The 72,089-nt window shown below is 35.3% G+C and overlaps 1 protein-coding gene across 1 annotated transcript; it reads left to right on the top strand.

Annotated features, from left to right (window-relative positions):
• The first annotated feature begins 30,897 nt into the window (after window positions 1-30,897).
• Window positions 30,898-65,383, top strand: LOC149551841 (uncharacterized). Its single transcript, XM_089787347.1, has 6 exons — window positions 30,898-31,127; window positions 57,581-58,528; window positions 58,902-59,081; window positions 64,236-64,393; window positions 64,725-64,835; window positions 64,983-65,383. The coding sequence occupies exons 1-6, from the start codon at window positions 30,972-30,974 to the stop codon at window positions 65,077-65,079; spliced, it is 1,650 nt and encodes a 549-aa protein (XP_089643473.1). The 5' UTR covers window positions 30,898-30,971; the 3' UTR covers window positions 65,080-65,383.
• The last annotated feature ends 6,706 nt before the right edge of the window (window positions 65,384-72,089 follow it).

The following is a 72,089-nucleotide window of genomic DNA, read 5'->3' as shown; positions in this document are numbered from 1 at the left end:
TCTCTAGCATCTTCAGTTAATGACTAAACAAACAATTTCATAATAACATCTTCAACCTCAACCTCATAGTTACTCATCATATCAAGAAAACTCCTCAAATGGTCTTCACAAGTGATAGCATTGTTCCCAGCAAATTTAGGTAACCTTTTTCTTATTTCTTGTGGGATGGGGTTAGGGTAACCAAGGATTCCATCAAAACATATTTACCTATAGCCTTCTAACTGAATAGGTCTTCTTTGTAAATCAAATTTAGGCTGATGGTCAATATCTTGTCTAGTGTTACCCACAGTATTACTAGTGCTAGCATCACCAACAGACTTGTTAAGATCTACTTTATGTGAAACTGAGGATAAGAAAGGAACATGTACCTTGGTAGTATTTTGATTTGCATCATTAGATCCACCATCATCTTTAGGTGTTATTGCAGATTGCCTCTTGGCATTCTCCAAGAATTTGATCTTATTGTTTATCTCAGCTATGGCTGCTTTATTTTCTGCAATCTCCAGTCTCTTTACCAGAGCATCCTTTTCCTTCCTTTTCTTCTCTAGCTCAATGTCTGAAAGTGACATGGAATCATGGATCTGAACAATTTTTGTTGGTTCATTAATCTTAACACCAATCTCTTTTTGTTTCCCCTTATCTTTAGCCTCAATAGCTTGCCCTACATCTTTTGCTTTGTTGATGTTAGCTTCTAGAGCACTATAGTTTTTAATCTGTTGTATTATAAGTCCTTCTAGGTTTGCTTTCTGAGCTTGCAATAGTTTTTGTTCTTGCATCTTAAGCTGTTCAACTTGACCTTACAATCTTTGGTTGCCATGCATTAGCTGCTATTTCATTTTTCTTCTTTGGGGTAGCAATTTTCCTAAGTAATGTATGTTTTTCCTCAAAGGCTTTTGTAATCTTTTCCTCCCTTTCCTTTTGCAATTTTTTATTTATGGCTTCTTGCTTAGCAAGTTGCATTCTCAGGACTTCAATCTCATCAGGATCTAGGATAGTAAACTCGGAACTAACAATTTTTTCATCATTGAAACTCTCAGGATCTAGATGTTTTGGTGCTATTTCTCCTTGAGAATAGTCAAACAAGAAAGGGTTCATACTTCATTGAAAAAGATTATTTCTATTCCTTTTGTCTAAACTAGGTGTATTATGCATCTCTACAGTTTCTTGACATATCACTTTGGGTGTGCTAAAAAAGTCATCACCAGATAGCCCAAGATGGGATCTAGAACTTTGGCAAGATGATTCCCTTTCCATAGTAGAAAAATGAACATTCTCTCCCCTTATTACTTGCTCTTGGGGATGGTCTTCTCTATGCATCTGAGATCTTTTCATAGCCCAATTCTGTCTTCCCCTAGGAGGGAGATCAGTTTATAATTTGATTCTCAGGTTTTTTCTCACATTTGCCCATGTGTTTCTTTTGTTTTCCATGATCTTAAGATAACAAATCTTCTAAATAATGACACTGGTTAAAACCTTATGAGTTGCCACCCACCCTATCAGAATGGGAAAAACTTTTGAATGGATCACAATTTTTTCACTAAATTCCACAGGCAAAATACAAATAACTCTCGAGACCATAGAAAAGCTCTCAATAAAAAAATCTACCTCAGACTCTACCCAAGGGAAACATAGATCTTAAATGATACACTAGTTTATGACACATAAAGTGTTCTTCCCCAACAGAGTCACCATTTTGTTGGTGTTTGAAACTACTAAGCAACAAAATGCTCAATACCATAATGATAATACTCAAATAATCTAAAGATTAGCCAATTCCTATAATCAATTACACAAGTAGATCATCTGGAGCCAACTTCAATGAAATCGAGGATGGTTTCCTACTCTTTAGGCTCAGCTAGACCAAGCTGGATATACCCGATTCTAATGCAAACTGATGTATTACAACTATCTTAGTTTCATTCTGATTTTCATCCTTTATCCTCATGCACATACACAGTTTACCAATTTCTTGAATGCTTTCAAGTCCATATGCATCCCCTATAAGCAGATTTGGTCCTAATTCTTCTAGAATTTACAAGTGTTTCTGGGAATAGTAGCTACCTATGACTCAAAAAACTAAATGTAAACGAGTGATGACCAACATTACAACCTTGAACAAAATAGTATATGAATTATTTTGAGTTTATAATAGTTTTAACATGTAGAGGAAAAATTTATTCTCAATCATCTCTGATTTATAAGACCAATACCTTATCCATTGGGCACAAAGAATCACTTATTAGCAGGAGACCTTGTTCAATTAACTTGTAATTGAATCTATCAACTATAATCACCTATTTCCATTCTTACATGATATCCTCTTCATAAACTCATGAATTCTACTGATTTGAAGCATTTACATAATTCATTGAATTAAAAGCAACAACATAACCAATATACACCCCATCCAGAATGCATTCAATCAAATGAACATTATCCAAATGATCTCAAAACTGATAAACTCAAGAAAAGGATACAGAAAATGGTGACACAGATTTGGTGTAAATACCCCTTTGTATTATCCTTTTTGTTAACTAATACAATAACCAATAGGAACTCAGTAAAGAACCCAAAAAATCATACTAATTCTTCATTTCTATTTGTCATTAGAAAAGTACATCATTGAAAATAAACTCAAAACAACTACATATGACTAGACCAAATGTACTTTCTTGAAAAAACTGAAAACATACAAAATTTTTGGACCCTCACAATGCCTTGAAAACTCATTTATATAACATGAGTTGCAACAAGCAAAGAGCAATTATGATTAACAGGTGTCCTTTTGCAACAATGAGTATAACAACTTTTTCTAAAATATCTGGACACCTTTTTTTCAAAAGAAACAAAGAAAGACAATTACAAATGACAGCTAGAGCATAAAATCTTCAACTTTATATTTTTCTCTAACTGCTTCCCGTTGGTAAGGCTTTGATTTTTGTGATTACTTCCCAAACAATAACTTCTCTTTTGGTGGGCCACTCGCAAGTCTTGGTTGTTGCTAACTCACCAATAGATTTCTGCCATCTAGCATCAATAATCACCTTTCCCTCTATAGTAAACCTATTCATTTTAGTTTCAATCTTGAATAGGGTGTCAATAAGTTCATTGAAAATACACTCATCAATATCATCTTGGAAAATGGATGCCACCTGTGGTAAGTCTACAATATGGTCAAAAGAACTAGACCATTCATTGAAATCCTTTACTTTGCTATCAAAATCAAGAACAGAAAGAATTAAAGAATGAAAACTACTTGTTAATATTTTCATTTTATTTTGTATGGATGCCAACTTCCCTATGAAAAATTGCAATAGGTCTTTCACCTTGTCCATACCTTCCTTTACAACAATAACTTTATCTAGGAGATCTAGCTTTTTGGCTAACAAAGGTATCAATCTGTCAAAGAATTGCTTGTATGGTCCCCATTGTTGAAAATTTGGCTCAAGCCATCCAATTGCATCCTTGCATACCAACTCCGCAGATTTTAGATTTATGAATGCATTATAAGCATCCTGAGATATTCTTTTCAAGGTGCTTATTCTATGCCTTAACACATTCATTGTGACACTTTTCTTAGTTACATTGTCAGATTTAGGAGCCCCTGTTTCCAAATTTACTATAGGTATTGGCACTGTTACCCCTATAGGTATTTCCTCTATTTGGGCCTCTACCTCTGTAGTGTGCCTTTCTTCTTCCACCTACCTGGGTGCATGTTCTACCTCAGCTGCTACCCTGAGTTGTTCCTTGAGGGATACTATTTCTACTTCTAGACTCTAAATTTTCCCCTCCAGCTCTTCTATTTTTTGTTTTTGTACATGGATCATTTTGAGCTCTTCTTCATACAATTTTCTAATGTCAAGACACTCATTCTACACTGCAGTTAGCTTATCCTCAATTTCATCCACCTTTACCTCATTCATGAGAGCAAAGTGTTTGACCAAGCTAGAGATTTCTTTCCCAGTAGTGTTCTCCAATGTCCACACAATCATATTGCCCTATGCAGTTTCCTTTATATCCATCACTCTAGGCTTTTTGGTGTTAGGGGCCACACTCTACACTGCTAGGGTTTTTGTGTCTATGTCAAATCCTGACCCTCTCTTTAATCCTTCACTGCTAGTGGCTTCATAACTTATGGCCTTGTCTTGTCTTCTCATTTGGTCTAGAACAAAATCCCTCTCAATATCCCAATATGGTATTAGAATCATACGACTCCTATTGGTAATGTAGTTGTCAGGGTCATACATCCTATAGGGCCTAGTAGCAAATTTGTACTGGCCTAAGTACTCACTCAACTCCTCATATGCATTCTTTCCTATCTCAAAATCTCCCACTTTAAAAGTTCTACAGACAAAAGTAGGCTTGTGCAGAGAAGGAGGGATCATTTCTTTACTCATCAATAAAAAATACCAAAAGAATTCAATAATGGCCAATCTACAGGGTAAATACTTAGGTAGAAGGTGAGGAGGTTGTGGGCATGCATAGACCCTCATCAATGTGCACTCTTTGAATAAAAAGATGCTTCCCCAGTTATGATCTAATTTTGTTTTCTCATCTAAGAATGAGGGCCTAAGAAAAGTCTTTAAAACATTTGGTGCCCTAAAGAAAGTATGGTCTAATTGCCTCATGATAACAGAACTGAATAAATTGAAAAAAACAAGTGCATTTGAATAATGAAAGTTTTTATACCAAATTTGAGTCCACAGTTGCACAGGTAACTCACCAAATTCATCAGAGGTTTGATCAATGAAGTCCAAGCTGATGTAACCAATGTTGTGATACATAATAAGATGCATCAGCAGTGAGTAATGGTGGAACGTGAAATTCTTCATTTTTCCCTTTTTTGCACTGACAAGTTGATTGTGCATGTTGTCCATGATAAAGGCTACACAGTCATACTCCTTATGGTGGAAGGGGTCCTATATATCACATGCCATAAAGAATAGGGAACCATAAACACAATCCTCTACACCATCACTCCCTAGAACTTTGTGTAGCCCATATACTATGTTCTTGAAATAATTCTTGAATCTGCTTAAGGGCAAAAAATCCTCCACTTTCTTTGGAATCATCCTTACCTTTTTCAAATTATAAAGGATGTGAGGCAACATGACATTGTTTACAAAGTAGGTCTTATTACTCCCAAATTTCCTCTATAGGTCTTCAAGATCAATAGGCACATCCATTTGCCCTTCCAATCCAAAAGCTTCTATAAAAGAAGTTCTATCCAGTGTGCACAAAAAACTCCCATTGTGCCTTTGAAATGTCCTGGTAACTGGATTTTAGGAATTTATCAATGCTTTCAATAGGTCTACATCAACAAATACTTCTGGAAATATCAACTTGGCCATGTTTCTGTTCCATGGGTTACAAACTGGCACCTTTTCTATTCTGTTTTGGTAAAAATATAAAAACAAGTTGAAACCATCAATTCTAGGGCACTGTGCATCCCCCACCAAGAAATAAGGGTCTCTGAAGATGTGGTCATTAGCTAAGATAGTGTTCAATGACCCTAGAAGAAGTTTCAACCAATATTTAGCATGCTTGTTAGGCTTCCTAACCCTTGATTTCTTCTCATTCTTGGCAACACTCTTCTTTCTTTTACCTTCTGTTGTGACTTCTACCACATCATCTCCTTCATCTTCAACCTCAACCTCTTCTTCAGGAACCTCTTCGACTTCCCTGTCAGCCATCTTTTTTGCCAATTATACCTTTGAAATTTTTCACAGCAACACAGAAATCATGAGGCTATGGATGCTTGGATAAAATTTTCAGAGCAAGAACATAATTTCTTCAGAGTGGCAATATTCTGGATGTTCAATCAAATATTTATGTTTTAATGATTCAATCCACTAGCTTTTTAATTAATTCTACATGCACGAGCGTTTAATACCACCTTCATAGGCTAACAACAAGGGATATCAACTATGAAATTTGATCTTGATGTCCTTTTCAATGTTTTTTTTACTTCGCTATGGTAATTTTGTCCTTTTCTAAATTGGTATGACACTTCAGCAGCTTTCTTTTCAAATTCTGGTCTTTTGTTCTTACGCTGAGTCAAGATCTCCAATCTTTGTAACCCCAAAGACACCCCTGGCTAGCCTTTACACTCCTTCGGTGAGGCTTTAGAACATCCCAAGCATAGAAGCGTTAGGCCTTTTTGAACACTACATTGAAATTTCCTTTATGCCTTTACACGACCCTATACACCGTAGAATCTCAAGCCTTCGCAACTGACATCTTCGCTCTTACACGTCAAACATTCCTTGTATGAGCATAAAACACTTGCTGCTACCTCCTCTTTACCCTTTACGCTCATACACACATGTATCAGTGGAAAGCTTGAAAAAATCCTTTACGTTGCTTTGCTAACTTCGATACCCAAGACATCGTAACTCTTTAAACACCCATCTTTCGATCATACGCTTAGGGTTTTACTCGTGGCTCCATAATGCTTCTTATCTTTTCTTTATTCCTCCTTTACATTTGCATGAGTTACCTCATCCTCGTAACACTGGAAAGCTTTTATAGATGGCATCTTACTCTTACGTTTTTCCTTTCTCGTATAAGTGTAAAGCCTTGCATTCATTCCTTCACTTTACCTTTTATGCTTATATGCTTAAACCTAACTCGTAACCACAAAGAAAGGATGAAATAGAACTTCGTTCATACACTTACCTTGCAAGTGTAAAGACAAAACTTCCCTTTTTACTTATCAATGACCCAGATTTAATATTAGAAAAATAGAATATAACATTGTCGTTGATTTTCAACATATGTGAAATTAAGAAATTAAGTTTCCTACCACATGGGTTGGGCCCATCTGTTGTTCATGACATGTCACCACTTGATTTGCTTACACCAAGGCCCATCTAACAACTCAATAGGTCCCACTTTGAACGATCACTGTTATAATCTAGATTTACAATTGTCCACGAGCTCAAAGAACATATGAACACAAACACAACTACATCTCATCTTCACTCTTACGAATTCACTTTACCCATAGAATTGTAAAACATTTAATGCATTCTTACAAACCATTCCTTTACACCATGTTAGGGCATTACGCTCTTATGCCAATCATTAGAACGTAGATGCATAGATCTCAACTCAACACCTTTCCATCCCTACGCTCAACTGCTTACTCGTATTCTTGTAAAGCGGTACAATACACATCCTTTAAAACCTTTTACAATCACATGCTCAACACTATATCGTATGACTGAGGACACCTCTTCAAGCTTCTTTCGCTCACCCGTTCAACTATTCACCATAAAGCCGTAAAACCATTTTCAAACCATAGAAAACCTTTACGTTTCTTCACTCAAAGACCAAATTTATGATTGGGGAGACTCTAAATGAACTATTTTGCTATTATGAAAGACAAAAGTGTATGCTCGTAAAACAAAACTTCTTTGTGCTCTTATGCTGCACTATAAAATGTGACCACAAAAACATGAGGAAGAAGGTGTTTCGCTCTTACGTGAAACCCTACACTATAAGACCATAAAGGGCAAAATTTTAAGCGCTTTACAAATCTTTTCAAAAATTTGAAAGGAGACTTAGGGTTTTGCACACTTAGGGTATTTTAATAGCTGTGTTGAGAGACAAACCTTGAGAATTTAATAGATTTCAACAACACATGAATCAGGGCACAACTAGGCTAACCTAAAATTTATGAAAATTATGAGGAATGAAACCCTAATCTGCAAAATGCAATGACCTAACTAATTTTTCGCCCAATTTTTTAAACCTTTTTCTATACTGTGAAAAATTAGACCAACACTAGACATGCTCTAGATGCATCTTAGAGGCCTTTATATATAGGCTCTCCTAGTGTGTTTGTAGATGCTTCTGATAATAGAAAGCATTTTCATATTGATCATACTTTTTGGTCTATTGTGTGCTTGTGCTTGTGCTCCTTGATCTTGGGTGAATTTTGCCCTAAGGCAAATTATTACAATATTGGCATTGATTTTGAACAATATTATATATTGGCATTGATTTGAACAAAAATTATTCATTTATGAATGTTGCCACTTGAAATATGTTGCTACAAAAAATGTGAGTAAAGGTATGGATATTTTTGGCAAGATCAGTTTAGGATCAAGAAACACTGGGGTGTGGCGGTGAGGGGGCATGAATAAGTGTTATTAGATTTTATTAGATTTTTTGAAAGAAGAAGAGGTATGCCATTCTATTAATTTTATCAAAAATACATTTGTTATACACAATCACAATGTGATATATGGTTTACTTGTATGGAAAAACTCAAAAACTTAAAAGGCATATGTTTTTGTGGAAGAAATGAGAAGCCTCCAATTGAAATTAAGGACTACCATTTCAAGTGTATTATCTTATGAAAATGGATCACAAATAACATTCAATGGAAGATGTCATAAACCATTTAAGGAACTCATATGCCTATGAATTCCATATTACATTTTTGAACTACCAATGGAGTTTGAGAAACTTGAGTATCTTGGTTACTGTTGTGGCCCTTTCACGCAAGCCATGAGTTTTTATGAGGTAAGATCTTCCCTCCTCAAACCATGTCATTTCAATTAACTTCCATTTATTAAGGCATATAATAACACTTGGCATCCATTGAGATTGTTGCCAAGAATGAGGTTAGAGATTCTAAGGTTCTTCCCAGAGTAACTTCTGCCTATGATCACTTTGAATGCAACTTAAGGGAGAATGAAAAAACATGCAAAGATAGGTCATTGCTACAACACCATGTGAGGTACCTATGTATAAAGGAATCTTTCACAAATATCATAAAGGAGAAAAACCCATCAGAAAAAGCCCCTCCAAAAGAGAAAGAAGATGAAGAAGAAATGTACAAGTGAAAAAGGAAAGAGGAACTTGCAAGGAACTTTGATCATCAATGTACAGTCATTTTCCACCATTGGAGAGAACAAGAGAAGGTATGTATGCCCACATTGTGTAATCGAATAAATCAATGTTGGATGTTCAACAAACAATGATGAAAAATCAAGAATATTAAACAATGTTCCTCTTGTTGGGTATAAGAAAAAATGAATATGTATGCAAGGTTTCTTTTCATGTCAAATAGTAAAATATGGGAAGAAAATCATAATGTATGATGTCTCTATACTCTTCTCAAATATTACACAAAAGTCTCAAAACATGAAATGAGAAAATGCAATAATGGAACCCCTATAGTGTAAAAGTCGGCCCATATTTTACAAAATGTCCAAAGTTGGTACAGGGGCCCAAGGTCCTAAATAAGGTGGTCAAACACCAATGTTGGATAGAGTAGGAGGTTGATAAGTATCCAAGATGACACAAGATATTTAGGCAATCTCAAAGCATCCCTAGAATGCATTTAGACAAATTTATTACATGTTGTAATAAGGCATATAGGCAATTCAAAGGTTGTTTAATGTTGGTCAACAGTATGAGTTGACCAAAAATCTTTATTTTCATATTTTTTAGTATTCTTGCATGATTTGTTAAGGTTTGGTAGGTGTTAGCTATTTTTTCCTTCCCACCAAATTGAAAGATTTGAATTTAAACCCAGTTAACATTCATATATTTGAATATTCAAATATTAGGGTGTTGGGTTATCCCTTATTTCCTAAGTTGCTGTGCATTTTAAAAATTTTGCGAGCCTAGATTTTGTCCATCATCTAATCTTCCCAAATCTATGGCCATCACAATCTTAGTTTACAGAAAAGAACGAACCTTATTTTTTGAGAGAAAGTGATAGCGTACCAGCCTTCCTTTCTTTATGGTTGGTGAGTTGTCAAATAGGGGTACAACTAGCAGGTTTTGATTTGTGCTTGGTGTTGTGGGATAGTTTCCTCTACATTTTTTGTCCGCTGTCAAATCTTACAACATTGAGATTTGTCACCTTGTCACTTTGTGAAGATGCACAGGTTTTATTTCATGTGACAAAGATACAAACGAACACATGCACCAGGTGGGCCTCCCTCTCTTTGTGACTGGTCAAGTTGTCAAATGGGTTATAGCTAGAAGGATTTCATTTATGCCTTATGAGGGTGGGATAGTTTCTTTAGTGTATTTTACTCACCATTAGATCAAAGATCATACATGGATGTCACTTTGTCACTATGTAGAGTTGCTCAATCTTTAATTCATGTGACAAAGTGAAAGGTTGACAAGTGTACACAGCAGGCCCAATTTAGAGGGAAATAACAATAGTTACCATTATTAGGATTAGTGGTTTCACACAGTTAGCAGTCGTGGTTAAGTTTTAAAACGCAAAAGTAGTTAGATGAGTGTTCCAATCTTACGATGAAGCCATATCATAAGATCGCAAGTGCAAATGAGGAAATCACTAAGGTCATGATGAAGGCCAGGATAATTGTTCTTGTAGTGTTGTAAGGATTATGGGATCAATTTTCAATGTTATGCCAGACCATAAGATTGTAATATCATGAGGTCAGTTAGTTGTTTTGTAACATCATGAGAAGGAAAGAATTCTCTCGCGACTCTACGATATGGAATTGTCATAAGATTGAATGTCTTGGTAATGCCAAAGGATCACAAGGAAAGTAAAAGGAAAGCTTGATGCTCTGATGAATGGATGATCAGAAGATCATAAGGTTCAGGGTAACATAAAAAAGGTGATATGAGGGTTTTGACCCCAATTGACGATCATAAGATCGTGAGTCCTAGTGTTGACCATAATATAAGAACTTCACCCATTTGAGTTGGAAAGTAAAAAACCTTTGACTAATCAGGTTGTGGGAAAGGTACAAATGGATGTTGGAAATGGTTGACATGTGCTTCTATCTAACTTGGTGTGTTGATATAGAAGAATACAGTTGTTTAATAGAAAATTCGATATGCTCAATCGATTATTGGTTGTTTCAATTGCTTCCCAGACTTGTTAAATGTAAAAGGAGCACTCATTCATTTCTTGGTTATCTATCTACCCAATTGTGCATCAATGGTCATTGTTCCTGTCTTCTTAGGGTTGTTCTTTTGGAAAAAGATTGGATTTTCATTACATCTAGATGTGTGCCATGATCAGATCTTTTTCTAGATTTGTAGATGATTATTTTTCGCAACTTTAATTGTAGTGGTTGTACTTGGCTTCTTTTAGAAGTTATCTTAGTTATGCTTGAGCTATAAAAGAAAATTTTGCAATATTTCTTAGGGTTGATCTTTCTATGTTTTCCTTGGCATTGCTTTGGCATGCTCATTGTAAATTCCCTTTGCCTTTAAACTTCATGATATTCTTCCTTATCCCTTTCAGCCATTGATGTACTATGTAAGACTCATTTGCCCCTCATTGATGTATTGTGGTTATCTGTAATTTGCATGGTTGTATCTCCTTTTGGCCTATGAATGATATATAAGTGAAATCTCTTCTTCCTTGTGTCACTCACTTGGTTATCTAATCTACTTGTGGTTATTAGATTAAAACAAGTCTGAATCTGTATATGTTTGGATGTCATGATAGTTTAACTACGCATGTATGGGCAGAGATTGGTTTGAACACTCTATTTTGGTGCATCGGCCCTTTGGTTAGAATAAGTAGATTTGCTTTCATGCATTATTTCTCCCTTTCCCTCTCCAAGTGTAGTTTAGGTGCACTTTGATAGCAAAGAAAGTCATTTTCTGGAGACTCAACCTCATTGTTCAAGTCCCACAACTTGGAAGTTGTTTCCATGTTTCACAAGGTTTTCCTTAGGTAAAAAATTTGGGCAAGGGTGAAAAATTTTGTGACAATAGTAGACATTTAAAGTCATTTTTAAAAAAATATTGGAAAATTGCAAAAATTTCAAAAAAATTGTTGGCATGCAACTTTTCTTGCAAAAATGGAAGATCAATCGTCAGTTTATTGTTTTGATCAAACATGTAGGAATGAATTTGTAAGGTCAAGAGGTTTGACCTATAAAGTGAACATCTTCAACAATTGTTGTACATAATTTGAATCAAATAAACAAGTATTTTGGTGGGAAAGAGATGTGCAGACAACAAGTATAAATATGAGATCTTCTTGCAGTGTTCAATATGTACTTGTGTTTATGGTGAAAAGTTGTGTTTTTTTATCATTTTTTAGTGTACTAATTAGTTTATATCAAATATAATTAGTTTGTGTTTGATTTTCATTTATTTGGATCTACTAGCTAACCTAGACTATAGTTAGGGTTTTAACTAAAATAGATCCTCCCTCCTAATTCTCACAGTGGAAACCCCTAATTATTGGTCTATAAAAGGGTATTATAATGGAGATGTCCATTGTGGTTCTTGTTTTACCACCACCCACCTACTTTGGATATTCTGCCAACATTTAAGGCTAAGCAACTGGTATGCTTGGCATGCTGACAGTCTAAAATAACATTGCAGAAGATAGAGAATAGATCATGGGTGCTTGAGATTGGGTGAGTAACAATGTGGAAGGATGCCCTTGGTGATGGAAGAAACATTTTTGATGTGGGTCTCAATTTTGAAGGCTTAGAAGCCCAAACAGTTTTATTAAACCCATTACTTGCATCAAAATTAGAATTCAAAACAAAAAATATAGGGGAGGGTATGACAATAACATTAGTAATGTATTAAGTTTTATGGGTCACTTAATGGATACAATATTTAATCTTTGTCCTCGTTTAATTTCTTTCTAATACAAATACAAATGAGTGAGAATCATATGTTTAAGAAACTAAGTGCTTTCTTTAAACTCACTAAATATTTCTTGCAAGATGAATTATTGTTAGCGGTTGCATGGCTTCATAGAGAAATTATGGATATGAACTACTCCAATTACTTGATAGTTAAATGCAGATTATATGGGTGGATTGGGATGGAGCATGGTGGAGTTATCTTGGATGTTATATAGGAAGGGGTAAAAGTGCTTGCTTCAATGGTCAGTGAGGGTACAAGCCATCCAAATTACTAATATGCAACAGTTTTTAGATGATTATGTTTATCATACAATTTAAATTCACTTGCTACCGAAAATATCTCCTACTAATGATTTAATTTTAACACCTAAAGATATTTTGTATGCAGGCATTGTGCTGAAGAAAAATGGTGTAGCATTGTTCCTTACTTTTTAGCAGACAACAATATGTTTATCATGCATCTAATATCAAAAGTCAATAGTACACAACTAATATTAGAAAAAAATCAAAGTATCCATACCCTGATTGTCAAATTTGTCCTATCGGCATTCGAAGGAAATTTCAATGCATCCCTTGTTTGTGTACACCAATGTGCATTCTTTATAGTTCAAGATAGATTACAAGTCTTTCTAAAATTAACCACACTCACGGAGATTTACATATAACAATGCAAAATCATTCCAACTCATAACATAAGCAATAAAATGGCTTAAATGTTTTGGGTATGTTCATAGACCATTAAATAGTCTACCAACCAAATTGGCTTCAAATTCCCTAGAAAATGATTAGGATGGATAAGCTAATAATATCTAGAGCTCATCTCCACTCTTGATTTTTTTGGAAGCTTATCTTCAATGACCTTCTTACTAGACAGAGAAAAAATGAACTTGGTTTAAAACAAGGTAAGCCTTGCAAATTGTTTTCTGAAAACCCTTGCCTTCAATGGCACTATAAAAATCTTCATGAAGCCTCCCTCCAACCCACACTTCGTCGTTTGAATAAATGAAGTTTCACTTTTCTTTTCTTTTTGTTTATATCCTTGACAACGTCGAAATATCAATGCTAAACTTAACTTTCATCAAAATTTTGACGTTATCGGGATCATATTTTAAAAAATTAAAATTGACAAGCCAAATTAGCCCACCATCAAAAATTTTGGTCAAAAATGACCCCCAAATGTACTAGTGACAACTTTCTCTCTATCTCGAGGTTCTGACTTTGTCACTTTTTTTGATATAATTCCAAGTAGCTTCTCTATCACTTCCATCTGTAAACTTTGATGTCTTTTCACCCTTTTATTTTCTTAATAATCTTACTAAGTGATGATATCAATTCAATATGATCATCATCTTTTTATTTATCTCCTAAAAAGGCTGCCAATGTAAGTTCAAGAGGTGACCTAGAGGGCTAGGTTCACTTGCCTTTGATTGCTTGTTGCCTTTTCTTTCTTCTTCTTTCTTTGTATCATTCTTCTTTCTTCTCCTCTTCCTCTTTTGTCTTCTTTCTTCCTCCCTTTTCTTTTTTTCTTCTTCCATCTTCTTTTCCTCTTCTATCTTCTTCTTTCTCTCTTCTTCTTCTTTCTTGTTTCTCTCTTCTTCTTCCTTCTTCTTTCTCTTCACATATTCCTTCTTTATTTACTCTTCTTCTTCTCTTTTCTTTCTTTCTTCTATCCTCGTATTCTTCTCCACTTCTTTATTTTTCTCTGCTTCTTTCTTCCTCTTTTCTTCTTCTTCATCTTTTGACCTAGTGTAGTCCACCAAATTGTCAACAATAGTTGGGCCAAAATCCTCAAAAGGATTCTCTACAGTATCCAAAGTGATGCTTGTACTATCTATATGCATAGTGTTACTACTAATTGATAACTGTGGCATTTTTGCCTCTTTCATTTATGTCTCCTTTGTGGTCTTTGTTCCTATTGTAGGTGTAGGCAATGTGGGGATTGCTCCCCCTATTTGTTTGTTTTCCTTTTCCTTGCTAGGTTCCATTGAAGTCATAGCTTTCACAATGGCTTCTTCAATTTCCTTATTGACCTCTTCATAATTGCCTCCCATTATTAATATCGCTCTCTTCCTATTCCTCAATAAAGGCTCAATGATTTTCATTATTCCTCCTAAATGCTCATCATTTTTAACTTCACACAATTTCCTTGACCATGTCAACTTTCCTATTTCTGCCATCAGATATTGGTTTTAGCTTAGTTTCCACCAATTTCTTAATGTTTTTGACATTGATAGGATTACTACCCTCATTATTTAATCCCATAAGCCTATGAATGTGTCATTGTCTATCATAATTGGTATATCTCCAACCCATAGCACATCCCCATGAATCCAACTCAAGATAATCCTTAGCCACTCATGGTTGTCAAATTAAGTGTAAAATATGTGCCTAGTGATGTTCAACTCATTCATATGTTCAAATTCTTGCTTAATGATAGGTCATTGTTGCAAACTAAGTCCAGGTCATTGTAAATATTGTTATCACCTATGCTCTCAAACTTACAGTGCACGTAAGCATGAATGTCCTCTATGTGTAACACATTGTTTGGTACTCAAGAGAAATCTCCTAATGGGTCATCTTCTAGTGAAATATAGGGATGCTTCTTAAATTTATACCTAGGTCTTTCACTGACATCACATATAGTAGGGGTTTCCATTTTGTTCAAATTCAAACTCCAAATTACATCTGCCCATGCGGTAAATACCTCAAATTTGTGAAACAAGGTCTTGTTGAATTTGCTACTTAGAACACTTCAAATTTACCTTTAAATTATCTCCAAATCTCTCCTTTAACTCTTGTATGATCAAATTGTACTCAAAAACTCAATTTCAACCTTTAAATCACTTCTAATTTATTAATTGTACAAGTATGCAATCAACAAAAAGTTATTTTAGTTTACTAGTGAACTTCTTTTTCTTTTCACACTCATATGCAAACTCCAAATCGTATGCACATATCTACAACATACTAACTGCACAAATCTCGAAAATTCTCCTAAGGTTTTAACTAGGTTTACGATCCTAAATTCCTAATATTTTGCTTATAAAATTGGTTGCTCAATAAAATAATGATTGATTACCAACTATTGTTGACTTCAATCTATTATTAGGTTCTTCATTGGACTTACTTTCCAACACAACATATGAACTTGATGGTTCCTTAGCTTTAACAAATGATTCATCAAGGTTTCCTACAAGATCTTTCATATTTTTCTTTTTGATTGTTACTATTATTCTCATTGCTTTTGTTGTTGTTCATATTGTGTCTAAGGTTAGGTTTTCTCATGTTGTTCTTCATGTTCATCTTATAAAATCTTTCTATTTGTCCCATGTAATTGCAAATCTAACAGACTATAACATTTTTTTTCCATATCTAGGTCGTGATTGACCAATTTGTGCTCTGCAATCTCTAGCAATATGTCCAAAGTTGTTACACTTATAACACAATACTATTCCTTATAAAAATGGTTTCTCTAATAGATCTATTTGTTGTAGAGTTATTACCTCTAAACATTGTACCAGTATTACTACTATTATCAAATTTAGGCTTTCTACAATTAACTAATTTATGACCAAAATCGTGCCAATAATAAAAATAACTTGAAATAGGTTTAAATGAATTACCTATACAATCTCTTTTCATATGACCAAATACATTACATGCATAACATCTTCATTTGAGTTCATTCCTCACTTCTTTAGGCAATTCATCTTTCTCGGGTTGCTAAGGTACATCATCTTGCTTAGGCTAATTAACTTTCTCAATTTGCTTAGGTACTTCTTCAAATTGACTTGACTCATTTTTGTTATAATTATCTTCCTTATGTTTAGGTTGATGGATCACAAGATTTGATTCTTTTCTAGCTTCAAACTTCTTAGCTGACTTTTCTCCAAGGTATCCAAGACCTGTTTTATCATAAGAGGATCTCTATATAAATATTTGTTCATCAATTTTTTCTCTATTAGAGAACAACTTCTCAAGATGTTTCTTGGACCGAGTTAACTTTCCTTTCACAATAGTGTTGTACTTTTCAAGTTCTGCATATTGCAATTTTGTAGACTCAAGCTCATATGTCACATTGGTAAGGTTAGGTCTCTTATCTGCATTTTCAACTTTCAAATCTAACTTAATCTTACTGTCATCATCCTTCAAGCTCAATTTTAGATTAGTAATCTTCAGTTCATGCTTCAAGATCTCATTTTCTTTCTTCAGCCTTGAAACTTCATCACTACCTTTGATATGATCTTTGGGCTCTTTCTTGAACTTAAGATAATCTATCTTATCTTTCACCTTCCCAATATAATCTTTAGCATCTTCTTAATTATCTTTCAAAGTATCTATTTCTTTAGTAAGAATATCAATATGCTCAAGAGCGTCTTCCAGATTCTTTTGTAACTATTCCATATCCATAGAGATCTTACTCAAGTTTTCAAGCCTTCTCTAATTGGAAATATTGAGGGTAGGGGGGGAGGATGGTGGTGAATTGGTATTTCACAAACTTTTGCCCAAAACTAGATATCTTTATTTAACTTATAACTTGCATATGAAAGTAAACCAACTATGTTGAATTGTAAACACAACCATAAAACAATGTAACTCATAACACCATATTTTGTTAACTAAGGAAACCCTAGCCAAGGGAAAATCTCGGTGGGGATGGTACCCACAAAATGATCCACTAATCAAAAGTATCTTGTGAAAGATATTGACCTTGATAGGAGTCTGTTACATCCATATAGAGTCTAGGTCCTTGTTAGAGGAATTAGACCTTATTAGAACCCTCAATCTTGCTAGTTGTTATTAAAATTTATAAATGTATGCAAGATGAGCTCACTACCCAAACATGCAATATACAATGAAATTATTGAATACAAAATATAGATATAAAGACCTCTTTATTGTTACTGATATCTTCAATATCTAATACAGTCTTTTGTTGCTCTTCAAAAAAACTTATACATAATTCACACTACTATGATCATGCATTAAAATTCACATCACAAAACATAGCATAATACACTTACAAGTTCGCATACATGTTCGCACATATGTTCACATCATTTCATATCAAAAACTTTTCCATTTATACCATATTACTTTGAACATCGGCCTTCAAACCTTCACACACTTGTCAAAATACAAAATTGAATCTTGATAACTTGGCTTTAACATCTAGGATGTCATCCCTAATCAATTAAGTAATTATTTTGATAAAAATAATAATTCCTTGATACAAAATACTCGATCTCATATCTGTTACCATGTTCTGTCTACTCAACATTGTCATTGTAAAACCAAAAGATCTATGTGCATACTGTCCATAGAGAGTTGCACTCTTGCATACATCATCCTTACATGTTGTCCTTCCTCTAGGTTAGTGTGCATGTGCTAGAAATGCCTTTGTGAATCATGTTGACCAAAAAGGTTCCTATGGTGACAGATGTACTCTGTGACATAGACAATTTTTGAAGTTTACATCTCAAAACATTGTCTCCAAGATTTGTTGACTTGATTTGAGCTACATGTTTCCATAAATGACAACATCATATCCTTTTTTATCGATCCAAATTGGCAACACATGGATTAATAGCTCATTTTTGTCAAAAACAAGTGTGTGTGGTGTGAAAATAAGAGGAAGATAATTCCTTTTATAGTGGTTCCAAGAGTTAAATTAAGGGAAGTTGACTCCATAAGATGAGAAAGAGAAACTACCTTTCATCAGGCCCCAAAACCCTTAAAATGTAGCCTCAAAATGGGTTGCCTAGGGGATACCTATTATAGTATAGGTCTCCTTAGGGTGATCCATTCCAAGGAGTGAAAACTTTGAGGTAAGTGATATGGGATCTAAGAGGTATTCAAAATTTTAGGAGGAAACAAATAAAAAAGTGAAAAAATCAATTATAATGGCTAAAATAGGACCGAGAGGGAAGGTGAATAGCATAAATAATTGGGTAGATGGGAAATTATGCATAGGAATTAAAGCCAACATACATTTTTGAGCAAGATTAAAGGAAAATAAAGGATCTTGATTAAAATGATGCATGCAATTAAATGAAATGCAAGATTCAATGAGAAGGGTCACAATGAAGAGGCCTGGCTTTTTAAGACAATACAACTAGCATTGCTAAAAACATCACACTAACATTTGTGTTGATCATTAGCAATGCTATGCCTAGAAAATTTATTTACCCAACATCTTTTTGATTTCATAGATAGCTAGATGATGTTCTATGACTAGAATGGTAATAAACCTATTGTTCATGATCTCACTAAGGAATGTCATTTGTTTTTTGTGGGCTTCAAAAAAATTGACATGTCTATAACACAAAGAGATATTCGATGGCTTTTTATCAAGAAGATATACTCTTTATGATTCAATTTCTTATGCTTCACTCTATAAATAGATGCAGTTCATCTATTTCCATAAGTAACTCCCAAATGTTAATAATTTTATATCATCCTTCCCTTGATATAACATCTATTACATATCTCATCAAAGTTTTTTCATGTTTCTCCTTGTAGTTCGACCCTTACTTGTCATGACATTCCATTTGTGCAAAAGGTGTTAATCATTATTTTTTAATCTTTTGAATGTATTATGCCCCTCACTATGGATCATTTTTTTGATATTGTTTCCCCATCCTGGCTTTCTATACTTTAATTTGTGCCACCTTCTATTTGTTCACTTATGAAATATACCTAATATTTTCATTACTTACTCATTCTTCCACCTTCTTAACCAACCTATCAGCCCACACATTACCTTCCCTATATATATATGGTCAATTCTTCCTCAAGTTTTCCCAATAAATATTTTATTGGTTGAAGCAATTTGAAAAGCATCTAATTTGGAGTGTGTTGTTTTTATAAATGACATTGATGGTGATGAGGGAATATTTTTCTAGGTGAATGTGCTTAGCTCCCATCTCCATGTCCAATTTCAAGTCCATTATGGCCTTTTGAAACTCTACTATGTTGTTTGTTTCCTACCCCAATGATACAAATCTCACAGCCACTAATTTACCTTATTCATCCCTAGCCACACATACTAGCCCACTTGCACTTATTTTATAAAGGAAGCACTATCAAATTTTACTTTGATCCATGCGGGGTCAGGGGAGGATAAGCTTACCTCCCTCATATATCTTCCCCGAGGTCTCCATTGTTGGCTTCAAATACATTTATGATCTTCAACCCTATGAATACCTTAGTCATTTTGTCACCCCAATTTGTGAATATTCTTTCCTTAATGTCTTGGCTATGAGAATTTCATTAACAAGTTCTATAATTTGTCCCTCACTTCTTCTTCTTTTCCGTGAAGTTTCTTAACTTCCATTTCCTTGTGATGTAGAAGCATCCTAGGTGTGAGAGAAACCTTGCATCTCCCAAAAATATTTCCTTTCTAGTTTTTGAATAATGGTTGTCTCAATGTAGAGTTGTTGTTTACAGAGGCTTTCTACTTATTAAGTCAGTCATACGAGTTCAGAATATCCTAATTTTAGAGGTGGAGGTTCATCTTGGATATATCAGCCTACCATTTGAGGTTTGCCACCATATCATGAGTATTTGTTAAGTTATTTACAAATTTTTGATGTGCAATTTTGATACCAAAACTCTAGGCTCAATTTTGAAAGCCTTACAGGCTTTAGATGGGCTCCAAAATGAGGCCAACTAGAGCTTGTGCGAGTTAAGCCCTGAAGATCAAAAGTTGTGGATTTTGAAATGGGATCATAATAGCCAATTAGCTCAATGGTTTGCAAGTTATGATCTTTTGAAGTTAAGCCACTCGAAAATTCCAAAATAAATGTCATATTCATTTTGAGCCAACTCTATAGGAAATTTTAGGGTTGGTTGGCCTCAAGGGTTAGGATTTACTATCTAGAAACTTCTTGGGTGGTGAAAAAATGACTATATAAGGAATGTGCATAGATTATCGAGGATAACTCTAGGTGATAGTTCCTAACTCTATCTTGTAGATTATTGTGAGAAAGACGCACATGTGGGTTTGCATATTGTATTTCAAAATTCTATACTTATGCATTTGCGGTGATGATAAACCCTTATTTTATTCTCACAATTTTTTGTTTTTGTATTTCTATTTCCTAAGTGTGTGGAAAGATCATCATCCATGAGATAGTTTGCACCAGGATTGTGGTTTGCGTTAAATGTGTAGACATATCACTGAATGTGAGGTAGTTTACACTAGCGTTTTAGCTAAAGTGTGAAAATGGCTCCACAAAGGGAACATGGTGGAAGAGTTGGAGGTGTTACACTTGAGGGTTTAGAGCCCTTGAGAGACAACTATAAGAATTGCAAGAACAAATGTGTAGATGGATGAACCTTATTGTAAGACATGAAAGTGAGGATGAAAGAGAAGAAGGAAACATTGATCAAGAAGGAGAATATAAAGTTATGAACACATAAGAGGAAGGGCTTTTTAAGTCCATTTCCAAGATTGGAAAAAGATCTAAGTTTGAGGTTCCTGTATTTTGGAGAAATCTTAACCCGAAGGAATTGATTGATTGGATTAATGGATTAGAAGAATACTTTGAATATGAAGATATTGAGGATCCTAAAGGCCAAACTGAAGGGTCATGTGAAGATCTAGTGGTAGGAGATTCAATTGGAAGAGGGAAGGACAAAATCACAAAATGGGATAAGATGGTAGCCAAATTGAACCAACAATTCATTCTCATACATTATGAGCTTGATCTGACGGAGAAAATGTAAGGATTGAAGCAAGAGAGAATATTTTTTCAAGAGTATATAGAAGAGTTCTACTGAGTTCTTATCAGAACATGCCATGCACAAGCTAATAAGGAGAAAGTTGTATGTTGTCTTAATGGGTTAAGGCCAAAAATTTAAGAGGAATTAAGTCTAGTATGAATGAACAATATTGAAGAGGAATAACATTTTTCCCTAGGAGTTGAGGAAAATTTAAATAAGAAGTTTGATTACAAGAATAGTGGTAGAAGTCATGGTGGAAGATCTGGCAGACAACCTTATAGAGGCTAAAATGAAGATCCAAAGAAGGAGGATGAGGTGAGCAGTAGCAGTTAGAACCAAAGGGAAAACAATTCCAATTGTTTCCATGATTAGAATAAAAGATATTAGAAAGGAAGAGGAAGAGAGCAAGGATCTGGTAGAGGAGGTTTTTGTAGAACATGTTTTCACAATAGAGAAGAAGGGCACAGGGAATTTGACTGTCCTAATGCCATGGAAAGAAAGATAGGAGAACTAAAGGCTAGGCCAAAGTTGCACATGTTGATGAAGATGCCAAATCATCACATTCTAAAGATGCTAAAAGAGGAGAAGTTCTACTTAACAGATGAGCCTTGTTGAGTGGTGAGAATGAACTTGATCAAATGATGAGCCTATTTCACACAAGGTGCAAGTGTAAAAATAAATGTTGTGATGTTATCATTGATGGTGGAAGCAATGACAATTTGGTGTTAGAAAATATGATCATGAAGTTAAAGATCAAGAGGTAGAAATACTTGCATCCATACCATATTGCCTAGTGCACGATGACCACAAGGTCATGGTCAATGAGCACTACCTAGTGAAGTTCAAGATTGGAAACTACCAAGATAAGGTACTTTGTGATATCCTACCTATGGACATATGCCATATGTTGCTAGGTAGGTCATGGTAGCTTGAAAGACATGCTATACATGATGATAGTTTGAAAGGCATGTTATACATAATGGTCATGTGAATACCTACACTCTAACAAAGGATGGAGTGAAAAATAAACTGAAGTCATTGAAGGACAAGGAAGAAAAGGTATGTAGTGTTATCAAAATATGCTTTGTTGATGGAAATAATTTCCTGGAGGGTATGAGGTGTAAATGCAACTCCCTACTAAGGAACCCAAAATAAATTAACCTATTATGTCACTAAGTTTGCCAAACATTTTTTTTTGAAAGATCAAAACAACAAGAGATAACACAGTGGAAGCCATAACTCATATACATACAAAGAAATACATTAACAATTACATCTCTTAAGGGTTCCATGATGTTGAATCACATACAAAGTTTTATTAAGATTAAATCTGACACATAACAAAATTCACATCATAGAATAACCATAAGTACGAATCAAATGAAATAATATACAAATACATAAGATGCCACATGACATAACCCAAATGCATAATCATCCTCTATACAAGTCAAAAGGTATGGAATGCTAAAAGAATATACATCATGAACATATAAAAAATCTCATAACATCTCCAATAATCAAGTGCAATACATCAGAGTATGACCAAAGAACATAATCACAAGATTAGAAGACTATAACAACTGCACAAGTACATCTAGCAATGAAATCCAGCTGTTGGATCTCAATGGTATAAGAAACATTGCCACCTGACCTTGTGGAATCTAAATGGCCCACTCCCACCGTGCTAAGGAGATAATCTCAAGTCCCAATCAAATAACAATCTAAGAGTCATAACCATAATCTAGGTCAAGGAAATCCTAATAGCAACCTATCTCAAAGGTACCAAGTTCACAAGTAACATCTAATCCTAGAGGTAACAAAGACACTTAGGAAACCTACTATGTAAGTGGGCAAGTGTCATCATATGAGCCAACTCTAAGGTTACCCTAGCAACCTCTCTGAACTCTGGCCCCCTAGTGACTCTATGCGGCATCAATATCCTTTCTTACAAACAAGGCATACTAACGAGGCAAGGTTGCAATCAAGCATCCTCTCTACTACCATCCTAGCCTATATTAGCACTTGAGGCATGGGCGAGGTAATCCACTAACTCTTGTTAATTCATTTTAAACCCATTTAATGAAATATTATCACTTATTAATACAACCTACAATGGGTACCCAGGCAACCTCTTTAGGGCTCCGACCTCCATTCCAAGCCACTTCCCAACATACATAAAGATAAACTATCCTAAGCTCATAACAAAAAATCTCATAAAGCCACAATGACCACATTAGTCCTATACAAGCAACTAGAAATCACTATATATATATACCTCAAAGGTCAAATCAGATTAATCATGACATTCACACAACATCGTAAAACAAGACCTCTCAAGCCACTGGTAAACATCCTAACTAGTCAATGTACTAAATTTAACCCAAACCCCAACACGAAATAAATTGTACATCTCATCAAGTGATTTAAAACAAGTGTAGTTACATAGTTTCATTTGGTTTGAAAACATAATATCATAAAGATCAATTCACAATATGGGTTCAAGTTTTCATTTTTTCAAAGTGTCACATTCACTAAGGTTTTTCTGAGTACACAAGTATTTCAAATGACCCACAATCCACTAAATTTCCCCTTAGTACATAGAACCATTTTCATATAAAATGAAATACTTGTAAAACAATAATCAAAATTATGATAAAATTTCTCTTAATAAAAAATTAAAATTATAACTATAAATTTTTAAATGCATTTATTAATAATAAATTATATAACAAAATTTTCAATTAAATATTATTAAAATTTAATAATAATTATTAAATTACTAATAACATAATATTTATTCAATTAATAATAATCATAATTATTAATTTATTAATAAAATTATATTTACTAAAAATATTAATAATATTAATTAATTAAAACACAATAAAAAAATATAATTAAGAATTATAAACCCCAACAAAGGGGGTGTGGCTTATGTCGTGCTACCAAAGGTAGCGACAAACTATCTTCTGACAATTGTGCACTGTCTTGACAACATGCCTATCCTTAGGAATAGTTGTTGCCAAAAATAGTTATATATATATATATATATATAATATTAAACACCCATAAAATATATTTTTAAAAAATTAGTTAATTTGTCGGTACTGACCAAGTATGCAACTTTTTCCTAATAGACCTTTAAAAAAAAAAAGACAACAATGATTTCTCCAATCCAATTATTAAATTTAATACAAATCTAATCTCAAACAAACCCTAGCTATGTTTTGCCTCAAAACAACCATTTGTAACATGAGGGTTTCAATTTAGATTTTCGTTCACAGACATTTCAATAACTTTCAAACAAGATTTTCAATCCAAAACCATTTCTGAAACAAGATCCATAAACAAACACAAAGAAGACAGAGGAAAAATTTGAAGTAATTTACTATGATAATCTCAACAAAGTTCGTACCCTGATCTGATGCTAACTAGACGAACGCTTGGAGATTGCAAGAATTCTCGTCCCTTGAAATCCTTTTTCAACTCTAATTTCCTGATAAAGAACTTTCTCCTCTAGGTTTTGATTTCACAAACATGCAAAAATATTTTCTTTTATTATTTTAATTTATTTTAATTTCATGTGCAAACTTTTTGCACTTTAATTAAAATAACATTTATTTAATTTATTCTCACTTGCTTTTATAAAATAATAAGACATATTTAAAAGTATATTTATTAATTTAACTAATAATAATATTTAGAGTTCATTATTAAAATGAAACTATTAAATTAATTATTATTATATTAAATAAATATAATTACATCAAATTTAGTTCTTTAATTAAGTCTTTTAAATTTAATTCATCTATTTAATTAATTTCTCAACTAATTAAATATAATTAGAAATTGATTTTTCTTTATAATTTTTTTGTTAAATTAAATCATTTAATAATATATTTATTTGATTTAGTTATAACTGAAAATCACAGAGACCCACAAACTGAATAAGAAAATCCATCTAAAAGACAAAGTATAGATTCAAACTTAAGGGTCAAAATCTCAAATTCATGTCACTTGACGAATTTAGAAGGGTGAATAACTTAGATACTTGTCCTATATTCTAGGACAATTGGCTTAAGGTTAGGATTTGGACTCGAGAACTATCTCCCCTCTTTACCATTGAGATATTGCGATAGGGCATACTCATCTTGGCAATTCAGGGAAGTCGATGTTCGGTACTTGTAATCTGTATAAAAGCCAAACATGTACATATACATATATTTCTAAACTAAATAGGCAATGGCGGAGAGTGCTACATCACGTAGATCCCGACTAGTAGGTAACTATGAATTCCTCCCTCAACCACATCAGAAATGTCAAACATAAAGTAAAACATGCATGTACACCATACACATGCAAGTATGGGGTAAGTAACCATAGAAAACCATTCATCTAACTATCATTATGAAATAACTGAAATCACTATATGAACATATAGAGCATCACCATCGAAAGAATAAACATGAACACGTGAAATAACTGAGTATCAAGTAGCTCATCAAATATATAAACTAAGTATGAAATAACATCAATCAAATTAGGTAACCAAGTACCACTAAATCATAACACAACCATAAAACTGACCTAAAAGAATTTGACAATAAAACATGAAAAGTAAACTAGGGGTAGGCACCTACAGTAAACATATGTGTTTTGCCATGATTCCAAAAGATGATAAAGAAGAAGTAGAAGAGGTGCCTACATAAGTTGCATATTTGTTGGATGAGTTTCCAAATATTATATCTAATAATGTACTTGATGAATTACCACCAATAAGGAAGATCAATCATCAGATGGACTTGATTCTAGGAGACAATTTTCCAAATAAGCTCATAGAATGACACTAGTAGAAAGTGAAGAGTTAAACAAACAAGTGCATGAGTTATTGCCGAAGGGGTTGATTTGAGAGATTGAATCCATATGTTGTACTAACAGAAATAGAAGAAAAAAAAAGAATGAATAATGGAGGATGTGTACAGATTCTCGAGCTATCAACATGATCAAAATTAAGTATAGATTTCCATTGCTCAGATGGATGATATTATAGGTTGTTTCAGTGGAGGTTTATATTTCACAAAGATAGATTTGAAGAGTGGGTATCATCAGATTTGGACCAAAGAAGGAGATCAGTTGAAGACTTCCTTCAAGACAAGGGATGGGTTTTATAATTGGTTAGTCATGCCTTTTGGGCTAACCAATGCATCAAGAACTTTCATGTGGCTCATGAATGAGGTACTAAAGGAATTTATGGTTAAATTTTTCATTGTTCACCTAGATGATATTTTGATCCTTAGTAAGACATTGGAGGATCATATAATGCATATTTGTAAGGTGCTTAAGAAGTTGAGGGAAGAAAACTTGTTGATAAATCTAAAGAAGTGTAGCTTGTGAAGGAGTTGATGCACCTAGAATTTGTAGTTTTGACAGAAGGTTTGAAAATGGACCCTGAGAAAGTGATGGCTATCCTTGAATGACCTACTCCAAGGAGTTCTACTGAGGTAAGATCTTTTCATGGCCTGGCTAGTTTTTACAAAAATTTTATCAGAGGTTTAAGTAGTATTTGTAGATCCTTAACTAAAACAATGAGAAGGGATATGAAAGAGTTTAAGTGGACTATAAGAACATATAAAAATTTTAATTTGTTGAAATAGAAAGTTACAAAAGAACTCATTTTAACACTTCCAGACTTTAATAAGATGTGTCAAGTATATTGTGACACTAGTTGTACTATAATAGGAGTTATTTTGAGTCAAGAGGGTAGACCTGTTGCATATTTTAGAAAGAAGTTGAATGATGCCAAAAGAAAGTATTTTGTTTATGATCAAGATTTTTATGCTATAGTTCAAGCATTGAAGAAGTAGAGATACTACCTTCTTCCTAAGGAATTTGTTTTGTATACTGATCATTAAGCTTTTCAATATTTGAATAGTCAAGGAAAATTGACCCAAAGGCATTTGAAATGGGTTGAGCTTTTGCATAGTTATATATTTGTTTTGAAAGATGGGAGTGGGAAATCTAACAAAGTTACACATGCTCTTAGTAGAAGACAAATTTTGCTGTCAAAGATGCAGATTGAGGTAGTTGGGTTCAAGGAACTCACGAGTTTATATCTAGAGGGTCCTAATTTTGATGAAGCTTAGAAATCTTGTACATAACTTGTTACACTTGACATGAAGAAGTGTTTGGATTTTATAATCGAGGATGGCATGTTTTTCAAGGGAAATCAATTATGCATTCCAAGAAGTTGTATGAGAGAGAATCTTCATCTTGAGAACTACAATGGAGGACTAACTAGACATTTTAGTAGAGATAAAACCATTGCTTTGGTTTCTAAGAACTACTACTGGCCACAGTTGTAGGAAGATGCCAAGAAGTTTGTATAGAGTTGTAGAGTATGTCATATGACAAAAGGAGTGAAGCAAAATACAGGGTTGTATCAACCATTACTAGTACCAAATAAGTTGTGGGAGGATATTAGCATGGATTTCATTCTTGGTTTACTAAGAACTCAATGAGGCCATGATTTAATTTTCATGGTGGTTGACAAGTTTTCAAAGATGACACATTTTGTTCCTTGTAAGAAGACTAGTGATGTTGTTCATGTGGCAGAGTTGTTTTTCAGAGAAGTGGTGAGACTACATGGTTTGCCAAAGAGTATAGTTTCAAGTTGAGATACCAAGTTTGTTGGGTATTTTTTCCATACATTATGGAAGAAGATGAAGACATATTTGAAGTTCAACTCATCACATCATCCATAAACTGATAGACAGATGCAAGTTGTGAATAGGAGTTTGGGAGACTTGCTAAGATGTTTGGTTGGACATGAGCCAAAGGGATGAGAATTTATTTTACCATTGTTAAAATTTGTATATAATAATTCTGTCAATAGGAATACATGTAAATCGCCATTCTAGATTGTATATGAGAACAGTTCTAGAAATGCTTTTGAATTGAGGAAGTTGGATAAAAGAGAGATAAGTAGTCATGAAGTGGAGGATTTTGTTGAACATTTGAAGAACATCCACAAGGAAGTGAGGGAGCACATTACAAGGATGAATACATAATACAAGGCTAAGGTGGATGAGAAAATGAGGTATAATGAATTTCAGGCTAGGGATGAAGTCATGGTTCATTTGAGGAAGGAGCATTTTCTAGTAGGAACATAAACATGTTGAAAAATGAAGATTTTTGGACCATGCACGATACTCAAAAAACATGATTCTAGAAATGCCTATCCAGTAGAGTTTCTTGTTGAACTGAATATTTCACCAGTATTTAACATTTCAAATTTGTCAAAATATCATGAAGGAGGTGATGGAGATGAAATTGCAGAAGCGCAGTAGAGTATTCCAACAACTACTTTAGCTACAAAGGAGATTTAGAAGATACTAGATAGTCATGTTAGCAAAAGTACAAGGAACAAAACATATGAAGAGTATCTAGTCAAATGGAAAGGTAAACTAGTAGAAGATTATCATGGATAGCAAGAGAGGAGGTTGACCGTCTTGGTTTTCCTCTAAGTACCTGAGAAGTGATGCAATCACTTCTCAAATTGCCCTGAGTGTTTGATGTAGGATCATCCTAAGTGTAAGAGCAATCTTGCATCACCCAAAAATATTTCCTCTATGTTTCTTGAATAAGGGTTGTCTCAGTGTAGAGTTGTTGCTTGTGGAGGCTTGCTACCTAGTAAGTCAACCATACGAGCTCAGAATGTCCTAATTTTAGAGGTAGAGGTTCATCTTGGATATACTAGCCTACTAGTTGAGGTTCACTGCCATATCATGAATATTCGTGAAGTTATTTGCGGATTTTTTGTATGCAATTTTGGTACAAACCTTCAAGCTCATTTTTGAAGGCCTCAGAGGCTCCAGCTAGGCTCTAAAATGAGGCTGACTGAAACTAGTTTGAATATGAGGATTCCATAATGGGGTCACAATAGCCAATCGACTCAACGGTTCACAAGTTACGGTCTTCTGAAGTTGGGCCACCTAAAAAATTCTAAACTGAATGTCATAATTGTTTTGAGCCGACTCTATATGCAATTTTAGGGTTGGGCGGCCTCAAGGGTTAGGGTTTGATGTCTAGAAACTTCTCGGGGGGTGAAAAATACCTATATAAAGGATGCCCGTAGATTGTTTAGGATGACTCTAAGTGATAGTTCAGATCTTTGTTTTGCTAATTATTCTAAGGAAGGCACCCATGTGGGTTTGCATATTGTATTTCAAATTCTGTGATTCTACATTTGCGGCAATAATAAGAAACTCATATTTTGTTCTCACAAATTGTTGTTTTTGTATCTCTGTTATGTGTTTGTGGTATTAAGGAGAGCACCCTTCATCACATTGCCTTGTAAGATTCTTCTGTTTTTGCTTCTTCCAAATTCCAAATATGATTGTGGAAGGAAGAACATACCACATGCTTTCAAAATTTGGTTTCCTTCCCCTATGGGGCCATACATTATACCAAACCTTGTTGCCATGAGAGAATGTACACTGTCAATTTACTACATACATGCTTCCAAAATTTGGTTTCCTTCTTCTATGGGGCCATACATTGAACTAAACCTCGATGCCCTGAGGGAATGTACACTGTCAATTTACTTTAACACAATTTACAATAGGGACATCTCAAAATGATATAGTATGTTAGATTATCTTTGTATACACACATCTTCGTTATCCAATTTTAGAACTCTCTTTTATTTCTACCAATGAATTTTTAAAAAAATAGAAAATTACAAGACTAGATTCAAGAGTAAATCATGAATACATAAATAAATAAGTACATAATAGATTTTAAAAAATCTTCTATCTATTTCAACAACAAAGTGATAGTAAATAATTTCAAATTTTATAATAAATATGTTCAATCAATGTGAAAAAAGATTCCAATACAATAATTACACCTTTTATAAAATAAAATAAAATAACTAATTGAAATTCAATTTTATATTATATATCAATCAAACCAACAACTTAAAAAAATTATTTGCCAATGCAATCTTTATACCTTTTATATAATATAATATAATAATAAAAAATACTTCAAACCAAATTTGTACTTATATCAATCAAACCACCAACTTTAAAATATAATAATAATAATAGCAAACCAAACCATCAACTTTAAAATAAAGTTAAAGTAAACCATCAAATTTAAAAAATTAAGAAAATTATTGATAACTATAACCGACTAACAAACTCTTTTCCGATTGAGTTACAAGATCACTGTGTGGGTCAAGTTAATGAAACGCCTATCTTGTCTGTACTGTAGCTGGTAACGATGGTGATAATGAAATTTCTGGTAATCTTCGCGGAAATGAATGAAATTCGAGAGAGACAGAATATGCTAAGAGTTGCATGTTAGAGGAAAGAGCCAAAGAATTTAACATGGGGAATTATTCCTTCTTCTGACAGAAATGGCCGCCAGTCAAATCCACGTCATCTGTAAACCGCGTTTGTCAAATTGCAATGCACGCACGTACGTCGTGGCCACCAAGAAAACCCATTAAAAAAACACGAGGGGAGGATTTCTCAATATCTAATTCATTTTTGTTCTGGTTCGTATTATTATTGGTGTGAACAGTGCAGGAGCAAGAGGAAGAAAAGATTAATGGGGGCGAACAATAGTAGGGCAGGGACAAGGGCAAGGGCGGCCATTGGTTCTGCGAGGAACCGTGGGCTTAATAGGCAGAGGCGTGAAGGCAGGATACGGCCGTTCATTCGATCTCTCAGCTGTGGAACAGTTTTTCCTCGGTTTCCCCTCGAGGTTGTCTTCTCGTAAAACTTTCTTATTTTGAAAAAATATTTTCCAAATATGTGAGCAGCAGCAAATCCTTTGTCAATTTACGGGGGCCCTTCACCTTGAACAGAACCCTGTTGGTGGGTTTTGTTGTAAATTGCTTCGGTCGCGACGGTAACAAGGTCTTTTTTTGTGCTTCCTTTTGGTAGCAGGAAATTTTTGTTTTCTGTTTTAAATTTTGGCAGTATACCTCGGGAGAGTATTTCCTGATTTATGGTTTTTTGGACAAGATATTGTTTTGCCTGAAATTTTACAGTCATACTCTGTTTTGGGAAATTATGTTCGCACATATGTTTTTAATGTATTCTATGTCAATGATGTTTGTCTTGAAGCAAACCTGTTGGATTATTTGGGGAAGGTTTTAAATGGGTACATATATTTCAGTTTTTCCCTATTGGGATTTATCCTAATTTAGCTTTAAAAAATCAAATTTCAGTCAATTTGTGCATTTCATTCGAAGGCTTCTGTCTATATTCTAATTTTTTTCTAGAAAAGACTCCCATTTTTGCCGAGGAATTTATCATGGAATGAATGCCGTCATTATAGGTAATTTGAGTCTTTTTTGTTTGACTTTGTTCACAATGAGTGCCATCTTAATGAAGGAATCGCTCCCCTTCTTTTCTCTTCAGCGAATGGATGCTGACGGGCATCTTCATTTTTTACTCCCCATCTTTTCTTTTCAGCCGATTGCTGCTGCTGAGCATCTTCGTTTTGTTCCTGTAATTATTTCTAAAATGATACAACCTGGTTACATAGTTATAGGCATCTACGCGCTTAAGCTGATTACAAAGTGTTGAGTTACCGAACACCTATATAGAAAAGGAAGCGGCTGATCTGCCAGTTTAAGGAGATGCATTAGGCCTATTTGTTTGACTTTCATATAGTTCATCCCGTTTTCTTTTGTTTTTTTAAATAATGGATTGATATACATTTATTAAAATTTGTCTAAATTCTTTTGTTGGGTAAATTTTCAACTTAGATATGGGAGCTCAGGAATGTCTTCATGTCAAGTTCACCCAGGGATTATATCTGGTCTCTTTTGCGGGGCAAATTTTGGTCAACAAGTTGGATGGAATTTTTTTACCCAACTAGAACTCTTTGTCTTACCTCCTTGAAATTTGCACGTGGGGCTGTGCTATGAAATCCATAATGCATTTTCTGAAGGGATATGTGCTTTTTTTGTTTCCTGACTAGATGCAATTTTGTTTAAGCAAGTTATCTATATAGAGATAGATTTTTATTTATTTTTAAATGTGCTGAAACAGCCTGAAAGCTATGGGGAGTAAATGCAATATTCATATAACACTTCTTTCTTTCCAATTGGCAATAGGGGAAAGGAGGCGTGTGACGAACAGAGTTGGAATTTACTTACAACTATACAATAGTTCTGACTGCAAATGCTCAAATCTTTATTTTTTTAGTAACCACAGTAATTTTGTCTGTATTAATGTAAATAAATTGGAAACAAGCTGATCTTATATTTGCAACTTTAATGGTAAATTAGCCACTTGGCGAAAAGTGGCCCATGGATTGTTTCTCTACTAAGGAGATGAAGTCACATTTACTAAACTCTGTTTTCCTTTAGTAAGGAATTATAATTATTAATTAGAAGAGATATTTTGTAAGATTAATTGATTCCAAGTGGCCCATGAATTTTTTCTCTACTAAGGAGATGAAGTCACATTTTCTAAACTCTGTTTTCCTTTAGTAAGGAATTATAATTATTAATTATAAGAGATATTTTGTAAGATTGATTGATTTAAATCTTTTCCAAGGGGAGTGCTTCGCATGTGCGTCGGAAGGAATATAGTATAAATTATAATTATTGATTAAAAGAAATGTATGATTGATGGACTTCAATTTTTTCCTATGAGTGCTTCTGCTTCTCATGTGCCTTGGGAGGAATATTCTCTCTTCATGTATGAGCAGCACGCAATTTTTTAGGCAAGTCAACTGTGAAAAGGCTTTAATTGTGCTCAGTATCTTTTTCAGAATAATTATACATAGATCATTTATCATGGGCCAGGTTGTGAAACAAGAAGTACGATATCTAATTGTAAATATATGTATGGTTAATACATTACATGCTATATTGGTACATTTTTAGTCTAGGCCGACCGAAGTGTAAGAACCCCAAATAGGCTCTACGCTGATCACTGTTTGTTTCCCTGATTTTTGTCTCCGATACGCAACCACGCTGCTGGTTGCTTCCTCCTTGGGCAGCGCCTATCAAAAACCACAATATTAAATCTCTGATTTTTAATTCACTGTAGCGCTGTACTGTTCACAGCACTGTAGCTGCTGTTATAACCCCTTCCAACCTGTAAACAGATTCATCCACTTTTTCCCTACTGAAACACAATATTGACTCCAGAATGAAGTCAACTCACAGGCAAAATTCAAGTGATATTTCACACCCTCAAATTGCATCAACTCTGAAGATACTACGTTCTCCACAGTCTGAATTCTTCTTAAACTTGTAGAAACCCTTGTTGCCACAACTTCAAGAAATTTCACAAGGCAAAGTTTTTAAGCAATTCTCATAACCTGCTCTTGAAGGAAGACAAGGTTTGTTTATAAGGACTCCTCAACTCCAGAATGAGTCTCCACGCTCAATGTGGGATAAAAGATATAATAATAACATAAAAAATGTTATTACATTAAAACTTAGAAAACCCCTTTTAATTTTTCCATAAGCTTGGACCCACAATTAATTGAAACGATGGCCCCTTTTATGATATCATGACCCTTACTTAAGTTATATATTATAACTTAACAATATAGGCTCAAAACCAATAATGTTTATTTTAACTAAATAAACATTAATATCTCCATTATTACTCAACATTTTTGAATGTCGTTTGGACTGGGAGCTAACATGATAGAACTGCATATGACCATACCCCTTTTCTAAAAATAGCAGGGGTCTATCTTTATAACTCCAAAACTGCTAAAAATAGCCTGACCAAGCCAAACTCAAAGGAAAACTCATCATAAACAAACTCTGGCAACCCAGAAGAGTACTCTGCTCTGGTCCTTGGAGGATCTCCACACCAAGGTGACCCTCTATCCAATCTTATTAGCCTACAAGGGTCTCTGATAGGCTAATCACCAGCTAAAGTGATGTCTCTAGCTAGAAGGGGACATCACAGTCCGCCCTCCTTGAAATTGCTTGTCCTCAAGCAATCTCAACTCTGGATGCTGTAAAATCTCCTCGCTCTCCCAAGTAGCATCCTCTACCGGCAAATCCTTCCACTTCACCAAATATTCTCGGATGGTATGTTTCCTCAAGTTCCTCTCTCTAAAATCAATGATAGCCTCCGGTATCAAAACAAGTTTTCCCTCATCATCCAGGGGTGGTAGTACTGTAGAAGGCACAGTATGATGCCCTAGCGCCTTTTTGAGGCGTGACACATGAAAAACATTGTGCACCTTGCTCTCCGTCGGCAAGTCTAACTCATAAGCCACCTCTCCCACTTTCCTGATAATCCTAAATGGACCATAGTATCGTGGCTTGAGTTTCTCGGCACCACTCTTCTTGAGAGTGGATTGACGGTAAGGCTGCAACATAAGATACACCATGTCTCCAACCTCAAAAGTCCGCTCAGTCCTCTTCTGATCTGCATACTGCTTTTGCTGATTTTGTGCCTTAGTTAGATTATCCTTGAGAGTCTTAACAAGGTCTTGACTCTCCTGTAACAAATCACCTGCACTGGGCACTCTACTGTCACTCAAAAGCAGATCCATAAAATTGGGTGCCTCATACCCATACAGGGCCATAAAGGGTGACATCTGAATAGACATGTGATAAGTGGTATTGTAGCAATACTCACAAAGATAAATCCACTTTACCCATGCCCTCTGTTGCCCTGCTATATAATTTCTGAGATATCCCTCCACCCATTTGTTTACTATCTCTGTTTGACCATTTGTCTGAGGGTGGTAGCTAGTACTCGGAGTGAGCTCTGTCGCACACAACTTGAATAGCTCCTGCCAAAAGTGACTCATAAACCTACTGTCTCTGTCACTTACAATGCTCCGAGGTAAGCCATGTAATCTGAATATCTCTTTGAAGAACAACTCTGCCACCTGTGTAGCAGTGATCGGAAAGAAGTGTGCAAACTTCGTAAGGCGATCCACAACCACATATATGCAGTCTCTGCCTTGGGCTCTAGGCAGTCTTGTGATGAAGTCCATAGACAAACACTCCCACTTCCTATCAGGAATCGGAAGTGGCTGAAGTAAACCGGCTGGATAGGAGTGTTCTTGCTTATTCTGCTGGCAAGTGGGACACTCCCTAACATATTGAAGTACCTCTGCTTTGAGCCCTTTCCATGTGAATCGCTCTCTAATCTGTCGGTATGTCTTGTAGAAACCAGGATGTCCTGCCATAGGTGAATCATGAAAAGATTTCAAAACCACCCTCCTCACTACTGATCCTGGGACCAAAAATATTCGTCCTTTGTAAATGATGAGCTCATTCACAAGGGTGTATCTGCTGTCCTGAATAGTCCCATCTATGAATCCAGCTGCCCAAGTGTCCTTTGCATACTCTGCAAGGATCAAGTGTCTCCAATCCTCCAATATGTCTGTCAATAAGCTCAAATGGGGCCTACGTGATAAGGCATCAACAACTACATTCTGTGTCCCCTTAAAATATGTAATGTCAAAGTCATAGGACTGTAACTTGCTCACCCACTTTTGCTGCCTATCATTGAGATCTCGCTGCCCCAAAAAGTGTCTTAGGCTATTATGGTCGGTTTTGATACAAAATTTGCTACCTACCAAATATTGCCTAAATTTGGCCAAAGCATGCATAATGGCTAACATCTCCTTATCATATATGCTGAAGCTCCGCTCTGGCCCTCTCAATTTCCTGCTCTCATAAGCAATAGGGTGCTTCTCCTGCATAAGCACCGCTCCAATGCCCTCTCCAGAAGCATCACAATGTAGCTCAAAAGGTTTGCTGAAATCTGGTAATGCTAACACTGGACAAGAAGTCATCAATCCCTTAAATTTCTCAAAACACTCCTGTGCCTCAAGAGTCCACAAGAAAGCTCCCTTTCTCATCAAATCTGTCAAGGGTGCCGCATGCCTAGAATATCCATCCACAAACCTTCTGTAGAAACCACATAGTCCTAGAAAGCCCCTCAACTGTGTAAGGTTCACCGGTGAAGGCCACTCCACAATGGCACGAATCTTTTCAGGATCCATGCACACGCCCTCTGCACTGATGATGTGACCCAAGTACAACAACTCTATCATGCCCAAATCACACTTCGACTCCTTTGCATACAAGGATTCTCTGTCCAATATACCCAGCACCGTGTCCAGGTGAACCAAGTGCTCCTCCCAAGATCTACTATATACCAAGATATCATCGAAGAAGACAAGTACAAATCTCCTCAACTGAGGATGGAAAACCCTATTCATTGTTGCCTGAAAAGTAGCAGGTGCGTTAGTTAGCCCAAATGGCATAACTACAAACTCAAAATGGCCACAATGACATCTAAAGGCTGTCTTCTCGATATCCTGCTCTCTAACTCTGATCTGGTGATAACCTGATCTCAAATCTATCTTTGAGAAGAAGCAAGCTCCATGAAGCTCATCTATCAACTCATCGATCCTGGGAATGGGGTATCTGTTTTTAATCGTCTTCCTATTAAGCACTCTGTAATCAATGCACATCCTCAATGTTCCATCCTTCTTCTTTACTAACACCACTGAAGAAGCAAAAGGAGACTTACTTGGTCTAATGTGGCCCATAGCAAGTAACTCCTTTATGGTTTTCTCAATTTCATCCTTCAACCTCTTCGGATGCCTGTAAGGTGTAATCATGATGGGCTTAGCCCCCTCCTCTAACTCAATGATGTGCTCAATACCTCTGTCTGGTGGTCTACCTGGTGGAATGTCACTGAACACCTTAGAGTGTTTAACTCTAAGCTCCTGAATATCAGGAGGATATTCAATCTTATGCTGTCCCTCCTGTGATGGCATCAACATGCACTCTGCTGCTCACTCTACCTGATCATGTCGAATCAATCTAGCCATTCTAAGAAAAGAGACCATCCTGAGATCACTGTCCCTGATTGCCTTAAGAATATGTGTCTTCCCATTCACTTTAAACCTCATCTCCATCTCCTTGAGGTTAAGAGTGAACTCACCAATATCGTGCAACCAACTCATCCCAAGAACTATATCTGTATCTCCCATAGGTACAACATAAAAATCTGCCTTAAAGTCATAATTATTAACTTTCAATGGGAGTCCAGTGATCCTACGATCACATTTGAGGACATAGCCATCCGCTACCCTCACTCTAATTCCCCCAAACTCCTCTGTTTGTATGCCACGCTTCTCCACCATCCTAGCATCAATGAAATTATGAGTGGCACCTGTATCAACTAAGGTTATGACTCGCTGTCCAGCAAGTACTCCTCTCATCCGGAATGACCCTTCTTGCTTAATACTAGTGAGACGAGCTTCCCTAAGTTGCCCATCTCCTTCCCCATCCTTGGACTCCATTTTAGACAAGTTTTCAGCCTTGTCTTCCTCTTTTTCACTATCTATTTCCTCTATATCAGACTGCTGATTTGAATTATCTAATTCTGATTCCTCATAGTATGCCCACATAACTCTGTTAGCTTTTCCCTTTGGCCTAAGAGGACAATCATGGTTTGCATCATAGGGTCCCTTACAGTAGAAACATAATTTTTTCTTCCTCAAATCGTTTAATGTTTCCTTGTCAAAAGGTGCTGGAGTTTTATCTTTAGAATCATTTTAAAAATCAGTCCTCTCTGGTTTTTTATAAAATGGTTTGTTATCCTTACTAGAAGATGCTCCTTTTGACTGAAATTTGTTTGTTGGGACTGCATGTTCCATACTTCTTGCCTTTTTCATCGCTTCCTGTAAAAAAATAGGATCAAATGCCTTTATCCAACCTCTCAGTGGTTCGGATAGGCCCTCAATGAAAAGAACTATCAATCTATGCTCTGAAATGTTTGGCACCATGACTGCCAACCGCTGAAATTCACCAATGAAATACTCCAAGTTGCCTGTTTGTTTCAGCTGTGCTAAGTCCCGGAAGTAAATCTCTGGATCTTTTTTGTCAAATCTTTCAACCAACCTATCCACGAAGTCCTGGTATTCTGTCACTTGGTTATGCTGAAGTGTTACCATACCATGGTACCACCAATCATGTGCTATTCCCTCCAAATGCAAGGTGGCATATTTGATAGCTTCAATCTTTGTCATTGGCCTCAGTGCCAAAAATGTGTCAAGCTTATGAATCCAAGCTTGAGCTGTCATCTTACCACTCCCATCAAATGTAGGCATAGTAAGCTTGCCTGTAGCCCTCTTCAACTCACTATTTTGACCTCTAGGCCTCCTATCTTGTCTGAGTGACCTGTAATGCTCTCTCCTCTGATTTACAAAGCGTTCAAAGGTCATCCTCTCCCGAACCTGCGGAGCTAATAATTCCCATTCATCATTTGCAGCCATGAGTGCATCTGCAAATATGGGGTCTCCTGTCGCCTCCTCTACCGGAGCTTCTTCTGGCTCCTCCGGAACAAATGTAGGGCGTGTAGGCCTATCAGCTGTTCTGGAATGGGTCCGTTGTGGTCTCTGATTACCTGTAGCACTCCTGTTATCTCCCTGTTCTCCCGGCTCCCCATTTTGTCTAACAGGTGGGTTCATCCTTTCTACCATAGTAGAAAGGATAGAGTGCCTGTAATGCCTGTGCCATCTACTGCTGCCCTATAACCATAGCACGGTAGAATTCTTTGGTATCCTGATCATCATTATTCCTCCTGTTTCTAGGTGGACTACCATCATGCCTCTCTTCCATATTTCCTGTTTCCTGTAACTGTTCTCTTTCAATCAGAGCTCTCCTACGAGTATGGTACCTGTGTGGTCCAATTTCCGGTGGCTGCATATGACTCCCCAAACCCTCAGGATGGCAGAAATGAGGCTCTGATACCAATGTAAGAACCCCAAATAGGCTCTACGCTGATCACTGTTTGTTTCCCTGATTTTTGTCTCCGATATGCAACCACGCTGCTGGTTGCTTCCTCCTTGGGTAGCGCCTATCAAAAACCGCAATATTAAATCTCTGATTTTTAATTCACTGTAGCGCTGTATTGTTCACAGCACTGTAGCTGCTGTTATAACCCCTTCCAACCTGTAAATAGATTCATCCACTTTTTCCCTACTGAAACACAATATTGACTCCAGAATGAAGTCAACTCACAGGCAAAATTCAAGTGATATTTCACACCCTCAAATTGCATCAACTCTGAAGATACTACGTTCTCCACAGTCTGAATTCTTCTTAAACTTGTAGAAACCCTTGTTGCCACAACTTCAAGAAATTTCACAAGGCAAAGTTTTTAAGCAATTCTCATAACCTGCTCTTGAAGGAAGACAAGGTTTGTTTATAAGGACTCCTCAACTCCAGAATGAGTCTCCACGCTCAATGTGGGATAAAAGATATAATAATAACATAAAAAATGTTATTACATTAAAACTTAGAAAACCCCTTTTAATTTTTCCATAAGCTTGGACCCACAATTAATTGAAACGATGGCCCCTTTTATGATATCATGACCCTTACTTAAGTTATATATTATAACTTAACAATATAGGCTCAAAACCATTAATGTTTATTTTAACTAAATAAACATTAATATCTCCATTATTACTCAACATTTTTGAATGTCGTTTGGACTGGGAGCTAACATGATAGAACTGCATATGACCATACCCCTTTTCTAAAAATAGCAGGGGTCTATCTTTATAACTCCAAAACTGCTAAAAATAGCCTGACCAAGCCAAACTCAAAGGAAAACTCATCATAAACAAACTCTGGCAACCCAGAAGAGTACTCTGCTCTGGTCCTTGGAGGATCTCCACACCAAGGTGACCCTCTATCCAATCTTATTAGCCTACGAGGGTCTCTGATAGGCTAATCACCAGCTAAAGTGATGTCTCTAGCTAGAAGGGGACATCACACGAAGTAAGGATAAGAATAGAACTGCAATGGGCGTGAGCCCAGAAATAGATTTTGGAAACAATAAACATTATCGGGATCTTAATAATGCAAAAAATTGTTAACTTTAACCATTATCATATATTTGTAGGATAAAAAGTTGCAAATAAAATATATTCATATTATATTTAGATCTTGGTGATGACATCTAAGAATGAAGTTAAGGGTTTTTATTGTGATGGAAGGGAAAGCTCATATAATACTGTTAAAGCAATCAAAAGATGCTAGAAATGAACTTTGTATGGAAGAAACTCTTAGCGATAGTCCAACAGGAGACTGAATCAATAGAAGTCCATTTCAAGGGAGCGCTTAGAGTAATAGGTCAAAAACAGAGATAGATGTTGAAGTGATCAACAGTTGTTGTCTTGCTGATATTGCTGCCTATCTCCTGCAGGTCAAAGTGGCTTGAGCCATGTTGGCTCTTGAGAATGGATTTTGAAATGTGGAAGCCCCCCTTAGTTGTCCATTTTTTGTAAGATAGCTTAATAATGATCATTAATGCTTAAGGCTTTTTTGGCCTCCTACAAGCTCTACTGTACTAACCGGTTTTAAATAGTAGAGGCTAGACCTTCTAAACTGAGGGTTTTTATGCATATACCCTATGTATGATGATATGATGCTTGGTAGTTGTTGAAAAACTGGAGTAACATCAGAAAAGTATAGGAAGCAGATCATCATATATTAGAACAACGGTACAACCAAGATGGTATATTTTTGTGAAAATTTGGTTGAGACATCTGAGAGAGATTGTATCTTACACAATGCTTATTCTATTTATAATTTTCAACGGTATTGTAAAGTGGCCCTTTAGCCAACATGAGGGTTTAACTAAAATATCCAGACTTGATTTTCCAAGGTCTCATATAATTTGTACCCAAGGTACATTTTACATTCCATCTGGAGCCATTTCTTGTAGCTGTAACTACAGTTGATCGATGCTCACAAATGCACTTGGATTAAACACATCAGGGAGTGGATGCTTATAAACTGAACCCAGCTTCATCAAATGAGAAAGCCAATGCTGATGTTTGTGCATCAAGAATTCCCAAAGCAAGCCACATTATATGGGTGCAAAGTAATCTGTACCTCAAGTCTTATCGGTGCAAAGTAATCACCACCTTAAGTCTTATGGGTGTTGTTGATGGGCGTACAGTGTCATAGAGTAGCATGCTATAGACAATCTATCCTCTCTGGAACAAAATCACCTTGTATCCTAAGATTGGAGAGAAGTTCACAGAGGCGACTCCAAGGTTCAAACTGTGAACTTGCAATTTTAGTGTGGATGAGCTTGTTTGGTTTAATGTATGCTGGTTATCCAAGGGGACTCATGCTAATTCACAGAGGCTTGTCGTCTTTTTCTACAAATGATATGATAGTGTAAGTGTGTAAACTATTCTTAACTTCAACTTGAAATAAAGTGCAAATGGAATGAGGGTTTAGGGATTTATGTTTCTCCTAAATCTACTCCTACTAATGCAAGACAAAGTTATTGTGGTGAGGCCAAACCAGTCCTTGCTTTGCCAAATAACTACGCTAAGGAGGGTGCAATTTTCTATGGGTGTGATTATGGTTTTCTAACTACTCATGCTCATCAAAATCATATACTATGTAAATCAACGAATGTGAAGCAGTCAAAGTGAAATGCTTGCAATTAGGCTTAGACTCACCTTACATTGTTGTTTGCAATCAACGAACAGCAAAAGGTGTGGACACTAGTTTCACTATTTCTTCAAGAACAACAGAATCTTTCATTATCTAGTTAACTCTCCAACTACTTTACCTTAACCATTTTAACTCTTACTCACCTTGAGCAAATTTACACTAAGTGAGAAATGTATGAAACCATGCAATACGCCAAAAGTTCACAGGTATTCACCATGAAAAGACAACAATGTATAGGGAGTGATTTTGGCAATATATTAGCAACAATTCTTCAACAATCTCCATACAGATGATTTGAGTTAGTATAGAGGCTCCAAGTAGGATGAATGGCCTAGATCAATTTGGAAACGATGACCAAGATCATGCTAACACAACCCTAACATAACCACCAGCTACAAGCATTAAATGCTAGCCAATTACAATAAGGCACCGATTTGTGGGCCAATGAGAAAATTATATTGCTTGTGAGATATGTATTCATTTGAGGATTGACCAAGAGAAAATTCATTAGGTGAAGACATTAAATGCATTTCACATGTCATGTGTAGATGAATTTGATTGGATGAACTTGGACACGTGAAATTAGAATCCACATCACAACACATCCAAAAAGACTTCCCTTTATACCCTTACAATTCTTTATTCGGTTGGCTTCACTAATAATGTACAAAACGTGTTCATTCATTTACCAAATACAAAATTGGAATGTGTTATCCAAGAGTTAAGTCCTTGGATGTTGTCCCATTATTGCTAAGCATTGAATTGAGAAGGCAATTCTATTTGCTAAGCCAAATTACCCGATCACAAAAGCTATCCTGAAACACTGACATTTTGGACCTATTCCACTTCACATCACCATAACTCACACCATATTGCATACTTATACTGGCAACCATAAGAATAGCTCATACACATCATATATATCACATTCCTATAATTGTAGCCTTATCTGATAAGTCTTCTGTTGTCTCTAACCAAAACTACTCATTTGTATACTGCATTTTCTTCTTGGACTTGGGCATTTTTCACATACTTATCATACCAAAGCTTATTGTCAACACAAGTGATCATACCAATGAGTTGTGTTGCCATCAATGACAACATCTGGTCGCTCGACTATCATTCACTTGCCAACAATCTCCTCCTTTGGCATTGATGGCAACACTAAGTGAAAAATGATTGTTTACAATACCAAACACAAAAAGTTCTTAATAGCTGATCTGCCAATGCTCCCCCTTACGTATATCACTTTTCACTACTAACTCTCCCCCTTTGACATCAATGACAAAGGTGAGGTGCCAAAAACTCTCAAGTATATATACAGTTGTCAAAAACTTTCATCTAGCGCAACATAACTATACAAGCTGTAGTATATCTGCAAAATTTACCTTCAATGCATGAAACTTGTTTTGCATGTCTTCTTCAGGGATTCTGCCACTTGAATTTCTCCACATAAGGCATAAGCAGCTATTTTTGTCGTGTCAAGATCTGTAGGTCTGAAAAGAGCATATGATTTCTGAGTTGTCTCGTGTAATTCCAGCTCCTTCTGCATGACTTCAAGCTGAGGAGTGAGAAGACTCGTTAACTCTGCAAATCTCTTCTGAATCCTTTCCTTCTCATGCTGCAACACACTTATCTTATTCATTAATCGGCTTACTTCCTTATTAAAGTCAGTGACTGCCTGGTTTGAAGATTCATACACTTGGGATAACTTATCCAAATTCTTCTTATCCTCCTTAATCAGTTTCTCAATATCTGTATATATCTAGGTGATCTTATACAGGGATTATACATCTTCCTTCCTTCAGAAATACAAGCTCTTACATCCTCAATGTGTTCATCCACTAGCTTAGTATCACTAGCGATGGAAGCACATATCTCTGAGCTTTGCTTTGTATTCTTTGCTTGCCCTTGCTTCTGCGGCCTGCTCAAGTGACTGGAAAAAAGTATAAAATATTTCAAGCACTTTATCGAGATGATCTACAGCATTTCTGCCCTGATAAGTGTAAGGAACAGGCAATAGCTTGCTCATACTATCCAGTGCTCTACTTATCACTCTTGCCTTCTTTTCAATCTTCTTCTCAGATCTTTCCTTTCAAAGGCCATTAAAGAGATCTTCATTAACTGGTTTTCATTGTATGTTTCAAGATATTCTCTTTTCTCAACAGTAGTGAGTGCCTTGCCAAGGTCAATTGCCAACAATGATGTCTCAGTTCTGACTTTATCTGATGCAATGGGTCTCCAAGAGACTTTCCATTTTCTCGGTCACTTCTGCCTTATGAGATACAATTCCCTTATCAGTAGGGACCCTTGGTTCATCAACCAATTGATCGGTATCATTGACTGCCTCATCAAGTGTGATTATTGAAGGTTTACCTTCATCAATCACTTCCTATATCTCTACCTCAGCCATAATATCTTCCTTCTCTTTCTCCTTCTCCTTTTTCTGTCTTCTTCTTCTTCAACCATGTCTTGAGATTTAAGCGTTCTCTTTGATCTCTTCATTGGAAGGGAAATTTCCCTTGAAGCCATTGTTCTCTTGCTTTTCCTTAGAAGCATCTAGGCTAATTGGTATTCCAGTTACAAAGAAATCAAGTTGTTGAACCGTGCTAAAAAACTGATTAATATCATTTCATCTTTACCTTGCTAAGTAGGTGTCACCGGCTGCTCTTTAATGGTAATTCTCTTTGCTTGAGGTGCAGGAGCAGGTATACCCTTGTAGTCAATTTTCATTAACTCTTGAGAGATGGCTTTCTCAGTTTCTTCCCCAATTTCTTCATACTTTCCTGCCACCAGTTTAATGTCCTGCTGCCAGTTTAATGGTTCTCATTTTGGACCTCATCTTATCCTTTGCCCTTTTCAAGATTCTGTGCATCTCATTATGGGTAATTTATGCTCATAGATCATGCAATGTCTTCTCTCTTACTCTCTAGTCTTCTTCCAATGCTCTTTGTCTCCTTATGTCAAGCTTCTCAAAAAGTTCATTAGGTATACTACCCTGAACCTCAATGAGATTCGTCTTGAAGTTCAATAGATATGAAATAACCAAATCCTCTAAAATCTTTTGATCATCAGGATCATACCTTTCATGATATTTGTTCAATTGCTTTATCAAACCTTGATTCTCAATTCTGTCTATTATCTTCATCATATCTGGCTTCCATTTTACCTTTTCTTCTACTCTATTTTCCTTAAGTCTTAGATTTCTTCTCTGTGGGCTCCTTGGGAAGTGACTCTATCACCTTGCTCTTCTTAGGACTAGGCTCTTTAGCCATAGCTTTGGGTCTAGGAGTCCTAGAAGGGCTCTCTCTTTCTGCAGCAATCTTCCTTCTTCTCGTCTTGCTTTGCAGGAGGTGTCTTCCTAGTAGATCTTCATGTAGTTCTCTGAGATGTAGGAGTTATCTCAGGTTCAGAGACCATTGCCAATGGCGATTCCAACACTTCTAGTGGTTTAATTTCAACTCTTTCTCCTTCAACTGCCTCGCAGGAGTAGAGGCTTCAATTTTAGCATGTTTAGCTAATTCACTTACCTTCCTCAACTCTGCCATTTGCTCTTTAGTAATTCCTTCTTTCTCTGCAATCTTATCTACAAATTTCTCAATTTTCTGCTTCCTTGAACTGAGTGTGAACTCCCCCTGTACCTTAGCATACTTCTCTTTGTAAGTACCCCATCACTCTGTATTAGGGTCCTTGTATGAAGCAAATATTGCATCAACATGTTGAATTACAGTGAAAGGGTCAACTTAATGAACCACTTGTTAACTTGATGAACAACTTGTGGTTGCTTTGATGATTCTCCTATAACAATCTTGATGTTGGAACTATCTTTGTGTTTTTGAAAATCATCTTTGCTTTCCATCTTCATCTTGACAGTCACCTGCATTTCACCTTGCAAAACAAGAAATGGTTTTGTTAAGTTCATAAGATTGTTAAACAAAATTAAGATATTCTGATAAAAGTCCACACGATTTTAACTTGACTGCGAGGTTGCATTTGTGGAAATCAATGAACTGCCATTAACAATTATTCCAGTCTGAATTGAGTTTCCACATCAAGGCTTGCACATCACAACACATCCACACATCCTCATATACCAAAAGACTTTCCTTTATACCCTGACAATTCTTTATTCAGTCAGCTTCACTAACACTGTACAAAATGTGTTCATTCATTTGCCAAGATACAAAATTGGACAGTGCTATCTAAGAGTTGAGTCCTTGGATGTCATTCCACTATTGCTAAGAAATTGAACTGATAAGGCAATTCAATTTGCTAAGCCATGTACCTGATCACAAAAACTGTCCTGAAACACTGACATCCTGGACCTGTTCTGCTTTGCATAACCATAACTCACACTGTATGGTCTACTAATACTGGCAAGCATAGAATAGCTCATATATATCATATATATCACATTCCCAGAATTGTAGCCTTGTCTGATAAGTCTTCTGCCGTCGCTGACAAAAATTGTCCATCTGTATACTGCATTCCCTTCTTGGATTTGAGCATTTTTCACATACTTATCATACCAAAACTGATTGTGAACAGAAGTGATCATACTAATGAGTTATGTTGCCATCAATGACAAAATCTGATCACTCATCTATCACTTATTTGCCAACGCAAATGGCCTAAGTGGAGGTCAGAGATTGCTCCCTTCTTGGGCTCCACTCAAGCAGAATTCATAGCATTCTTGAGCTCCACTTGAGCACAAGGTGTATTTGTTTTGCATTTGGGCTCTACTTGAAGCCTTAATTGTAATTTTATGGTTGCTTGGGCTCCACACTAGATGTTGAGTGGATTTCAGGGGTCCCTTGGCCTCTAACATCAGATCTGGGCAGAAAATCACCTTGTGCTAGGATCACTCACCACATGGTGGCAGGGAGTTTCCTTATCTTGGGCTCAAACAAGCTTGGATCAGAATTTGCCCTTGTCTTGGGCTCAAACAAGAAGTCTTGATGGAAACTTTATGGTTGTTTGGGCTCGACAACTTGGATCAATTCTCAGTTCTGCTTTCAAATCTATTATATTACCAACTTTGCCAACTTTACCAGAAAGCATCTTTATATTTACAAGCTTTCTTATCAATTAATCTTCTTGCTTGGCAATGCAATTGTATTGTCTCAATTTCACAGTTTTAAAGCCCTCAAAAATTTAGGCAGAAATTGAGAGGTGTCTTGCACTCGCCCTTAAAGCTTGGTGGAATTCAAGGTCTGTTGAGGCTCTTTTGAGTGGAAATCTAGTCATCATTGGGCTCATGTCAAGTGTAGGGTGGAAATGGAGGTGTTGTTGGGCTCCATTCAATGTAGGATGGTAATCGGAGCCTTCTTGGGCTCCAACCAATTTTTTTACTAGTGCTGGAAGGATATTGTTTTCCTCTAACTTGCTTCGATTTCTCCATGTCTTGACTTGGTTCATTAGCGTTTCATGCTTGGATTAATGTAGCCAATTCATTTCAGATTTCGTTTTAACTCTGTCTTTGCCAACTTTGCCAACTTTTATGAGCAATTCACATCACCTATTAAATCTCTCTAATCAATGTTTCGTCTTCCTTGGCCATGCAATCATCTTGCTGTGATATCCCTGTCCAAATAAGATCTATATAATAAATAAATAAAATAATAATATAATACTAATAATGGTATAGTTATAATTTTTTATTATCATATTATAATATTGCATAATATATTAACATTAGACTATGAGAAATAAATATCAATATATAAAACATAATATTTAGATTAATAATCATAAATATATAAAGTGAAGTATATATATATATTATGCATTATATATATAATAATGTTAATATCAATAATAATATTATTAATATTAAAAATTAATAACATAACGACAATATTAATGTTAATAAATAAAATAATTAATTAAATGAAAAGACACCTTTTCTGATATCAAGGTATATAAAGAAATATTAAATCACCCAAAAAAAGATAGAGGAAAAAAATGAGATATATAGAATTTGGTCTGCAAAAGCCTGATAGAGAAATATAAAATAAGTTATTTAAGGTCCCAGCAGGGGACATTACAAATGGTATCAGAGCATGTTTCGGCCAGCCTGAGGGGAGGAAGAAAATATACAGAGAGGAAGATTTAATAATAAGAATAAGAATATGCATCAAATGCTGTGTTAAGAAAATATAGTGATGAAAAGATTGATATATCGGGAGTCCTGCCATTATGGAGGAGTCAACACAACCAATGAATATCAACCATATTACGAGTAAACAATCATACACCAGTAGCCTTTGACATTGTCTGATTTTAGAATAAGCAGCATCGATGATAGCACACTATCATCGTGTCATTGTATTTGTGAGAAGAACACCACGACCCTAGAATATTGGAGTTATAATGTTCTGAAACCGTTTGAAGCTAATCGCATACAATGGACAGAGTCTCACATAAGAATAGTAAGAAGTGTTTAAGCAAACCACGGAATAAAGAGAGGTTGGTAGTCAACATAAGTACGTTTAATAATTAAGTTATGCTAAGATTGATATCCAATCAAAAGAACGATATGAACCATCATAGTTGATTTATTATCAAATATGAAGATTTATGATTATTGCAAGCTGATGCAAAACAATATGAGGTGTCGAGATGTAAAGAATCCTAACAGGAAGTCGTTTATGAAGAATATTATCAAGCCCTCTGTTTTATCGATGAGAATATATTTGAAGATCAATAAGAATAAGCCAGCTACTGTACTAAATATTCAACTGATGATTAGACAGTCAATATTATGTTATGATTCAGTTATGAATATGCATATGGTGACAATAGCACTTTGAAGATAAAAAGATGTGATTAGTATGCAAGCTTAATCAACAATCATATAATCACTTGAGCAATGCTAGCTGTTATGGAAGGGTGCAATTTTTTGAGGAAAATTCTGAAGTGAAGAACAAACATGCCTTTTGAGTTCTAATGGATGGGACCATCCAATAAATCAAGATATATAAGGAGATGAAAATCGATTGTTCAATCATCAGATTGCAACTTATTTTTATTTAATCTATTTAGATCTGCTCGGTTGAGCACTTGCCTTCTTGGCTTAAAGACAATTGCCAGCAATTGCATATCAATCTAAGACAGCACCATAGTTTCAAAAATAAATACTCATATCAGAATCAGTAACCTTTCAATGTGCAAAATATAAGTTTCTTAAGATCAAATTATCATTATTAGATTTGAGATACTCAGTGACCAGTATACAAATCAATATAATTAAGTTCTGCGATGATTACATAGTCTTGGAAGAAGGTGGTTTTTTATGCTATAATAATAAATCAAGAATGTGATGATAAATATACCTATGCTTAGCTATAGTTATCAATGAAAAACAGACCAACAGCAACGCCAAAAGAAGGATAAGAAAGAAAATTAATAAGTATGTGGTCTGCAGAAGTGTATATTACATACAATGAGATCTCTTAACTGCTAGCATCATCAGGCAAAACATAGAAGACATTCAGATCGTAAGGCACAACTTTGCATCTCTGTGGCTGGTATGAACATTATTGCCTACCTTCTTAGTTAAACATAATAATAAATTTGATAAGAAAGAGTATTAGAGCATTATCTTTAATTAACAGACAAGCTAAACCTGGTTATTATTTTTGAGTTAGGAAGGAGAGCAGAAAAACAATAAGGGAGAGGCGTGTGTAAATCCAACCAATTGGTTATTCCAAGATAGGGTAGGGGGATTGACGACCCTGAGTGCCTTGCAGATATGTCCAAAAAAGGCTTTAGGGCTTGGATCTGTAAAACCTTGAGGGAACACCTTTGAGTTTGGTGTCTGTAAGCAACCCATTGCATCTTAGCATTCTCATAGAGTGGAATAATAGCCAGGATAGCACGGTCTTCTTAATACTCGTATACTCTATTACTAATTTACCTATAGGGTAGTCTGAAGAGAGAGAACAGAGGTGTATTCAGGGAGAGGCTAGTGTAAATATAGCCAACAAATTATTCCCAAGACAGGGTAGAGATCAACGTCCTTGAGTGCCTTGCAGACACATCCAAGAAAGGCTCAAGGGCTTGGATCCATAAAACCTTGAGGGAAGCCATTGATTTTGGTGCCTAAGCAATTTGTTTATATCTTAAGTGTGCTTCTCTACTAAGAACAATAATAAGATCAAAGCAAAGCAAGCATTTTGCTAAGTAGGCCACCTCATGTAGATGCTTAACACTTGCCACCGAGGCCAAGGGGGTCAAAGTTCAGCTCCTGGGCTTAGGATGGGATGGGCTTGGATTAGTTTATCATGACTCACATTTTCTTGAAACTTATATATACTTATATGTACTAATGATCACTTGTGGTTGCAGGATTCTATTCAAGAAGTAAGTTTTGTAAATCTTTTTCTTGGCCCATTATATGTCTGCATCATGTCTACTTTGCATCTTCATGCATTCATGTGTCTACTTTGTGTTTTCATGCACTTATGTGTTTTCTTCGTGAATGCTTCATGATTTCATGCATACTCCATGAATCCCTCATGCTTTCCTGCATTCCATTATATGCTCTACAAGAAAAGTGAATATGTCTTTTTTGCTCGAGTACAAGCAAAATTTGAGAGGGGAGGACTGTGATATCCCTGTCAAAATAAGAACTATATAAATAAATAGATAAATAATAAATAAATAAAATCATAATAATAATATAATATTAACATTGGTATAGTTATAATTTATTATAATCATATTATATTATTGCATAATATATTAATATTAAATTATGAGAATTAAAATTTAATTATTAGAAACATAATATTTAGATTAATAATGATAATATATAAAGTGAAGTATATATATTATGCATAATATATATAATAATATTAAATAATTAATATTTAATTAAATGAAAAGACACCTTTTCTCATGTCAAGGAATATAAAGAAATGTTAAAATACCCAAAAAGAGATGGAGAATAAAAATTGAGATATATAGCATTTGGTGTACAAAAGCCTAATAGAGAAATATAAAATAAATTATTCATAGTCCCAGCAGGGGATACTACACTTGCCTTAATGTAGGGCAGAAACTAGAGGTCTCTTGGGCTCGAGAATCACTTCGTGTTCACGCTTTTTGTCAAAGCATAGAGCAAAAATTTGGATGAGATTGGGCTCACTCAAGCATAGGGTAAAAAATGACATCTCCTTGGGCTCATCTTGGACATAGAGTGGAAAAAAGGGGTCTCTTGGACTCCATGATCATGCAAGGTGGAAAATAAGGCCTGCTGGGGCTCCATTCAAATCTTGAGTGAAAATATGTGCGGCTTTGTGCTTACACACTAAGGTTGATGCTCAAAAATGACTTAAGTTTTGGAATGCTGACATGTTGACATCTAAATTCATTGTTGTTTTGCTTGGATTCTCCTCAACACTTGATCCTTCTCCCCATGCTTGCCCAAGTTTCTTTCTTAATTCGGGATCCAAAATTTGCCTTAGTATGCACCATGACGCAACATTTGAAGTATCCCCTCCATGATTTGTAACTAAAGTTTTCTTGCAAATTGAAACCTGCTCAACTTTCTACCTCAATGACCTTCAAGACTCAAAAATGTTGTCCAGCTAAGACTAAGACTCACAACTACTAACCACCAAAGCAAAAAAAGTGGGGCTCCTCATTTGCAATCGGGCATGTGTGTTCTTCAACACAGCAGGTGCCTCCAGTACATATTTATTAGATGTGTTCTAAATGTGAATGCCTCGTGGGATCAAATATGAATTATCCCATTCTTGATGTGGGATAAAAAATGATTTGTTCTTGTAGCATATTCAAATTGCTGCAGGCTGGAGATCACATACTGAAGATAATTTGGAATCCTCTTGAGATTGAGCCTGAGTTTTCCAATTCAAATTTTGATTCCTCCCCCAACATATCACAATCTTTGGCCATGTCCTTAGTGTAGCAGTGCTCAATTTAAACAGTTTTTTCTATAGCTTTTCACTAATCTTACCTGAAAAACATTAACTTGGTCACCCACATATACATACACACACACACACACACACATAGCAACCTGAGTTTCCGGGGGAAGACATTGGGGTGGGTTAGATTGGTGTATTTCTTTGTCTCCATCTTTTCAAGCCATTTATGGCAAAGGGGACAGCCATGTAAACTATAGAAATTTTAAATATTCATATGGAACATGGATAAAGCTTGCATATATAAATAATGTAACTTTAACATATAAGTTTATAACCTAAGTGTTATTTAACTTAAATTGAAAGTTCGCATTTGTGTTAAATAACAAATTGTGAAAACTCAAACATTAATACTATGGGTCAGCCAGGAAACGTCCTCTTGATGTCTCATTGATTGGAATCATCTTTGATACCATTGATGCAAATGATGATAAGATATCAATTTGCGATAACTCTGCCCATGCAGCTAGGTTCTGAAACCTTTGGATACACAGTATTTGTTTTGAAACTCACTGAAACCATCATCAAACTCAGATTTGTTTTCTGTTGTAGGAAAGAACACAATGACTACAAGCAAATGCCTATCGCTATTGAATAGCAAGAAAGAAAGACGTCTTAGGCATAAAGTTCACACACACATGGAGTCATCTTAAAAAAAGAATTCTTCAATCAAGTAAAATATAAAAGATAAATTAGGGAAAGACCACTTAGAAGAAGACCATCTAGGCAAGCAATTAAAATCTAGGTTACCAGGTTTGCCCCCCTAGCCCTCCAGACTAGCTGAACTTTGAACCAGTTTGTGGTCCTGATCCAGTTTGCTAGTGGGTTTGACCAGGGTTACGACCCAGGCAGGCTGGTTCATCCAGGCCGAACCAGTGCAGACCGAGGCAGATTAAGTCCAAACCAGATACAGTTCCACTGAGAAACATTCTATTATTTAGTGCAGGAAATAAGAATTAGAGAGTTTGAATAAGATTTTTAACATTGCAAAACCAGATTTACTAAGTTCAGATACTTATTACATCAAATTAAACTAGCCCTCAAGATTTATTCCAGTGACATTTGTATATGCAATTGCTGATAATAACCCATTTGTTGATTGGAATCTCTCTAGTAATAAATCAAATTTTAAACATTAAACAATACCTTCAATAGGAGAAGGGAGTTGCAAGCTAATTTTATAACATTTTTCAAGTAGGATGTTAACTACAAACCATAGTTCTAAGAATTGCTTGGAAATCGCCTGAATCGCCAGTTTGGTGATTTGATTTAGGCTGGGCAATTTTTTGAGTCGTGAATAGGTTCAGCCAATTTTTTCCCATGAATCGCTTGAATCACCGATTTGCCTGTATCTGCAAAAAAAATAAAAAAATAAAAATTAAACTTAGCATCATCATATCTCTGCAATAGCTACAGAAGTCATGCCTCTCACACATTTGACTAAAATAGTAAATCATTCATCTCCAGTAAGGAATAGAACTATCAGTTTTCCACCCACCAAGGAAAGGATTCAAAATCTCCCCACAATGTCAGGATTTGACAACTCAGAAAGAGAAACATCCAAAGAATACGTGCTCTTATACATGTGCAACAAATACAATTGGGATAATTATATCAGTGGTGTCATATAGAAGAACAGTGAGGCAACATAGTTTCAAATTCATATGGACCACTAAAACATTGGATATTCAATCAAATAACACTCTTCCATTCTTAGCAATAATAATACATTTGATAAATCCAATTACAGAAATCAGGCCTAGGACTGATATATTAGTAATATAAGTTATATTCAATAAAGGGTGCATGAAATAAGTTTTAAATTGTTGAAATCTCTAAATTTAAAGGTTTTTTCTTTAAATTTGCTGATTCATAGCCTATTGGATTCCGATTCATGGCCGATTCACGATTTGATTTGGCCTTGCCGATTCCGATCCGATTCCGATTGTCATTACTTTGCTACAAACAAACACACTCTCTGTACAGTGAAAAGTAATAAGCATTTGAGGATTTGGAAAGCGAGAATGTTATTGGTGCAGCTGATCCCATTGGCATTGACACTTGTTGTGAATCAACTCATGCCTTTGATGAAGAAGAAGATGAAGATTTAGATGATTGAAACTTAGTATAAAGTTCCACTTTTTGAAAGCCATAATAATGATACTTCAGCTCGGTATTATTATTTTAATATTTTGATGTTGATACGATGATATGATTGCAAGCTTGTAGTGTTTTGTTGTTTTTATGATACTATGGCATTCTAATCTTAATTCATGCTTCTAGGCTGCATACATATGTATATACATATAATTTTTACATGTTTTTGTACTAGCAAATCCAAACCCCATTTCAAAATTTTGCTGTACTGGCAAACTGGTTCTTCGAACCCGAACTTGATCGCAAACCCGAACAGGTAACTTAGATTGAAATTCTTGTGTCAGTGATGCAGGACAATGATGAAGGAGCCAATGGAAATGTCATTGTTCACAGTGGGAGCACCAATGCACTGTCTGAGAATGCTTCTTGGGGAGAGTCCCAGGCTAAGAGGGCCAGGTCGGATAATCCTAGGAGGTAGTTAATGCTATGATAGATACATGGAAAGAAGGCGAGAGAGATTCCTTCACCTTGAGACAGGATAAAGCTGCAACCATTAATTAGAGTTAAGATTTCTCTGTTGATCTGCAACCATCTGACTGCAAATCAGAAGAGTGTAAAGGGTGCAATAAGCCTCCAACAACAGTGATGTATTGAGATAAAGAAGTAATCAACTTGGTGGATTTGGGCGCACCACAGATTGACTTATGCCTAATTCTAGAGATCTCTTGAAGAAAAATGGCTGAATGTTTTAGATCAGAGTAGTGGAAGAAGCTGGAAAGAGAGCCATTAAAATCTTAGTTAACCAATAGTAACTGTAACTTCCATAGTGGACACCAGAAAATAAAATGCTCCTCCGATTCCACCTCATGAAGAGAAGAGAGGCTGCTAATCTTTAGCTCTAAAAGGAACGGCAGTCCATCTAAGCTTATGGGAACATGCCACTAACTGTCCCAGGGTAATTCTCTAACAAGACCAATGATGTTGTAGATGAGATGAATATAGCAGGCCAAAAAATGCTACGTCCAGTTCTTGTTGCAAAACTGAACATAATGCTGATTTTATTCCTGCATAATAGCTTTCTAGTGAGAGTTACAGACACTCAAAAATGCTATAGACAAGTTTATGTTGCAGGACGGAAAATGGTGCTGATTTTATTCCTGCAAAATTGATTGCTACCAACAGTTACAACACTCACCACTACATGCTACCTTAAGCGACTGAAACTTAGTTGTAAGTGACTCTAACACTGCAAACATGTTACAACATCTATAGATTGTCTACCCTATTTTTCTCTATGGCGAATTGACCTCCCTAAATAGTTTGAGAAGCTAATGCAAAGATTTGGCTTTCAGCATTTTGTCTGATAAACTCATTGCCTTCTATGGTAACCTTTCATGTAACACTAACTTTGTCTTCTTACACTTTTATAGTTGTAACTGCTGTTAAGTTCTCTGCTCAAGCAATGATGAGCAGACTGTAAATTCCCTTGTTTTGTAATTTTTATCTTCCAAATCATTATATCCCATCCATGACATCATTATGATGCTCTTTGTGCATAAAAAAGTGTCTCCTCGACATGGACTCTTCATGTTCCCATCCTGCTAATTGGTATTCATCAGCAGAAGTGTTTCATTCTGGCACAAAATTGAATGTGTTATTGGCATGAAGTGTTCCCCACTCAGAAGATTTCAAGGCCTGCACAATCTGTCTTGAGGAAACTATTAGAACAATATTATTTGCCTTTGAATATTTTATCGAAGAGGTTCCCATGCAATTGCTGTGACTGACTTTCTGCAACGATTGTGTGATTGCTGCTAACAACATCCCACAGAAGATGTACAATTGCTGCAAATAGCTTTTCCACAGCAGCTGTCAAATGGCTGCAAACAACTTATATAGCAATTGGATAACTGCTGCAGATGACTTTACATTTCAATTACAAGGCTGCTACATAATGACTTTTTGTGGGTGACAATGACTGCTATCGAACAATTTCACTCATTGCTGTTTTATCAAGCCTGAATGTGACTGTGCTTGTAATTTGCTATTTTTTGGGGGGTGCTGAGTTGCTGTTTTACCCAAGGACACTTCTGCGTGAGACTCCTATTCTTGCTGTGAATTCCTTTTTGTGAGACAACCAACTGCAATGTTTTCATAGCTTCAGCACAGTTGCAATTTAAAATCACATTCACATAGGCTTAGTTTTGATGAGTTGATTGTTCAGATTATGGTATTTTTGTTTGCTAATGACTGCGGATTGTTGAGAAGATTGCAAACTTTGCCAGTCTTGGTCTGGCTTAAAGGAGATTTTGTGTTTCCAGTGGTACCTGCAGCATGAATATTACAAACAACCTTTTTCCAGTTACTCCCTGATGAAACATCAGTGTGCAGAAAGAGATGCAGATCATTTCTAGGTTCAAGAGTATTGATACAAGAAGAAACATGACATCATGATTAATTTTTGTTATCCTGGGAGTTATAGGTGACACACTGCAAAGTATGTAAGCAGAGGGGTTTGATCTCATTTACTACTCTTGAGATAATCCTTACCATAGGCTTAGCATATCGCATGCAGCATTAAGATCATATCTGTCTCTATTAAATAGTTATTTTATCTTTGTTTACCTTGTTACTCCTTTTGCATGATAAATATCTTCTGCTTCTGAGTTACCAAAATAAAATTCTCCGAGGTTTTGATTGACCATGCTTGGGAAATTAATTCCACTGCTACATTGATTTCATAAAATCACATATAGCATCTTGTGCAACAGTCATTACAAGATGCTAGAGTAACTATGATATCCACAGAGAACCTCTAAGTAATAATGCCAAGGGGATGGATAGTAATATACTTATTTGATTCATTTGTTAAATGCTTGTCTAATTGTGAAGACATTCGCTGTGACCTTGATATTAACAACAGGGATCCATATGTTGCTAGTAATGAGTAGGATTGAAAACTGCACAAACTAGGAAGCTTCATGTGATGAACTTATAAACTAAGGTTCTACAAAGTACAGTTATTGGATGTGGAATCTCTCTTTTAATTACTCTATTTGATGATTGTAAATGTAGCTTAAACATCACGCTAGCAAAAAGGAGTTCTAATGTCCACAGCTTGACAAATTTAGAGTTTGCTTCAGTGGCAGTTAAATTCTAGCTGAACTCAGGATCTCAATCTGAAGATGTTTTCTGTTATTTGAACTTTGCCTAAGCTAATGCCATTTTTTTGACACAATTACTTTTTGCTTACATTGACACTTTCCATAATTGAACTATTTCATTTGATGAAGGTTCTTAGGTGTTCGAAGACTGCATGGATGCATTTTATAATGATGCTGAATTTTCACCTTATTAATTTTTTTTTGTTGCCTTTACTCTTCTTTCTGTTTGTGCATTGGCTTGAAAACGAAGTGTAGACTTGTAGTTTTAGTTTTGTATGATTCTGTATTTTGCATTTATTTTAGGATTTTTTTAAGGTACAATTAATCAAATCAAAGTTTTCCTTTTCCATATGACCCAACTTATCCAAGGGATATTCCTTATGAAGAGGTCGCACATTTTCTAACCATTTTTATAATAGAATTAAGTTTAATTCTATCTGATGTTTCTTTTCTTTTCTATTGACTTGGGTCTTGCTGATACGAAGTGTATACTGATTTCAGGGTGAGGAACCTCCAGCTGAAAGCCCGAGAAACTTTACAGTATATCCAGAAGATGAATCTTATGGAAGTGAAGCTGCAACAAGTAATGTAAATGGCGAAAGAAGCAGTGGAATTGCACTTCGTGAATGTAGCCAAAGCAGTGGTTCATCCAGAGATGGTACAACTGGGTGTTCTGAGAGGGAGTGGGATTCTAGAAGCAGTGAGACCTCAGATTCTTGTCTGGAAGTTAGGGGTCAATGTTTAGGAGAGTCAAGTGCAGACAAAGATGGTTATCATTCTGGCACCACTGACATGCCTTTGTCAGCAACTTCAGTGGGTCCAGAAGCAACTGGTACTCACTTGGTGCAGTCAAGAAATATGCAAGGTGAGTCTTCTGTTGGAATTGAGGAATCAACTCAACTTTCAACATCCCTAGGTGAACATGCATTGTCTTCATCAGTGGAGATTGGAAGTTCAATTGCAGCTGTTGAGAATTCAGGTGAACAGCATGAGAACACCAATAATAATTCCAATTCTGGGATGTCAGATTCTTCACCAGCCGAAGGGCCAGTGATAGCTGAAGAGCCCATTTCTGAAAACTTTTCAATAAGGAACTCTGAGTTGAGAGAGTCAGAAAGCAGAAATTTGCTTCATTTAGGGCCATCAAATGAATCAAATCCATCATCCAACGATACATCCAGTTCAACTGGGGATATTAGTAGTCAAGAGGCAAGAAGGAATAGTCGCAGGAGATTGTGGGATGCTCTAACTAGGGCTACTTCTAGAAGACGAACACTAGCTCCTGCTATATTTCTGTCAGCTGGAGACATTGATGATATTGGTTCTTCAAGTGATAGATGGCTTCTTGACTTTAGTGGAGAACTATATGATGATGTAATTGAGGATGCGGGACTCAATACTGGCCGAAGCTATGACTCAGAGGAAAGGAGATGGCGTTTCAGATCCCAGGTTGGTTATTTCTTGCTTGGATCACAACCAGAAACATCCTTCACATATTTCCTTATGAAGTCAACAGCCTATGTTCTTTAAAGGCTGAATGCTGGGTGCATGTATAAGCTCTTTCATTTCTTTAAACTCTTCTATCCAAGCAGGCTAGCTTGTGAGGTAAGAGAATGGTAATCACACCCTCATTTCTCAGCTTCTAGTCCTGTGGAGCCAAAACTGTTTTATTGCTTTTTTGATGCAATAGGTTTCAAAGCCTGATGCCAGGAGTGCAGAGAATTGTTAGTCAAATAAAATCACAGGGGATAGATTACATCATGATTGTTTGCTTTTCTTGATATGATGATATCATTAATGGTGAAAAAAATTGGCAATGTAGGTTTGGGCCTTGCAAAGGTTACGTGGTAGTTCTGATGGCATGTTGGGGCATTCAAGATTTTGTGCATCTGGTCTACATGCAGATGGTCGGTGCTCTTGTGAGGCTTATGTGATGACAGAAGAGTCAAGTACACGGGCAAGCATTTCTCGTATAGTTATGCTTGCAGAAGCATTATTTGAGGTAGGCCCTCCTAGACTTTTATGTTAGTCTATCGTGTATGAAATGTTGAGAGCATCCCACACATAGTTTTAACTTAAAGGGATCCATTTGTGCTTTGAGCATTTCTCACTCATTCTTGTTTACATTGTAAAGTTGACTGATTATCTAGAAAGCTTAGTTCCATCACATATTATAATGCAGGGTCCACCATATGTTTCTTGAAGAGAAGATGCATCCTGATTGCTTTAAGTTTTAATATGAACACATCAACATAATGCATTTTGTATTTTGCTCATCTTGTTTGCTACTCTTCTTCGTGGTACTTTTTATGCTGTTATCCTCTTTCTTTATTCAGTTTTTTGTTAGATGACCATCTCTGTCCTGCTTGTGTTGCAAGTGTCGTTCACAAGTATTGCATCTTTGCGTAGCTTTTTTCTTCTAACACATACAGGCAACAAAGCTAGGGGGTGATGGGATTTCAAAGCCATGATATATATTATATTGTGTTTTAGTTTTAATGACACATTTGTTTAAGCACTTTTCAAATGAAGATAACAGTAACACCAAAAGAAGGGACAAACTGGTAGTGTCATCATGTTGAGCACTCAGACACAGATTTTAACAGATTTGTTTTCAGCCTTCTGCTATTTTTCAATCCCCAAAAGGCTAAACACATCAATTAAAAAATTAAAACATTTTTAAATAATAATGTTTTCTGGTATTGATTGTGTAAAATATTATTAATCAATGTTTTGGATCACACTCTGTGATCCATCATCAGGTTAACAGCAGTGTGATCCATCATCAGGTTAACAGCAGGAAAGCTCAAGAAGATGTGACACTCTGTGATCCATCATCAGGATAACAGCAGGAAAGCTCAAGATGTGGATCATCTCGAGCTTTCCTGCTGTTATCCTGATGATGGATCACGGAGTGTGATCCAAAATCTTGAAAAAAATATTTTACACAATCAATACCAGAAAACATTATTATTTACTCTAATGGATTGTGGAAAACTGATATTCTTAAAACATTTATGTTTAAGATGTCATTTCTCTATGGTGACTGATTAAGCAAATATCATTCAAGAGAAATCCTCGTGCCAGTCTAGGAACATTTGACGATTTCCAATGATCTGAAGTACAGCTACAATTCTAGGGAAATCACACTAGCTATGGAATTTTATTTGTTACAGAATTGAAAATGGCCAATACTGTAAAAAACCAAATTGCCTGTATGGTGAAATCTTATTGTAAAAGAGAGCTTACAAAGAGAGTGATCTTAGTGGGATAGATATATGTTCTGAATTTTGAAAGCTTAATCTGCTTCAACCTAATTTAAGGCTTTGCAATGACAAGACTGAAGGTAATCGTAACATCAAATAAAGGTTTCTGCTTTAGGACCAATATATCATTCCCCACAAGGGTGACATCTGTCCTCTTTGGAACCCAAAAGGAAACATAAGTTCAAGAACAAATAGCCAGGACACTAAATGAACTGCTTGTGTAAAGTTATCTTGAAGGTGCAATTTGCAGGGGTTGCACTCGTTGGCCACAGTTCAGGATTCAAACTTAAGATACGTGTCAAAGAACTCGGGGCCTAAACTATTATTTGTTATCTCAAGATAGCTTCAGGGCACATCAAGGGGAATTTAGCCAAACTATACTCTAGCAGGCTCTGATTTTTCAGAAAATGCAAAATAAGAAGATACTCAAGTTTGGTTTTCAGAAATTTCAGAAATTTTCTCAGAATTAACCACATAAGTGACATGAACTGCCACCTAGAACTGGAATGACAAACAAACCTACTCACTTGGCCAACTGATTATCATCTAAAGACATTTCATTCACAATTTGAGAATTGATTTTTAATAAATATCTTGTGTGTATATTTTTGTTTTTGATTTGATTAATTGAGGGCTTCATTGGACCACTGGCCTAGTTCCGAGTGCTAGGCTCCTCTGATGGGAGAGTCAAAATTCAAACCTGCAATCTCAATGGTCAGGAGGGGCATGCCTGGGTGGCTGGTGAAACAGTGCCACACCTTAACCATCACGTTATGCCCTTAATGGCATATTTTAAAATATTTATTGAATGTAAAGAAACTGAGAAATATAAACAGCAGAGAAAGAGACAAAGATAAATAAAATAGCAATTTTTAGTTGTCCATTGATGATAAAAATATTTTAGTAGAACTGAAAGTACATGCGATAAATAACACGAGGAAGTGGAAATTAGCTCCAAAAAGAGGGTTCTGTTTAAAAGTGAACTCAGAAGCATAGCAGCGAAAAAGTTAAGCTATCAAAGAGGATGGGGATGAATTAAACCAAGACAAGTCGAGACTTGAGATGAAATGCCATGTGTACGACAAGTATTACAAATTTACAAACAACAATGAGGATAAAAGATTTTGAAATATTCCCTTCGAAATTTTCCCTTAGATTACACACTTGGACCTTATTCGGTTGGGTTCTGATTCTATTATTTAGATTTCAAACTAACACAACTTTACCATGTTATGCATTCAGTTATATATGCACCCATAATAACAATACATGATATATTAAGTGTTTCAGAATTACTATTTATTTGTTTTCAGCAATGACAAAATACCAGATTTTAGCAGGCACTAATATTAAGCATTCAATAGGAAAGGTTTTGCTGACACAGTGATGTTCATGAACTGCTGAAGAATTCCCTTCAGGCATATAGGTAATTCACGTAGCTATGCAGAGAAATGTCCATGCAACTGCTAGATTGATACACTGCTCTCATGAAGTCTCTCGGTATTAAGGAACAACAGCTGTGTATGAAGACATGATACATAATACTGTGCCTCTAGAAGCTCATGCTAAGGAGTAAAAGCACATGCGCTGGAAAGAATGAGCTGATGTCATTTGTAAGCCCACGGTAAGTATAATGGAGCCTGACTCTGCTCTAGATGATTCCTGCAACCAACACTTGCAAAAAGGAAATCCTTAGGTGAGAGCAATTGTTTGTAGCTGGAAAAGAATCATTGCAGACAATTATGGTTCTGCTACAGCCTTTATTCTTCATGCCAACATTATGCCCGCCCAGAAGCCATTCATTATACTCTATGGCAGTTTAAATGAGTGCCAAACTTTACAATAAATAGGCCTGATGGAATATTCAAGGGAAAAAACTTTTTGTTTTCCATTATATTAGATCAGCAATAATAATAGAAGTCAAAGATATTCCAGACAACAAAGTTTAGTATGAAATATTTATTTTGGACAATAGCCGTTGCCTTGGAGTATGAATATAATAGCATATGCTCTTGCTTCACACCCCATATATTCTCTGGAAAATATAATATTCAGAAAATAATAATCTTTTCCCAAATAAGAGATGAGCACCAAATACATCTATCCAGCAATATCTTTACTTCCTCAAACAAACCCTTATAAATTGTCTCCAATAAAGACTTCACAAATTTGCACAACTGTGAACTCCGTAACAAATCCACTCTTTTGAATTTTTTTTCCAACCCTTCTAGCCTCAAACTGTCATCACTAAACAATTTTCAGGATAATCGTATCCAAGTTCCAAACTGACTAAACAACAACCTATGCCAATATAGTTCCTTTGAAGCTCACAGGATATCCTCAACATCAAGCTCTGCTCTGACCTTGCCAAATTCGCATTCAAGTTTGCAGAACCAAACATCACAATGCATATGACCACATATGATGATTTACCACAAAGAAATGATCTTTCCTTTATACCAACTCCTAAAACAAGTGTGGAGTCCGCCTTGAGGCTTTCTCAATTTACAATGAGTAATATAAGATATCAATAAGATATTACAATTACACGTTACATTACAGTTAAACACTTCCACAATGATTTTATCAATAGTTGGCTCACAGGGAACAATACGTTGAACGGACTTCATAAGCTGGCTCAAACTGCATATCTGATTTCGCTATCTGGAACATAACATCCTTAATGTGTCTCTGACCATTCTCTAAGCTCGCTTAACCAAATTCCATCTTTGCTAGCACCCGCTTTCCAGAAACTCATTTTGAAAGGCATAACTCTGTCAAATCTTCATATTTCATTTTGCACTCATGATTGTAGCATCTGTACACATCTCTGATTATATTCCCAAGTGCGCATAACCCAACTCGGTGACTGTTGACCGCGCCAAACAAATCTTTCTCTGCAACTCTGGTAATCTTCACATAATAGTGTATATGTTGACATCAATGACAAACTCTGTCATGAATGCAACACACAAGCACTCAATCATGTCTCCAGCAATGCTAACATACTCCCCCACAGGAATACCATCAGCATTCATGCTAACAGACCTTGGAGTGAGTATTGAACATGTCTTTTCTCCGTGATTTAAATGACATGAGAGTGGTTAGATATAAACTTGAACTCTTGTTTAACATCTATATGTGGCTAATTAACTAAACTTTAATGTGATAAGGAAGCACGAGTTTTCTTTTACTGAAGTGGTTTTTATAAGTACGTGGATAAAAATCAAATAATAAAGAAATCTGAAAAACAAATAAATTACACTATGGCCAACCAGGAAGTCATTAGAGAAATCCTGCCATTGGATGTGAGTGTAATTAGCTTTATTACTCAGGTGAGCGACACCCACTGATATTTGTTCTGCACATATTTATGATATTTGTTCTGCACATATTTACCAGTGAACTGTAGAATAAGGTAAATGTCCAAAACATGGCTCACGCAAATTTGTACAAGTGACTACATTGTGTAGAGAAATGTTTCCTATACTAGTTATCAAATATCAAGTTTAAATCTAAGAGAATGTATGAGTACAGGTAGTTGTCAGAATCGAAATGATGATAATATATTAGTGTTTAATGGATGTCCTTGAGTTAAATGAAATATTAGCATGTTGATGTTTTCATTGGTCTGGATGCTTTCTTTTCATCACTATTTGACAAATGGTCGATGGCTTTACACATTTTCCTACTTGATAATGAATTTTATCTCCTGCTTTATTTTTGTCAAAATTTGAGTCTTAAATTTGCCGACTGTGTTATAGTTGATGTGATATGATAGTCGATGAGGCTTATCCAGCTTATACTCAACTTGGCACATTTGTTTCTTGAACCTGTTTAGAACTGATGTTTGCAATCTCTGAAAGAAAAAAGGTTTTCAATATCTGCAGGTACTGGATGAGATTCATCGACAGTCAGTAGCCCTTTCACAGTCAACTTCATTATCGCTAGTCTCACTCCCTGCACCTGAGGCAGTTGTTGATTCATTTCCCATTAGGAATCACAAAAACTCAGAGAAAAATGACAATGTAATCGAGGAAAAAGAACAGTAAGTTATTTTTGTTTAACTGCAAGTATTTCCTATAGTTTGTTTGATTTCAGATTATGAACAATAGTTTTCTGAACAGATAGTAGCCAATTGGACGTTCCTTTCTTTTCAGTTGTATTTTGTGCAAAAAAGCAAACTAATCTAGTGATTATGTGTTGTTTCCGACTGTAATTTCCTAATATTGTGCATTGATTATCCTTCTATTTTCTGTAGTTACTTCTAAAATATATTGCCTTACTGTAAGAAGTGTGAATTATTTTGCTGTTGGGTATGACACAACAAATTTGCATTGGTAATAAAATTTGTTAATGGGGATTTGTTTTTGTGTCAGGTGTTATATTTGCCTTGCAGAGTATGAGGAAGGAGATAAGATCAGGGTTTTGCCTTGTCATCATGAGTACCATATGGCATGTGTTGACAAATGGCTAAAAGAAATACACAGGTGGCTGTTCAAGGACTCAACTATTTGCATTACAGTACCTTGGTTATTACCAATTACTTTCATGGTCTGATTCAAGTTACAGCTTTGCTTTATTTCCCTCCCATATAATATGGAGACTCTAAATGCTCATTATTCTAATGTTTGCAGGGTATGTCCCTTGTGTCGAGGGAATGTATGTGAACAAAATGGAGCGGAGAATGTATGTGAACAAAATGGAGCGGACTCTATAGCTTCAAATTCTTGACATGCATCTTTTGATTTTGTACATATGAAAATGGAATAATTATACATTTCCATATACACGTGTATATTTTCAGATATCTTCGTAAGTAAGAATATCTATAAGTCTAAAGATATATCTTCGTAAGTAAGAATATCTATAACTCTAATCAGAAATGCCACCTCTTACTAAAATTAAGGGTGCCATTACCTATGAGATAGCCAAGTCGTCACAGTCAAAGCGCTCTTTTTTTGACTTCAGCTAGATGAAGAGAAAGCACTTGTTATTCATCACAAGATTACGAAAAGTGAAAGTTTCATTTATGTCATTCCCGCCTTAATTTTTCACAAAAGTTCTTTTATCTGTTTTTAGGACCCCGTAATTCTAACCAGTTCGGGATGGTACAGCTAACGCTGTTTTTCGAGTCCAACATTAGAATAGCTTCCGCGATGGCAATCTAGAATAATTGTTTCATGCGGTTTCTATTTGCATGTATCACTTCTAGGCAGGCCGCAGTCTATTAGAACAATGTTTTGCAGTATTTATGTTGAAGCTCAATCAGTCCATCCCTTGGTATTTATCATGACAAAAAAGTCATGTGATACGTGCAGTAACATATACATGTTACACTGAAGCAGATGGACTATATGATGACGTGGTATTGTATTTTATGAGTCAATGTGTGGTCTACCTATTTGTCTATGTGAAATTAAGTGCACAATAAATGCTTTTAGTACAATAATGTAACAACATTATTCCCAGATATGTAAAGCTGGGTTAGTAAGCCCCTGTTTATGGGTCAACAAGAATGCACCCTTTCGTAGGCAGGGTCCCATGAGGAGGGCTTAAGCTGTATATCTGAGGAAGAGGAGGGTCCCATGAGGAGGGCTTAAGCTGTATGTACGAGGAAGAGGTGGTTCCATGAACAAAATCTTATTTTGCTATGATATTATGTAGAATTCTAAAAGAGGTTGTATGTCCCTGGCTATAAGGCAACAAAAATGCACTCATGAGGGGGGTGTAAGCTCTATAATTGAAGAAGAGGGTGGTTCCATGAACAAAATATAGAGTTTAGGTATAATTACCACATCAGCTTAGGTATAATTTTTGCCACTTGTTTAAATATTTTGATTTGAGATTTTTATTAAAAAATCATTTTAGAAGGAAATTGATTATTTTAATTATATATATATATTCACGGGACCATCAACTTCCCTTAAATTTTGGAGCTTAATTTTTAAAGATGAGCTACACTTAGTTCATGAGACCGTAAACTCTACCTCTATTTTTTAGGAAGCCTCTTCCATGGAACCCAACCCTTGCACACTTCATTCTAAATCTTTTTTATATGTGCAAACTAGAGTGATTCATTTTGGTTGCACCATGGATGACACCGGTTTATAATAGCCAGTTTAAAGGGGTTGGAAGGTTCATTCATATGCACCTTAGATTGGATTAGGTAAATCACAAGCCATTCAAAAATTAATGTGTAAAATGTCACATAAATTATTATTTTACATGAATTTTGAGGTAAAAAACTAATTTCTAGGCGTAGAGTGAATGTGATTGAAGCAAGTGTGAATCCACAACCACTTCAAAATGAGTCCTAGAGTAAAAAGCTAATCGCTGACAAATCCTAGAGTAGAAGGCTTTTCTTGGTCTAGAGTGAATGTGAATACGAATGACGTATGTGTAAATCCACAACCATTTGAAAATGAATCCTAGAGTAAAAAGCTAATTTCAAGGTGTAGGCTAATTTCTTGGCCTAGAGTGAATGTGAATATGAATGACGTATGTGTAAATCCACAACCATTTGAAAATGAATCCTAGAGTAAAAAGCTAATTTCTAGGTGTAGAGTGAATGTTTTTTAAGTGTGAATCCACAACCATATGAAAATGAATCTTGAATAAAATGTTAATTTATGGGCGTAGAGCAAATGTGATTGAAGCAAGTTTGAATCCACAACCTCTTGAAAACGAATCTAGAGTAAAATGCTAATTTATGGGGGTAAAGCGAGTGTGATTGATGCAAAGTCTGTATGAGGGTATAATAACAATGATTAAATGACCAAGGTACAAGAGTTGATGCAAATGGAGATTACTAAAGATGGATAGGGATCACATAATGGGTTTTCAAAACCAAGCATGAATATGACAAAACTTGTTACTATGCTACTTTATTAACACCTCACTAATTACTTGTTAATATGCTACTTTATTAATACATTTCACTAATTTGGGCATTAATGAAAGTAATGTGATTAATGTTAATTTACCATTTTATTTTGCTTCACTTTCATGTGTGTGAGAATGTAATATGAGCATGCATTTTAAAATATATGAACATTCTCAACTAACATAAGAAGAAAATATAATTAGAGACTTAGAGAATTTGTGAAATAAAAAAATGCACTTTCAAAGATTCTTGTTCACCCATCTCTCTCTCTCTCTTTCTTTCTTTCTTTGGATTCAGACTTGGAATTTAACACTTGCCAATGTCTACCATATGAATTTTTTATGGTAGTTTGGTTATTTTAGTGCATTAAATTTTGAAAATGTTGATATTCAACTTTTCAATTTGTGAATAATTTCATAATTTTTTTTTAAAAAAAATTCTATATATAAATATAGTTATGTGAAAATATATTTTATTTTATTTATTTAAAATTGCGATACAAAAATATAAAATAATAAAAACAAATACTATCAAAGAACAAGATCTTAATTTTGCGTTCTTCTATATGTTGATTTTTTAATATAAAAATTAGTATGTTAATGTGTACGGTTATATGCTATAAAAATGACTAATATGACCAAGTTCCAAGATTGTTTGATGATTTGCATTTCAGTCAATGTAACCATCCAACCCACAATAAAAAGAGCAAATAAGATTGATGGAAAGAAGGTTGTGGTAAGAGCAAAATAGATTGATGGAAAGAAGGTTGTGCTAGGGAATAATAAATTTAAATTTTATAATGAATAAAAAAAACAATCTGGGATCTAGATGATAAATCTTTCAATGGAAGTTGTTTGTTGACATGTAAATGCTTGAATATCTCATGATTGGTCACTTAATTGGCTTTAAAACAAACCAAGGTAGAACTTGGGGATGGATTTTAGAAATTCATAATGCTCAACTGATTGTCAAACTTCTGCCCAGAGTGTTTTTTATTGTCGTATATGAATCTATTGAAGAAAGAGGAAGAACATTACAAGAAGGTTTGTGGACAATGGGAGAGGCACCATTGTATAGACAAAAATGACTCTCTACTTTTAATTCTAACTCTTAAGACATGAATGTCCAATTTTGATGCAATTATTTAATCTTCCAATTGAGTACTGGTTTGAAACACATTGAATAAATTGGAAGATCATTAGGGACAATGACATGGGGGGAGGTACAAATCTCAGAAATATCATGGTTAACAATAGTTGAGCTCTGGTTGCAAATAAAAATTGTACATGTAATCGTCCTAAATTGGTCTCCTAAACCATGAAGCCCTAATCTGGATTATTGATCCTAATCATCAAAGTCCTAATGAAAAGGCAATTCAATTGTTATCATTAATCTAATTTGATAATCAAAATTGCATAATTCATCAATATTTGCAAAATCATCAAAAATCAGTTAATTCCTAGACATCAACATCAAATTGACAATTAAATCAATCTACTTCAATTAATTAAATCAAATATCCTAGCATATTAATTAAATTGGACTCATTCTCCATTTACAAATAAAAATGAATCAATTCAATTAAATTGAACTAGAAATCCAAAAATTGAGATTTTTTTTTTATAAAGAAAAATAATGAATTATTCTCAATATTGGAAAAAAACAAATTAAATTAAGATTAAATTAGAGTTTGAGCTAAAAATTTGAGTTGCATAATTACATAATCAAAAAGAGAAAAAAATACTTTAACTCAATTATGCATAAATTAAAAAAGAAAGTTAATTGAAGAATGCGTAATTACAAAAAGAGATAAAATAGTTAACTAAATCATGTAGATTGATCAACATATTGCTATTAGGATTTAACTGTGTGATTTTGAGTCAAACTCATTGACCCATGTTTCATGAGTAGTGATCCAACATGAATCCATCTCTCATGAGAATAAATGGAACACTTAGCACTTAGCACTTAGCAATATCACAATTTGACTTGCTACGGAAATTATCTCCTACTTATCAATTGATCAATATGCTTTCTCAATTATTTTCTAAAACGACTCAGGAAACATTGTTAAATCAACTCATATATTTTAAAACATCTGATCAACTCAAATTGCATAATTTTATTTGAGTTTTAACTTATCTTTGAATTGATCTTCACTATTGATCTCAATCAATATGGACCATTGATTCTACCTAGATTTTCTATAAATTCAGGGCTCCTCTTCTTATTTTTCATGTGCAATTGAAGTGTAAAGTTATCATGCCGAATTTTCTCTAGCAATATTATGCATCAAAATTATGATCCTCGCTTATTGTTATCATTCTAGATTAATTGGCATATCATGTCTAGCTTAGAAATTATGTTTTCTTCCTAGGTTATTGGTTTTGCATCTAGATTAAGTTCATTCTTATTTGCATTAAAAAAAAAATATAAAAACATAGCTTAATTTTGCATCTATATATATCCTTCATTTCAATGGTGTCTATAGTCACTTAATAACTTAAAAAATTGAGAGCACTCATACTCACATTGAATAAGAGGCGATAGATCGACTTGGGTGGTTATTTATGCTTATTTATCTAATTATTGATTGAATCTAACCCTGCATGCAAGGATTGATTGAAGTGTTGGTGATTGCAATTGCAAGATCAATTTTTTACACACACATATATGGCACCTACCGTGAGACCTGTTATTGATTTTTTGGCCTTACTTTTCTAATTCTCTGATTTTCATTTTTTTCGTACATATAATTTTGAGAACTTCATGGGGGCTTTCACTCTGGCTTGTATGAGTATTTTCTTAGCTACAATTTGCCATACTACATGAAATTTTAGCTTGTATGAGTTATCACATAGTTTTTCATACAACATTGGATCGTGGCTTGTACAAACTTCTAACGTCATGGTATTTTGTTGTATGGTAACTGGATTTTGTCTAATGGCAACTACATTTTGTCCTAAGAAATAATTTTTTGTTTTAAATTGTCATTTCAAGAATAAAAACTTATTTTCTAGGATTTTATCATCTATTTTGGTTATTACTGATGTTGACCTTGACTTGGATTCTATTTTTTGACTTTTTTTGAACAACCTAAAGATTTATTTTGATGAAGACACTCTGATAAGGCTACTGATACAACAATTTTGTAGGCTTCCTAAGTGATACAAACAAACATTGTGCATAATTTACTGCTTTAGATTTTCTAGACATCTTGAATTTACTCTCTTTTGTATTTAATTTGGTGTCAAGGAAGTATGCTCTTGGCTTGTATAGTTTGGATCAGAAACCTAGAAACAATAGATTGATCATACGGGACTGAGTCTGGTTAACGAACTATTTAAATCAGGACGGTGTGTCTTTGAATGCTCTTGGCTTTTATAGTTTGATCATAAATCAAGACCCTTGATGCTTTTCTAGTCTTGTTGTGTACCTTCTAGTGAGCTCACCATCAAGGAAAAAATCTCATGCAAATCAGTCAAGTGGAAACAAGCGGACCTAGCCATTTTAACCCACTATAATCAAATGCCTCCTATAGGACTAAAGCCTTAGAGGACACAATTGTGTTGTTATGTTTACTCTAGTGATTGTGTAGGGATTCACAAACTCAATTGTATTTACAAGATTACTAACATCCTAGTACTTTTAGGTCACTCTTTTGTGTCTCAATCCTATTTATGAGACTATTGCTAGATAATTGAGAGGTGGGGGGGGGAGTGAATCAATTGTATCCAGTTATCATACATTCCCTTCAAACATTTTAGTACCAATAAGACAATATAAACTTCAACAACAATCACTCGATGTAAATATTAATCAATTCTGTCAAATACAAAAATCCAAACTATAAAAAATTTCTTCTTTCCATTATCAAGTATCAGTAAAATTACCTAGTGATTACCGATCATAAACTTAGTTATTTTTGAGTTACAATAAACTATAAAAATATGTAAAACAACTTGCAACACAAATAACATTCACACATTTGGCACCTTGATTTTCACATAGAAACCCTGTGAAGGGAAAAACCACCTGGGACTAATAGCCCAAATATTTTCACTCTTCTGAAGTGAGCTTTGCTAGGAGCCAACCTTGTTAAAGATTACATACGCATTGTTAATGTGACCTGGTTAGAGGATTTCAACAAAAGATCATCTAGAACTTATCATTCCTTGTGCCTAATTAAAGAGTGACTTGATTTAAAGGACTTATAAACACCACTAATCGATGTTATCATAAAAGATTTCATAGACATGTTAGGTCCACTCGGTACTTTTGAGATTTTCTACTACAATGGTTTAAAAGTAACAATATAAATGATTTGTTAAGAATATCAACTACCTTTACTTGTTCAGATCTCTCTTCCTTTTTCTTTCTTAGTCTCTTGGACCTCCTTTCACTCTATACTTTGACTTGGCTTATTAATATCTTCTTTTTCTCCTTCCACTACTTGGTTCACCTGGCTCAACAATCTTCTTTCACTTTCTTCAACTTTGCATTCATAAGAACATAATACTTTAGCAACCAACTACATCGACCAAAAACCTAAAATTGTCTTTGTATCCTCCTCAAATAGTTTTCTCAATGCTTCCAAATCCTTCCATCTTTTGTCGCTTAATCACAACTGTTAATCTTAGGTTTATACGAAATTTCTAGCTTCAAAAAATCCATACAATGAATCCAAACACTTGAAAAATATATCCTTTATAGAATTTTATGTCCATAATTATCCTTCTTTGATCTCCATCATCAAATCCTTTTTGAATTTTCTCAATTGTTGATCTTGTAAAAAACTTTGACTTGTTTATTAGACCATCTCGAACTTTCTAAATTTCCATCAAAAGTTGGCCTTAGA

This window comes from Cupressus sempervirens, chromosome 6 (genome assembly GCF_028749045.1).
Source record: "Cupressus sempervirens isolate cs-2001-9-10 chromosome 6, ASM2874904v1, whole genome shotgun sequence".
NCBI classification, from domain to species: domain Eukaryota; kingdom Viridiplantae; phylum Streptophyta; class Pinopsida; order Cupressales; family Cupressaceae; genus Cupressus; species Cupressus sempervirens.
The sequence above is the reverse complement of the archived record's forward strand: the minus strand, read 5'-3'. Positions and strand labels throughout refer to the sequence as shown.

What these genes read in the sequence shown, in the direction of transcription:
- LOC149551841 (XM_089787347.1), top strand. Translation starts at nt 30,972, where the DNA reads ATGGGGGCGAACAATAGTAGGGCAGGGACAAGGGCAAGGGCGGCCATT. An exon ending in GTAATCGAGGAAAAAGAACA is followed by an intron (nt 64,394 to 64,724) that starts GTAAGTTATTTT and finishes TTTTTGTGTCAG; the next exon opens with GTGTTATATTTGCCTTGCAG. An exon ending in TGGCTAAAAGAAATACACAG is followed by an intron (nt 64,836 to 64,982) that starts GTGGCTGTTCAA and finishes TAATGTTTGCAG; the next exon opens with GGTATGTCCCTTGTGTCGAG.